Below are 72,089 nucleotides of genomic sequence, written 5' to 3'. Positions count from 1 at the left end.
TATTCCTTTCAACTTATATCCATACATTCCTCCAGAAATCAGGGGCATGGGACTGTTCTGCGCTCCCAGGATGTTCACTGGGACAGACTCTTCCTGCTCCTGCCTCAGCATCCTACACAGCTTGTCTGTACGAAGCTTTGTTTTAGTGCCCCTGCGATGGCACCGGGCCTACAGTGAAGCTGCTGCCTCCCCAGGGCTCAGCTGGGAAGCAGGCATTGGCTCCCTTTCCTCTCATGTTCCCGGAGCCTTGGGGTGACCTCTGATGCTTGGCTTGGCCTCCAGCTGTTTTTCCTGTCCAGTCTCAACGTGAGCCTTCACTTCTTTCAGGTGAGAAACACTGGTACAGTAAGCATTCTTCCACACCTTTCTGTCCTCCATCTGGGCTGAAGTGTACAATAATCACTAAAGTACAATAATTTGATGACTGTGCTTTGGTCTACCAAGCCAAGTCCTCTTTAGAACACAGATATCATGGCCTAAATGGGGGAGATGGCAGTGGACAGGGGATTGTTAGGGATAAAGCAATAAATAATTCACAAGAAGGTCTGGTCTGGAGTGCTTCCTGTGCGCTAGGCACTGTGCCAGGCATTTTGTACACACTGCCTTACTTGTTCTTCACAACCACAGTCTCTGCATGTTGGAGGAGGTCATCAAGAGGATGTGACCCTGGTTGACCCCTGAGCTGGACCTGGGCAATCTGAGGCTCTTTACCCCTCACCTGTCCTTGGAATGTACATTCTGCCCACTGTTCCTGCACTAAGAGCCACTTCAAGGACACAGCCTTGAGAGAGTAAGGTGTTGTTGAGACCATCTGGGCTGTACAGGTGACTGAACCTCTTCAAGGCCTTCGTATAAACTCTTAAGGTTCTGGTGGGTGGGCACAGAGGTCTGCTTGTCTTGTGACCTCCCAAGACAAGTCTCATTTGTAAGTTTCCTTGCTTACTAAACCTGCCACCTACCAATCTGGAGTGCTCTGCCTCTTTCTTTAATTTCTCCTTGCCCTCTGCTTATGCGAGCTGGATTTGAATTCACCTTGGAACTCCCAACAACTGGTAAGCCAGCCAGGAGACTGAAGAAATGAGTCCTGGGAAAGAGGCGTCCATGGGGGAAATCCTGGATTGGTCATAAGCCCCTATGTGGAGAGGGGCGGCCCGTACGTTAGAGGCCTGTGGACTATGGTGTGAGTATGGGGACGCCCCGAAAACACCAGCTGGTCTAATGTGCTTGTTTGAGGAACTGCAGCAAAAAAGGGAAATGGATGGCTGCCGCAGTGGACTCGCCTCTACTGTGGCCACCAACGCCCAACTAGAGGCTGAGGCTCGAATTAGGAAGTTGGAAGAAGCTGAGGTTAGAGAAGGACGTGTGGTTGTCCACTACTCTGCTAGCTTCGGGGCTGGCAGACAAGATGGGAGAGCAGGAAAATAAGTTAGGGACCTCAGTGTGCCATTTTGCAAAGCTAGAAGGACACAAACTGACATGGATTAAGGTTTGGGCACTGTGACAAAACCTGATTGGGATGCTAAGAGGTGGAATCCCTGGGAAAGTTAAGATAGCAAAGAGGAGGATGTTGTGATTGACAGTAAAACAGAGAGCCCTTGACCTCTGACCCCTAATACAAAGGAAAACAAAAGCACAGTAATGGCAACCCCAGCCAGAGGGGTTCATGATGATAGAAATACTCCTGCTGACTTATTGATATAGCTGTCCCTTCTAGAGACACAGCAGATTGGGTTCAGAGGAAGAGCGGCCACCTGGGTGGGATGGCACATTGCCAGGGATGCCAGATTGCCCTTGAAATATAGTGACTTAATGCAGTCACAGCATGTCCTGTGTGTTCTAAACAATGCCCAAGGCAGCTGCCAAAGGAGTCTGGGGCCATCTGCCGGAGTTTGCAACTGGTGAGGGCTTGGCAAATTGATTATATCAGCACCCCCTGCAGCAAGTGAGGATTTTAAATATGCCCTGGTTTGTGTGGACACTGCGTCTGGCCTAACCCAAGCTTTCCCCTGTCACCGTGCAAACCAGGCTGCCACCATTAAGGGAATAGAGAAGCTGAGTACCATGTATGGATATCCTTATTGACTAGATAGTGATTGAGGGTCATAGTTCAAAGGCAAGACTGGGAAAGGAACATGATATTGAATGGAGGTTCCATCTCCTCTATAACCCACAAGCTACAGGGTTGGTAGAAGGGAAGAATGGAATATTAAAGCAGCAGATTAAATTATTAACAGGTAAGACCACCTTGGCTTGGTGGACTAACGTACTATCCTAGGCTTTAAGACATTGAATGATCAACGAGTAGGGCCTGTTGCCCTCTATGCCAGACTGGAGACCCCAGCCAAGACACCCAATACTGTAAGGTATGGGAGTCATAGGAGACAGCCATTGCCCCGACTCTCACCATGGGTCAACGTCCTGTGCTGCTGAGAACACCAAGCCCTGTTAAGCCTGTTGAGAGGCGCCACCTGCTGGAATTTGCAATGGGACTTCCCACTGGGATAGGTGAGTTACTTCACACCCCTGAGAGCGGGGAACTACTCAGTCTCCACTGGGATCCCATTGTCCTGCTGCAAGCCGGACCTCTGGAAACGCACCATACCTGGAATGGAACATGCACCATTGAAAGAGGGGAGAAGCTGGGGGTCCTGGTCTGGCATATCCCACCCCAGTCCATCTCCTCACGCCTGAAAGTGCTGCCTCCCCCTGTTAACAGCTAGGGTATGCACAACCAGGTCAGATTCCTAAATTTGCAGCCACATTAACGTCTAAGGCTCAGGCCACGGGTGTAATTCTTCTAGAAGGGGAAGACCTTCCCATAAAAGTTCCTACTAAATATCTTATTGACTTTAGACTTCTGCTGCTCCTGTCGTGTCTGGTCACAGGACGGACACCTGATGGAAATACCTTTCTACAGTGGGCTCACTCTTATGCCCAGCAAGGGAATCAGTCCAGCTGTTGGGTATGTGGGCAGCTGCCCCTCTCTAGCTGGCCAAGATTGCTGTGGTGGGTGTCACCACTCCAGGGAAGGGATTGGAAGGCCCTAAAGAAGTACCCTCAGGAAGAACAAGCTAAGACTAGTACTCTCTCTCTCTCTCTCTTTTTTTTTTTGTGAGGAAGATTAGTCCTGGAGTTTTTTTGTTGATTTTTGGGGATACTTTTCATAGAAGAAAGTGTCATCTGTGAACAAAGACAATTTTATTTCTTCCTTCCCAATCTGTATACCTTATATTTTATTTTCTTGGCTTATTGCCCTAGCCAGGACTTACAGTACAATGTTTAAAAGTAATAATGAGAGGAGTTATCCTTGTCTTGTCCTTCCTAATCTTTGAGGAAAGCATCCAGTTTTTCACCACTAAGTATGCTGTTAGCTGTAGGATTGTTGTATGGGTTCCTTATTAAGCTGAAGAAGTCCCCCTCTAGTCCTACTTTGCTGAGAGTTTTTATCATGTGTAGGTGTTGGATTGTGTCAAATGCTTTTTCTGCATGTGATCATATGATTTTTTTTCTTAAACTGTTGATATAGTGAATTACATTAATCAATTCTCAAACATTGAACTAGCTTTGCATAACCGAAATAATTCCCACTTGGTCATGGTGTATAATTCTTCTTATATATTGTTAGATTCAGTTTGCTAATATTTTGTCTAGCATCTATGTTCATGAGAGATATTGGTCTGTAGTTTTTCTCTCTTGTAATTTCTTTATCTGTTTTTGATATTTGGGTAGTAGTGGCCTCAGGTTGAGTTAAGAAGTGTTCCCTTTGCTTCTGTTTGCCGCAAGAGATTGTAGAGAGTTGTACCTAAATATTTGGTGGTATTCACCAGTGAATACAGATGGGCCTTCTTTTTTTTTAAAAAAACGGTTATTAATTATTGATTGATTTCTTTAATAGACATAGGGCTATTCAGATTATCTATTTGTCCTTGTGTAAGTTTTGGTAGTTTGTTTCTTTCAGGAACTATCAAATTACCAAATTTGCAGGCATATTTTGCCTATTCATAATATTCCTTCATTATCATTTTGATGTCCATGAATCAGTAATGATGTGAATCTTTCTTTTCTAATATTAATAATTTATGTCTTCTCTCTTTTTTTCTTGGTTAGCCTGGCTAGGGGTTTGTCAATTTTATTTTTCTTTTCAAAGAACCAGCTTTTGGTTTTGTTGATTTTTCCCTACTGCTTTCTTACTTTCAATTTGATTGATTTCTGCTCTTAATTTTATTATTTTTTGTGATTTATTTAGGCCTAAATTGCTTTTCTTTCACTAGTTTCCTAAGGCATAAGCTAAGATTATTGATTTTATATCTTTCTTCATTTTTAATATACATATTTAGCGCTATAAATTTCCCTGTAAGCACTGCTTTCAATGCATCCTACAAATTATGACAAACTATTATTTTCAATTAATGAAAATATTTAAAAAATTTCTCATGAGTCTTCTTTGATCAATATGTTATTCAGTAGTGTTTGGTTTAATCTCCAAATGTTTGGGGGAATTCCAGCTGTCTTTCTGTTCTTGATTTCTAGTTTAATTCCATTGTGGTCTGAGAACACACTTTCTATTATTTCCATTCTTTTAAATTTTTCAGATGCATTTTATGGCCCCAACTGTGGTCTATAGTAGAGAAGGTTCTATGTGAGCTTGAGAATGATGTTTATCCCGCTGTTTTGGGATGAAGTATTCTATAAAGGTAGATTAGGTCTAGTTGATAGATGGTACTGTTCTATCAGTCATATCCTTAGCGATTTTCTGCCTAATTAATCTATCAATTACTGGAAGAAGAGTTAAAGGTAATCTATCAATTACGTTTAACAATGGATTTGTCTATTTCTCCTTACAGTTTTAGCCTCACTTATTTTGACACTCTGTTGTTAGGTGCATACCCGTTAAGAACTGTTATGTTTTCTTGGAGAATTGACCTCCTTATCATTATGTAATACCTCCCTTTATCCCTGATGATTTTTCCCTATTCAGAAGTCTGCTTTTTAAGAAATTAGTGTAGCTATTCCAGCTTCTTTTCGATTAGTATTAACATATTATATTGTTCTCTGTCCCATTACTTTTAGCCTGAGTCTTTAAATTTAAAGTGAGTTTCCTATAGACATCATTTAGTTGAGTCTGTTTTTATTAAACCTACTTTATCAATTTGTCTTTTAATTGGTATCTTTAGACCATTCACATTTAAAGTGATTATTGAAATAGTTGATTTATATCCCCCATGTCACTGCTTTCTATTTGTTCTTGATTTTTATCTTTTCCTGTTTTTGTGCATTTTTGCTTTGAATGGAGCATTTTATGCAATTCTGTTTTCTCTCCTCTCTTAACATATCAATTACACTTCATTTTAAAATTCTATTGGTGGTCACCCTAGAATTTGCAATATACGTTTATTACTAATCTAAGTTCACTCTCAAATATAGTATACCGCTTTGGGGTAGTGCAGTACCTTGTAATAGAGTATTAATAATTCCTCCTTCCTGTCCCTTATAGCATTGCTTTCATTCATTCCACCTCTTGGTATGCTATAATCACTCAATATGTTGTTACTATTATTACTGTAAACAAATATTTATCTATTAGATCAACTTAAGATAATAAAAATAAAATACTTTGTTTTGCCTTCATTTATTCCTTCTTTGATTCTCTTTCTTTTTTACGTCAATCTGACTTTCTGACCAATATCACTTTCCTTCACCCTAAAGAACATTTTTTAGCATTTCTTACAGAGTAGGTCTGGTGATGAATTCTCTGTTTTTGTTTGTCTGAGAAAGTATTTTTTTCCTCTTCTCTTTTGAATGATAACATTACTGCATATGGAATTCCAGGTGGGTGTTTTTTTCCTTTCCACACTTTATTTCACTTCAGTGTCTTCTTGCTTCCGTGGTTTCTAACAAGAGGTCAACGTAATTTTTATCTTGGTCCTCCATAGGAAAGATGTTTTATTTCTCTGATTGCTTCCGAGGTTTTTCTTTATTTTTGGTTTTCTATAGTTTGAATATGAAACACCTATGTTTAGATTTTTTGGTGTTTATCTTGTTTGGTGTTCTCTGAGCTAACTTTCTGTTTTGTGGTTTGGTGTTTGCAATTAGTTTTAGAAAATTTTCTTTCATTATTTCTTCAAATATTCTTCAGCTCCATTGTCTTTTCTCCTTCTGGTATTCCAATAACATGTACTTACACATTTTGAAATTGTTCCAAAATTCTTGGATTTTTTTTTATTGTTTTTTCTCTTTATATTTCAGTTTGGGATGTTTCTGTTCACCTGCCTTCAAGCTCACTGATACCTCACTGGTGAGCTCATCAAAAGAATTCTCCATTTCTGTCATACTGTTTTTGATTTCTGATATTTTCTTTTGATTCCTTAATTGAGTTTCCATTTCTCAACTTACATTACCTATCTGTTCTTGTAAGTTATCCACTTTTTCCACTAGAGCCCCTAGCCTATTAATCATATTTGTTTAAATTCCAGGTTTCATAGATCCAATCTCTCCATTATACCTATCAGGTTTTGATTCTTGCTTTGTCTCTCTAGACTGCTTGTGTGTTTTTTTCTTGCCTCAGTAGTTTTTTGTTGAAAGCCAAGTGTGATACATCAGGTAACAGGGACAGGTAAATAGGCTTTTGATGTTTATGTTAATCTTGCTAGAAGTTGGGCTATGTTTAATATTTGCTGTAGCTTTAGGTGCCAGAGGCTTCAATTTTCTCTAGGGTCTTTGTTTTGATTTTATATCTCCCCTGTGGTTTTTGGGTTCCCTAAACACTCCTTCTTAAATAGAGTCTGAGATTTGTGGCTGTTTTAGCTATAATCTGGTGTTATTATAGTGAATCCCTGTTGACGTGGTGGTAAGACCTGGGGGGAGGAGAAGCACTCTGTAGTCCTCTGACTGACTCATTCTTTTAGTGGGTCTGCATCCCTGGTCTTTGATCTCACAAATGTTTCTCAGCTTTTTCTTTTTCTCCTGTAGGTGGGGCAGACAGGTAGAGGGGCTGTGGTTGGGTAATGTCCCTGTCCCTCATGCCGTGTAAGCCTCTGGTAAAGTTTTTGTCTTGCTGGGAGCTCCTTTGTTGTGAAGAATACTCTGGGGATGTATCAAAATGACTTTCTTTCCCCATCCTTGCCAGAAACACAGGAGTATTTCTCACTTCTTCATCGTGAGAAGCTGGTCATTTTCCTGCACGTTAAACCTATAAAAATGTGGGGGCTTCTTAAGACGGTGAAACCTAGGAGCTTCTCCCTCTCACACTAGTCCACACACTGCCTCTTGGAATTTGCCAAAGTTATCATTTAAGCATTTCTACCAGTTTATAGCTCTAGTGGCTTCTGATCCTGGTAAGCTGATGTAGGCTGTGCTGCTCTGTATCTTCCTGTCTCTACAGATTGTGGGTTGGGCTTTATCTTGTGACCTCAATTCTCAGATGCATCTAATTAAAGTCATTGATTTTCAGTTTGTTCAGCTTTCACTTGCTGTAAGAGGGAAGTGATGACTTTCAAGGTCTTTACATGTCAGAACTAAAACCAGAAGTCAATACTATTTGTTTTGGCAAAAAAAAAAAAAAAAATCTATATTCTGCTGAGGCATGTAGCCTGGTATTATAATTTAATATTACTCTAAAATAGAATTCCTCCTTCACAGAGACCAAAGAACAAAAGCGCAGCTGGGTCTGTGTAAATCTAATGCCTAGTCTGCAAAAACCTTTGGTCACAGATTGCTCAAAGGAATTATGACAAAATGCCTGTATACCAAGTCATCCAAAGTTTACATATATTTCTAGATTGAATTTAAATTTGGGGTCTAGTATATTTAAAAAATTGTAACAATGCCTACATTTAACGGAATCATTCATTAATCATATTACATTATTTTTAATAAACATAACAAAATGCCAAACTCATTCTTTTTTTATTTTAAATGAAAATAAGGGATTAAGAACATATATTAAGCTGAATTTCGAAGTCAATATATCAAATTATTTGTTAGTACTATAAAGTAACTCTATTTGTTATTAATATTATTGATACAAGCACCAATGTATAATTATATTGTTATGGTTATGCATCCAATTAGTTAGAATCCTTTAACAAAGCATCTCTTCAAGAGTTCATTTTTCTTACTTTTTACTTATGAAATCATTCATTTAATTTTATTGATTTTCACATAGTTATCTCTGAAAATCATCATGCCTGTAAATATCCTAGCATTATAGGGTGTTTTTAACATAAGGCATTTGAAAAAGTAGCTTTGGTAAGCATGGTAGAAAAATAACTGGAATAAATTGAATTTAAAGTGCTTAGTAAGTCATTTGAAATTATACTTCTTTAAGCTTTGATATAATTAGATAACATTTCCAAATAATAAAATATATCATTATTTTATCAGAGAAAGAATTCAGCTTGATATATTTTCATTGCATAACTGATATATCCAAGTTGCTTAGTTGCCCAAAGTTAATTACTGGTGTGAGGTAAATGTGTCCATCTTGTGTTTTTCTGGCTTAGATTTCTTCATAGATCAGACCGGGTGCAGCACAGTGTAAGTTTATTTTTTATGCTTATGATTTATAATACATTGAAATTCTCCTGCTTCTTTTATGTAACCTCTCTAGAAACAGAGTTTCTATTATTATCGCTGCACAAATATAAACAATGACATTCATTGCAGTATTGTCTATATTAAGGTCTTGAAAGTTCCTTTTCAAAAAGTTAAGACAGATCATAACAGTGAACATAGCATAAGAAAGGGATTTTGCTTATGATATTCATTTGAATGAAATCTGAAGTAAGAGAATGACTACTGTAACAAAATTTAAAAAAATAAGGCATAAAAGTCTACTTTATTATAATATGAAAGGCGCTGTAGCAAAGGATTCTAGATTGATTGAAGAGAAAAAGCCTTCACAGGATATTTGCGTTACCTCGCTGTTTTGATTAAGTTGAAAGCAGGAGGAGATGGAGAGAAAGAACAAGAGAGATTTACATTCCAACGCAAGTAAGATATACATTCATCTTCATCTTGTAATAATATGACCATGAATATCACATGAAGGAAGTAAGCCAGCACATAGCTGCGACCTCATGAGCTTAGCAGTATGGTCTATGGATTATAGAATTCCGGTAGGGTTCCTGCTTCAGAGCACAGAATGCTCATGTCGTCCATCATCACAGACTGTGCTAGAGGCTGAATTATGAGGGTCTTCTTTTATATGCACACACACACACATTTATTTATGTATGTATATATAAGGAACTCTATAATCTTACTGAACATTAAATTCATGTTATTCTTGTTAATTGAATTAAGTTTATTCAACAAATAATTACTGAGTGTTAGTTAACTATATTCTAGGTCATATTCTGCCCTCATGGTGCTTATATTTTAGTGGAAGAACTGTTAATATACGAGTAAACATAAAAATACACAAGTTTATTTCAATGTTTTAAGGGTAATACAAAAGACAATGGATTAGAGAGTTGGGTTTCTTCTGATTTCCTATTTTCTCCTTCTTAAAGAAAGGAGAGACATGATATGCCTGCTTTAAAGGCAGGATGTTTTTGCTTCAGTGCCACAATCTCCCTCTCTTCTTTGGATTTAAACCACTTTGAGATGCTTTCATCTTTGTGTATTAGAAGGGCTTAAATAATCCCAATTTGTTCAGTTCACAGGATTCTCCCCCTGTAGAAAGAAGTGGTTGTGCAAATTTGGCTACTTATACTCCAGGTTTTAGATAGAGATTCTTTCTTTTCTTCTCATTTGCCTTCCCTTTCCTCACACTGCTTTTCCTTTCGCTCACCTAACTTGGTCATTTTTGCAGTAAGGAAACTGGGCCTGGAAGGAAAGGACAGGTGATGCTCAGTCCTGTCTAATCTTGGCAACAGGTGCTCCACAGCTCCTCTAGAAAAGAATACCAGTGACATTGGGGAAAATATCCTCAGCTAGGCAATAATACATTGTCATACTGGCAAGAAATTTTCTACCTGGAGTCTCTGGTGGTGGTAGATGTCCGGACTAATTGAGTGTCCTGGGTATCTTAGATACCAAATATTATCTCAATTCCAGATATTTCACCAACAAAAAATGTAACAACACATTTTATGGTATTCACTGTTTTCTTTTTAAAATTTTAGATTGTATTAGAGAATTAAATAATGGTTCCCCTCTTTTAACCTATTAGAACATGTATTATTTCTTATTGAATAAGGTAATATTTGCCCCTTGTAGAAACTACAAAAAGTACCACTAAACCAAAAAACTAATAAATAAGTAAATCTAACTCATAATTCTACCACCCAATATTAAACCTTGGTTGCTTTAGTGAACATCTATATCCGTTTATCTCTCTCCCCATCAGGTTGAGTTGGAATGTTATCAGATTACCTTACGATGCTCTTTTGCGAGAAAAAACCAGGGAGGCCCAAGTGTCTCTTGGTCACCCAGGAATGTCCTGAGTTTCTTTTTGGCCTGATCACCCATGCTACATGTAAGTTTCCTAAGGAAAACAATTATTTGTTATTTAATGAAATATTTATCAAGAATCTAGTATGTGCAGAAACTCTGTCCAAAGTATTTGGGATACAACAGTGATCAACTAGTCTGCTCTTGTGGAATGTGCATTATATTGGAAGAAGACATACACTGAACCAATAAATATATGCATATGGAAATGATTAAGAAATCAAATGGAAGTCAAATTAATATTTTATTACCATCTGGGGTTTTTCGCATTGAGCGACAATGTGGAACGCCATTAAATTGAGCTGAATTGTTGGAAGACTGCATTGTCTCTAACACAGTTGGTCCTAAATAGTCCTCTTGGTAAGTAATAAAGTGACAACAACAATATTTATTGAGCACTTACAATGTGTCAGTATTTTAGGCACTTTACATGGGTTTAATTCTCACAATAATTCAGTTAGGAGGGTACTATAGAGAAGAAGTTAGATTGTTTGATTGCAAAGTTCCTGCTTTTGACCACCGTGTATTAGATCTCTCTGGACAGTGTATTGTGTTGAGTAAAAATGTTCAGAAGGTGAGATAGCTGTATTGGAAGAAAAAATTGTATCAATCTTAATTAATAAGAATGTAAAGTATACTATTGAAGCTTACATATAACAAAACATAAATGGGATCAGAATGACGTGGTCAACCAGATTGTCCTAGTAAATGAGATTCCAAAGAAGAAGTCTATATTATTTCTATGTCTATGACCATTAGAGTGGGGTCAGTGAGCTGAGCAGATTTGGGAATCAAAAAATTAGGGCAAACCTTTTACAAACATTGAGCTGTAGTGCACCATTCTGTTACCCCAGCAGTGACCTGCCCTAAGTTAATGGTGGAGGAGAGTGCAGTAAAATGGGATTATCCTAAAGGGTCACTCACTTATAGGTTTACTCCTTAAATCACTAGAAGTTCCGGACATAGGATAGATTAAAAGTCTCTCTAAGGGACAGAATTGAAAGCCCAGAAATAAAACCACACATATACGAACAGCTAATTTTCGACAAAGGAGCTAAGAACATACAATGGAGAAAGGAAAGTCTCTTCAATAAATAGTGTTGGGAAAACTGGACAGCCACATGCAAAAGAATGAAAGTGGACCATCTGCTATCGCCATTCACAAAAATTAACTCAAAATGGATCGCAGACCTGAAGGTGACACCTGAAACTATGAAACTCATAGAAGAAAATATAGGCAACACACTATTTGACATTGGTCATAAAGTAATCTTTTCAGATGACATGCCTACCCAGACTAGGGAAACTAAAGAAAAAATAAGCAAGTGGGACTTTATCAGATTAAAGAGCTTTTACAAGACAAACAAAACCAGAGTCAAGATGAACAGACAATCCACCAGCTGGGAGAAAATATTTGCAAAACATATATCTGACAAGGGCTTAATCTCCATAATATATAAAGAACTCACTCAACTGAACAACAAAAAAGCAAACAACCTGGTCAAAAAATGGGCAGAGGAAATGAACAGACACTTCTCCAAAGAAGATATACAGATGGCCAATAGGCACATGAAAAGATGTTCAACATCACTAATCATCAGGGAAATGCAAATCAAAACAATAGTAACATATCACCTCACGCCAGTTAGAATGGCTATAATCACCATGAGAAAAAACAACAAATGTTGGAGAGGATGTGGAGAAACAGGAACCCTCATACACAGCTGGTGGGAATGCATACTGGTGCAGCCTCTATGGAAAATGGTATAGAGATTCCTCAAAGAATTAAAAATAGGTATCCACTATGATCCAGCTATCCCATTACTGGGAATCTAGCCAACGAACCTGAAATCAACAATTCAAAGAGGCTTATGCACCCCTATGTTCATTGCAGCATTATTCACTATAGCCAAGAAGTGGAAGCAACCTAAGTGTCCCTCGACTGATGATTGGATCAAGAAGATGTGGTATATATATACAATGGAATACTACTCAGCCATAAAAAAAAGACAAAATCATCCCATTTGCAACAACATGGATGGGCCTGGAGGGTATTATGTTAAGTGAAGTAAGCCAGAAGGAGAAAGACAAACACTGTATGATCTCACTCATATGTGGAATATAAACCAACACATGGACAGAGAAAACTGTATTGTGGTTACCAGGGGCAATGGGGGTGGGGGTGGGCACAAGGGGTGAAGGGAGACATATACATAGTGATGGACAAACAAAAATGTACAACCCAAAACTTCACAATGTTATAAACTATTAAAACATCAATTAAAAAAAATGTCTCTAAGGGTTGTATAGCATGTTTCTGAAATTTCAGATTTAGTAGACTCAGATTGTGAATATTTAACTTTTGTGAGAATGAAGGAAATTGAATTAGATTGCAGTGTACATAGAATTTTATCCTCAGAGAGTTTTTATTTCCTTTTGCAAATAGAAGTATTGCTACGTTAACTTTGGGCTTCAGCTGGTCAGCATATTTTAACTAACATGTGTAACTCGGAATTAACAATGGACTGGTCATCACAGTCCAATAAGTAAGTGTCTAGATATGTCATGTGTGCATACATATTCCTGCTAAGATAGCTAATATAAACCCTCTGATTGGACTATGGAGCATAATGAACCAATGAGTGGAGTTCTCCACGTTTCTGATGCAAAAACATTTGTGGAGGACGGAGTACCAGTGTGAAATAGCCATACTGTAATGGGCAGGGGAGGGGAAGGGTGTATGTTGCAAGTAGAGGCACCATAAAAAGTCAGTTCACTGATGTTATACCTGGACTGCTATTGTTGGTAATTCATTTATCTCGTGAGAATGCAGAACTGAGACTTAACCCTGTTTCTCTGGCTTCCTACCAGGGTGAAAGATTAGGTTCTTGATGTTGAAACTAAAGAGATATTATCTCCATGGAAATTTACCTAGAACCTTTCCCTTGGGAGAAGAATGTTTAACTAGATAAATCTGGAGCCAACCAGAGGTGAGAGACTGCATTCTTAGGATCATATCTAGAACTTTATTTTTTATGGTGCATAGAAAAATAGGACTCTCTTCTATTTTAAGTGTTTAAGGGCTTAACAATGTTGAAAAATATGTGCAAATTTTAACAGGTGCAGATAAATCACTCATTGCCAAAGAAGTCGTCTAACACAGATGAAATCAATGATGTAGCATGGGTTTTTAAAAGCCTGAAATGAATTTAATTTACTTATATTTAACCTAATTCCAAAGTGGATTTAGTATACCTGTGATGTGATTTATCATAAGAAATGTATATTTGGTCTTCATCTCCATTTCTGGCACAGAGCTCCTAAAAGCCTTGGAATTTCCTAAGAGATGACATGACTAAGGTGTCTTTTGTTATGTTAATGAGGTGACTTTTGGACTGCATCTGAGGATGGGGGCTGGTTGCCAGGACAACCAACCATGTGATCAGAGTTGGAACTTTCAGTACCCCCACACTCTGGCCTCCATCTCCAGGGAGGAGAGAGGGGCTGGAGGTTGAATCAATTACCAACGACCACTGATTTAATCAGTTACGTCTGTTTAATGAAGACTCCAAAAACCCAAAAGGACGGGATTGAGAGCTTCCAGGTTGGTGAACACTTGGGGATGCTGGGAGAGTGGCTTGCTAGGAGAGAGCCTGGAAGCTCCTCAGCCTTTCAACACACCTTGCCGTGTGCATCTCTTCCATCTGGCTGTTCCTGAGTCATATCCTTTGATAATAAACCAGTAATCTAGTGAGTAAACTGTTTCTCTAAGTTCTGGGAGCCACTTTAACAAGTTAATCAAACCCAAAGAGGGGGTTGTTGGAACCTCCAGTCTATAGCCCATCTGTCAGAATTATAGGCAACAACCTGGACTTGCAATTGGCCTCTGAAGGGTGTGTGTTGGGGGGAGGGGAAGTCTTGCAGGACTGAGCCCTTAACGTGTGTGATGTGACACTGTCTTCAGGCAGGTAGTGTCAGAATTGAGTTGAATTGTAGAACACCCGTCTGGTGTTGGAGAACTGCTCAGGGGGGGAGAAATCCCCCTCCATACGTTGGAATCGGGTGCAGAATGCTGAATACCCTGTGTCTTTAGTTCTCGGAATATTTCAGCAAGAGAGAAAATACAGACACACAAAGACCACTATAATTTGAACACAGATTAGAATTTTAAAAAAGGAAAATACTTTAAAATTTATTTGTGCAATCCCTCTCACTCTAATTTTAACATTGTGAAAAGAGATTAACGTGTAAGGATTACCCAGGGCTGGTTTCTGACCCTCAGTCATTGCTTTTCCTCTGCAACAGTGCTTACTGCGTGTGATTTTTCCTCCTCGGTCCCTATGTGAACTGCCTGTGCTGCTGATATCTTGTTTTCTCCACTTCCCCTGTATCCACGTTACTTTGTTTCTTTTATCCACAATTTATGATTACATTCTTCAGAGAGAAAAGCCAGGATATTCTAGCAGTTCTCCAATCACTGCACTTAGACTAAATAGATGTAAGGAAAAAGAAAACCATTTCTGCAATCCTCTCTACAAGTAGAGACGATGATGGTTAAATCTCTGAATGACAGCTACAATCCTGCTTGGTCTTTTCTATTTCTTGCTGCTGTAAACCAAAGTATAGCTATGTTAGCAGGTCTTCCTCTTCAGGAAAGGAAATGCAAGGATAAGTTAAAGCAAGAGCCCAGCTCTAGGTGATTGATCTCATTTATAAAAAATCTGTGTTGCAAATGAAAGAATACCGAAGAATTCTGTTGTTCATTCATTTACACGTAATGCTAAAATGTATTATCTTATACCGACTTACCATAAATCATTATTTTTATTCCTTTTGCTACTATTTTCTCAACTGTGCTTTTTCATTTTTCCCTCATTTATCTACACGACTATACCAATACTCAACGTTAGTTCTCAAAACTAACAGCGTTGTGTTCCATTGCAAGAGCTTTTTCACTCTAGGGTAATTTTAGACAATACTTATATCTATAGCTTTGTTCATCTAAATGCAATATGCTGCTGTGATGGAGGTAGGCAATTATCCTTCCAGAAATTTAAACACATTTCTCAAAGATTATATAAAAAGCCTCCTGAATCTGTTATGAAGACCTAAGCATTTCTTATACTTAGGCAACTTCAGAATGAGTGATTTAGTCATGTTGAGATCCATCTATGTGACAGTAAAACAGCTATGTCTGGGATTTGAATAACTTTAAAGCAACCTAAAGCCTATGGCTGTGTTTGTTTTATGTCATTACTATAGAGCGCGAATAGTGAGGTAAATTTTTGCAGAAACATTCAAGCTGAGAAAAGACTTAATAATCATCTGATTGAATGGCTTCCAATAATTACTTAACTTAGACACCTATTAAGGAAGTGAATATTCAATTTCTTTATGACCTCTTGTCACCTGTGAACACCAAGACATTGAATGTACTTTAGGGGTTACCTAATGCAAGAGTACTCTTTACACATCCTAAAAGGAACCATTCAGCTGCTGTTTGAAAAAAGGTTCAGGAATGGAGAACTCTCTTTCTCAGTGTGTTTTTTTTCCCATTGTTCTAGTTGGTAGAAAGTTCTTCATATCTTTCTAATTACTCTATAAGTTCAAATTAAGCTTATGCCAGAGAAATAATGATAATATTTGGTTGGTTGAAAGAAATAAAATGCTCCATTGCGTTAAAAATGTTAGATTGAGAGAAGGCTGTTATTTTTAGATTGAGTGAAAGCTGAAATACAACATTTTACATAACTATCTTAATGGCTATAAATGTCAATTATTTCATAATTTATTAATTTTTAATTCAAATTTAAATTTAATTTCTTAAATTTTAAAAATATTTAGCATGTTTATGCACGTCCATACCCAGCCAGAAGTAAGCTTTGTTAAGACAAAATTCAGATATTAATAGGAGTTAATAAAAATAAAAAGTTTCCATTATCAAATAAGTTTGAGAAGCACATAAACTCTTGCTAATGTACCCCACACCCAATAATTCATCAGATACATTAGCATAGAAAAGGCTTTGAGAATTCATTTGGACATGAAGCCTATCTAACTTTGTTTAACCCAAATGCATGTGGCTGAAACATTTTTAAATATGTGAATAATTATTAGCAGCAGGAGGGGCACTCATTACAACTTGGGAAATGCTGCTTTAAGTGTCAATGCTTACTTGGTCTGCTCACTCCAGGCACCACTATCTTCAGTTGTCAGTCCTAATTGACTAGCTCAGATCTCTTCTAAACATAATTTGGGAAGAGATGGTTTAAATTTGAAATTTGTAAGGATTAAAAACAATTTGTTGAGAATGATTGGTTCTGCACAGTAGATGGAGAACAATGTATAATTTTCTATTTTCTTAAAGTAACATTGAGACAGGGTACCAAGGATATAATCAAATTAAAAATGAGCCTCACTAAGGAATTGATGAAATCCACAGCTAGCTATAACTGAAGGAACTATCTCTGTTCCATCCACTCTATTTTCATTTTTATCTTTCATAGTCTCTAGACTGTTTGGTCAGTAATGTACAAGTGAGTGTCCAACACACGCCTTTGCTGTCACTTTCCATTTCCTTAATCCATCCAGTTAGATGAAAATATCCCTCACTTTGTAACTGTAATAATCCATACTCTATTTATCATGTATTCTTTACCTATTTATCTTTTTGAATTCCCCCATTCCTCTGTCCTCAGTGGATTATAAACTTCTTTATTATTTTGAACTAGACAATTATAGGATTTTTGTTTTCCATGCAATTTTTAATAATTCAATGAGAAACATCAGTGTTTGCTTTTCAACAATTATTCCTCCTTACAGATAAGTTTTTGTTCTTTTAGTTTATAGTGTATACTAATTACATTTTAAATTTAAGCATGAATTATTTATAATCCAGAAAAATGTGCCCATTGTTTTTCTTAATGATACAATTTTCAAATATGTTTTGGCCCTTCTGTTACCCCTTCTTGAACACATTTCCTTCTATCCTACTCAGAGATAGTTAAGATCATAGATTTGGTGTTTATAATTCACATGCATTTCTTTGTAATTTTCTATATATGAGTGGATCCCTAAGCATTCTGCAAAATTGTGTATTTTTAATATAAATAGGATACGCAGGATAAATTTTTGTTCAACTTGCTGCTAGCATAATATTGTGTTTGTGAGATTTATTCATGTTCATACATATAGCTCTAGTTCATTTGCTTTTACTACTACATAGTATTAAGTTGTATGCACATACCAAAATGTATTTAACTATATTCCTCTTGATAAACAGTAAGTTTTATTAAGCTTTTTTCCTTTCTCCTTTTATTTTTTCATTTTTTTTATATATACTTTTGCTACTTACAAACAATGCTGCTCTAAAACTCTTGTGCATATCTCCTTGTGTAAGTGTGTGAGAGTTCTCTTGTTCGTAGAGTGAAATTATGGGATTGTAGGGAATGTATTCAAATTTACCATATAGGTTCAAATTGGCAACATTATTGTTAAATTGTTGTCTATGTGATTTTATTTTCTATTCCAAATCCACAACCCTCCTAGGGTAAGGAAGAAGAGACTGAGAGTGGGATATGATAAAAAAATGTAATAAATAAATTAATTCATTAAAAAGGACAGTAAGGGAAGGTAGAAAAAAAATGAGGAGAAGCAATATGTGTAAGTGTGTGCAAGTGTTTGTGGAGTTGTAGAATTCTCTGTTGTTAATGCCAAATACAAGACTCTTCAGAACTTCAGATCACTTTTGTGCTGTGAGATGTTGAACATAGCGGAGTTCAGGAGCATGGGGGGTGTAAACACACATACAATGGGAGAGGAAACCACGCCCTCTGTCCCAGCAGCCCCCTCACTTTAGGAGTAGAATAGCTATCTTTTGTATTGAGTCAAGATCTTTTCCAGAATGTTTTTCAAACCTACACTTGGCCCTTAAGATGAAACCTATTTGCTCTAGGATGTGTTAACTGTTTCACTTCCATATCATTTAATACCTATAACAGGATTTTGCCATCATTTTAACTTAGCAATCCACTTTTTCTATTTGAAGAACTGTTTTAACACACTTTAAGGTTGCCATGGAAAAAGTATAGGCTTTTTAGTTATATTTGAATCCAAATTCCAGCACCCACATTTACTCACTTCATGGGAAAAATAACACTATTTAAACTTTTTCAGCCTGTTTTATTTTATGTCAAATGAGGATATCAATGCTATGAAAATAAAATGAGAAGGCGAGTGTTAAGAGTGCAAACTCAATAAATGTTAATTCTCTCCCTTTATTTCTCCTCAAATTGAGAGCATTCTCAGAGTGGTGACTACTATTTTTAAAAAACTCTAAAATATCATTGTGAAACTTAATATACAAAAATCAGTTGCGTGTCTATACACTAACAACAAATTACATGAAAAAGAAATAAAGAAAACAATACTATTTACACTTGCATCATAAACAATAAAATACTTAGGAATAATTTAACCAAGGAGGTGAAAGATCTGTACATTGAAAACTATAAGACATTGATGAAAGAAATTGAAGAAAACACAAATACGTGGAAAGAAATCCCATGTTCATGGATTGGAAGAATTAAGATTGTTAAAATGTCTATACTACCCAGATTCCATGCATTCCCTATCAAGATCCCAACAGCATGTCTACAGAAATAGAAAAAACAATTCTAAAATTTGTATGGAACCACAGAAGACCCCAAATAGCCAAAGTAATCCTGAGAAAGAACAAAGCTGGAGGCCTCACACTCCTTGATTTCGAACTATATTATAAAACTACAGTCATCAAAACAGTGTGGCACTAGCATCAAAACAGACACATATACCAATGGAACAGAATTGAGAGCCCAGAAACAAACCCATGCATATATGGTCAACCAACATTTGACAAGAGAGCCAAGAATACTCAATGGAGAAAAGACAGTCTCTTCCATAAATGGTGCTGAGAAAACTGGATATTCACATGAAAAAGAATGAAACTGAACCCCCTATCTTACACCACTCACAAAAATTAACTTGAAATGTAATAAAGGCTTAAACATAAGACCTGAAACCATAAAACTCCTAGAAGAAAACGTAGGCAGTAAGCTCTTTTGACAATGGTGTTGGCAATGATTTTTTGGATATGATTCCCAAAGCACAAGCAACAAAGCAAAAATAGGCAAGTGGGGCTACATCAAACTTCTGTTGTGCAGAAAAGCTTCTGCACAACAGAGGAAACCATTGACAAAATCAAAAGGCAACCTACAGAATGGAAGAAAATATTTTCAAACCACAGATCTGATAAGAAGTTAACATCCAAAATATATAAAGAACTCTTACAACTCAATAGGAAAAAAAAACAAAACCCACCAAAAACAAAAAACCCAAACAAAGCAAAAAAGAAAACAACAAATAATCCAGTTAAAAAATGGGCAAAGCACCTGAATAAACATTTCTCCAAAGAAGATATTCAAATGACAGGTACATGAGAAGGTGCTCAACATCACTAATCATCAAGGAAATGCAAATCAAAACCACAATGAGATATCACCTCAAACCTGTTAGAATGGCTATTATCAAAAAAAACAAGAAATAAGTGCTGGGGAGGATGTGAAGAAAAGGGAACCCTTGTGCCCTCTTGGTGGGATTGTAAATTGGTGCAGCCACTATGGAAAACAGTATGGAGGTTCCACAAAAAGTTAAAAATAGAACTACCATGTGATCCAGCAATTTCCACTTCTGGGTATATATCTGAAGGAAATGAGGTCACTATCTAGAAGAGATATCTGCACCCCCATGTTCACTGCAGCATTATTTACAATAGCCAAAACATGGAAACAACTTAATTATCCATTGATGGATGAATGGATAAAAAAAATGTGGTGTGTATATATATATATATGGAATATTTTCAGCCTTAAAAAAGAAGGAAATCCAGACACTTGCAACAACATGGATGGACCTTGAGGGCATTATGCTAAGTGAAATAAGTCAGACAGAGAAAGACAAATAGTGTATGATCTTACTTTAAGTAGAAACTAAACAAACTGAACTCATAGAGACAGAGAACAGTTTGCTGGTTGCCGGGGCTGGAGGGGGCAGTGGTTGAGGGAAACGGGTGAAGGTAGTCAAAGGGTACAAACTTCCGGTTATAAGACGAATAGGTTCTGGGGATATAATGTACAGCGTGGTGACTACAGTTAACAATACTCTATTGTATGTTTGACAGTTGCTAAGAGAGTAGATCTTAAAAGTTTTGACCACACACAAGAAAATTGTAACTATGTGAGGTGATGGATGTGTTACAAACCTTACTGTGGTAATCATTTTGAAATATATTCTTATACCTAATCATTATATTGGACCCTTTAAAGTTACACAATATTCTATGTCAATTATATATAAATAAAGTTGGGAAAAAGAGATTATAAACTACTTATATAACCAACTATGAATAATTTAAAATGTGTGGGTAAACATATACAAATGCATTTCAAGATAAAATTATATTGTGTTACTTTGTGTACATGATTTCTATGGTAATATAATCATAGATTTGCTTCCACAGATTTAATTTGCTTTGTGTACTAAGAAAAGTTCAAGATTCAAAGAAGAACATGTATGGCTTGTTTATCAAATATGATTAAAATCTTAACTGGCTTGGGAAAAAATAAAAAATGAAATAAAGCTGTGGCTAAAATTTTGCCTATTCCAAGGTATAATGTGGGAAAATTAAAATTCACATGAATGTCCTAGTGGAGAATAGTCATTAGAAAAATCTTATGGTCAAAGAAATTCATCTTTTGAATATAATATTTTCATTTTCTTGTGCTCGGAATGAAGCTGTCACCTAATATATCTATAGTCTTCCTATTGGCTAGAATCTAGTAGACTAATGTTTCACACTTCAACATTTCAAAAAAATCTTCCGTTGCCATTATATATGCATACATTCAATACATTTTTGCTATTGTTATGCATTAGCAGTTTTTATCTAACGAACATATGGAAAAGCATAAAAATAATCTCATTTTTAAATGTTACTTTGTAAGTAAACTCCTAAATAACTTTCAAAGAACTTTTTTCAGGTTTTAGTTTATCAAATTCATCATTATCATATTTCTGGTTAAAAACTCATTTGTTTAAATATTTTTATGAGTAGACTCCATTTTTATAACAGCTTTAGTTTTATAAAAAATTGAGAAGACAGTACAGAGTTCCCCGTATGCCTCCTCCCTCTACACACAGATTCCCCTATTATTAACACGTTACATTAGTATGTACATTTGTTACAATTAATGAACCAATACTGATATATTAATATTGTTAGCTAAAATCCATGGTTTACTCAGATTTCCTTAATTTTTATCCAATGTTGTTTTTTCTTCCAAGATTCCATCCAGGTTACCAGATTGCATTTGGTGGTCATGTCTCCTTAGGCTCCTCTTGGCTGGGATAGTTTCTGAGACGTTCCTGGTTTTCGATGACCTTGACAGTTTTGAGGAGTACTAGTCAGGTACGTTGTAAGATGCCCTCTATTGGAATGTGTCTGATGTTTCTCTCATGATTAGGCTGGGGTTGTGGGGTTTCGGGAGGAAGAGCACAGAGATGAAGTGTCATTTTTACTGCACTGTATCAACAGCGTGCACCACGAAGAGGGTCTATCACCCCGATCTTGACCACGACCACCTGGTTGCAGTGGTGTCTGTCAGGCGTTTCGCCTGTAATTTACTCTATTTTCCCCCTTCCACACTGTCTTCTTTGGAAGGAAGTCACTATGCACAGCCCACACTCAAGGTGTGGGGAGTTCTCTCATGCTCCTTTAGGGTGGAAACATTATTGTTTTTAAAGCACTTATTAAAAACTTACAACACACGAGCTTTTCCCATGTGCTTCAGAAAACCATATAAATTAGGATTTAAGATAAGGTGAACAAGGGCCAAAAAGAACAATTCTTTTGAGGCATTTAATTCCCTTCTCTCTATGCTTCACCTCAGTCTCTCAGGTCACTTCTTCCGGTCTCAATTTTCATCCGCAGCCCCCAGACTAATCCCCAGAGCAGATTTTCTCATTTTCAGCAATATTGATATTTTGGGCCAGGTAATTCTTTGCTGTGGGGGGAATGCCCTGTACATCGTAGGATGTTTATCAGTCTCCTGGCCTCTAGACGCCAGTAGTACCTCCTGTACACTTTGCCTCTGGCTGTGACCACCAAAAATGCCTCCAGACGTAGCCAAATTCCCACGGATGGCCAAATGGACCCAGCAGACAACCGCTGCCATAGATTATCATCCATCTTCTGAATTCGTGTCTAATTCTTTCACTTATACATTTAACAAATATATTCAATTGTCAATAAATATCCCAACCTACCGAAAATTTCCCTAGATTATTTATGCTCTGCAGCTATTTATCTGATTTAAAGCTCTCACTACCCTCTAGAAATGGAAGATCTGCCCTATGTCCCCATCTCCTGAAGAAAATATATTAAAAAGATTCTTCTGGTCCTTTACAACATCTTTCAATCAGTTTTATCTCTCCTTTATTTAAAAAAAAAAATCTCTCCAATTGAGGATCAAGTTATCTCACTATACTACTGTCATTCTACCTTCTAAGAGCTACTAATTTCCAAATCACTTCTTCAATTCGTTGAGGGGTTTGGCACCTGGCTCTCCACCTCAATTCCTGCTCGCTCTGACGGAACATCAACAACACAGATTACGTCTGACCAAGAACCCAAAATGCGGCAACCAAACTGCTGACTGGGCAGCTGCCTTCTCGTGTCACCACATCCATTCATTCACTTTCTCCTGCGAAGTCTCCTCTCTGTGTTTCTTTAAACTCATCTCCCCACATCCTCGTGTTTCAGGGCATCATCTCAAACTCTCTTACTGAAGGCTTTCAGCAGCGTCATTCCCAATCTTTGCCCCTAGCATCTATCCTCTCATTTACCCACTGCTACTTCTTCATTGTAATCCTTTAAGATTAGCTTGGTTTTTAACTACAGTGTTTTAAAAGTCTTCTATTGCTTCCCATTGCTGAAAAATGAGGCCTAACACATTGGTATAGTCACTCGATCTGGTCCTCATATAACTGTGAGCTCATCTTCTATGTGTGCTCTCCTTACGTATAGGAACTCCGCACTGCAGTTTTGTTTTTCCTGAGCTGCTTTTCAGTGTTTTGTGCTGTAATAACATGGTTTTGTTGCATAAGATAAAATCTCAGACTTCAGTATCCTATGACTTAAGTATTTATTTCTCACAGAAGAATTTGTGGGTTGACTCGGCAGCTCTACTCTAGGCTGCTGCTTTCTCAGGTCTGGTCTGCTCTGCAAATCCCAACCTTTCAACCCATGGCAGCCAAGGTATGTTCTTTCTATGGAGACGTTGAAACCATATGGGAGTCATTAAAAATACATGATGCCTTTAAAGACATAAGCACTATTGTTTCATCCCATATTTCGTTAGTCAAAGTAGGTCACAGGGTTGGGTCCATAGCCAAAGATTGGAGAAGTATCTAGTACCTAGGATGAGGCCATAGTCAGTGTATTCATCTGAAGGGGTGAGGAATCAGACCAAGAAAGTGCCATACACTTTCCTACCTCTGTTCCTCTCATATGCTGCTGTCTCTGCCTCAATTGTCTCTCATAACTACCTTTGTAATCTGGTAAACTCCTAATCATCATGCAACTTGCAGTTAAATATCGTTATCTGTGGGGCTCTTCCCTTTTCAAACAGGCAGACTAAATTTCCCCTTTTTCTTTGCTACCATAGTACCTTACACATTCTTCTTCTACAGCTGTTTTATTAAATCATTTAAGTGTAGAAAGACTTATTATCTATGTTCCTGACTCCTCCGCTGAGCTTGTAGAGGATCCTTTAGGTTAGGAGACAGATATTCCCTTTGCTGGGCCCGTGGTATGTACCCCACAAACTGTTGAAAGATTAGATGAATTTAACTCCATCTGAATGGCTGCACAAGATCCCTGCCCACCCCTAAGAGGTATAAAAATTATTACAGATAAGGAGGTAACAGGAAAAATAGAGAGGAACTACTTTTTTTCCCTACTACAAGACTGAAATTGATTGTAACTTTTAAGAATATAGAATGGCTATAGACTTGTTTTTAAACTGATCACCAGTCTCTGAGAAGAGCACACGTTGTACAAATGCAAAGAGAGAGGTTTTATAGTTGTGGAAGCTGCTCATATATAGAAAGGATATTGGACAGAAAGATGTGTTAAAACATAGGACAGGTGATTGTTGGAGCTCCTGACGAAAGCACACCCTGTCTTCATTACTCTGTAAGACAATTTCAACTCTTCTTGCTTACCTTTAGTCTTTATTTCACCTCCAAATAAAGTCAGAAAACAATCAAACAAAATCAAGGAGAAGCTCTGAAAAAGTAGCATTCAGCAGTTTTATTCCACATTTGTTAAAACAGAGAGCTGCTTCTAGATTGGTTTCCTTGGAAGGATGATGGTATCTGTGGTACCAGGGATAAGGGGTGGAAGTGAGACACGTGGTGCAACTGCACTTGTCACTGAGATAATCAACTGGCCTCTGACTGCGGAGAATGCTAGTTAGATTCATGGGGAAAGAACCAAACCAAAACACAAACTACTGATTTAGTATACTAGATAGATACATACCTTGGTTTCTACTTTTATTTTTAGACATAATTTAGTCTCATGCCTTAAAAATTTTACACTCAAATTAAGGTTATTTAAAAAGAGTAACCAAGCCTCCAGAGGTCCTCACTGGCAGTGATGGTATTAAGGAGTATATGAGGTACTTTAAGTAGATTCATTATTTTTACATCATTTTGTGCTATTGCTTTTCATAATAAGGCAACAAAAATTTCTTTCTGTTTTCAAGTTTTAAGTAATAAACCAAACAACATTTGCATCACATTAGCTGTTTTTCTTGAATATTGATTCAGTGACTATGACTAAATAGATTATAGTCAAGCTACAAATCTATCAGTAAGTGAAATCAATAAGAACCACAAAGTTACTGGATTTTTGGTTCTAAGTAATTCATAATGGAGCACAGATGACTAGTTGCTATTGTAAAGTATTATATTTACTCATTATAAGATACATATATCAGTTATCAATTTAGTCAAACTTTCATACATTATTTTCTTTTGTTACAAATGAGACCTGTTATGATCTTTCTCTCTTCCTCAAACCCATATATTTTATTCTTAATCTTCAACCTATTGTTTTCTAGACAAATTTTAGAATAAATGGGGAGCAAAGAATTTTTCCGAATAAAATGTTGAATAAAATTTGCAACTCATCCTAACTACCAAAAAATCCTATTTCCTAAGGCAAAGGAAGGATTGATACAAACCAGCAGCATTTGCTATCAGAGAAATTTGCTATCATAGTTACCTTGTGATCATCACTATGCTTCCACAGGCAAAATTGTCTAATTCAGCGACAACTGGCAGAAGAGCCTAAGATGTTGCACATTCAAATGTTAATGAAAAACAAGAGAGACACGTGGTGAATAAGACCATTACATTGGTCAACATCCTTGAAGTTTTACTGAACCTCATAGACAATTACTTTTCTATGAAATAAAAGATGTTGCTTTAAAGCAACTCAGTAGCTTTATATATATTACTTCAAATTTGTTATGGTTGAACAGCTTGAGAGGAAAAATGTCCTGTAATAGAAAAACCAATGCTGGCTATTTCTTCCTGATACATGTGATTTCTATAATGATAGTTGCTACTCTGGGTAGATCATTTTTATTCAAAGTTTATATAACTATACTTCTACACAAACTTAGCCAAGATTTTACACAGCGTATCTGTGTCAAATACCTGTAGTTCATTTGAGCATGTTACATGCATCTGATCAATTCATCAAAAAAGAAAAAAATAAAGGTTTTGTCATTACTGTTGCTTTAGATCTTCTGTTTGTTCTTTTCCTTTTTCCTTTCAGTGTTCCTATAAATATTTAGATTTAATTTTTAAAATGTTTACAACCGTTTTTTTTGAAATATCCCAGCATATATAGTTTAATCTTAGTATTTATCAACATTGGTAATGAATTAATACAACTGCCTAAGGGATAATTGAACACAATTTATCAAGAGTATATAAATATATTCCCAAGAAATAAAGTAATACCTTCTAATAATTTAGAGGACCATCATTCCAGATGTCCTTAAATTATATAGAAGTAAGCATTGAGAATGTGAGGTAGTTTGAAAGTACAGACTTTAGTAAATCAGAATAGTTCAAAGTATTTAGTCATGTAGGAGGTGATCTGATGCAGACCCTGCTGATAAATAAGCCTGCATTGTAAAAACACAAGGTAATCTTGTAAAGCACCTTTTTTTTTTTTGTGAGGAAGATCAACCCTGAGCTAACATCCATGCCAATCCTCATCTTTTTGCTGTGGGAGACGGGCCCTGAGCTAACATCTATTGCCAATCCTCCTCTTTTTTTTTTCCCTTTTTCTCCCCAAAGCCCCAGTAGATAGTTGTATGTCATAGTTGCACATCCTTCTGGTTGCTGTATGTGGGATGCCGCCTCAGCATGGCCGGAGAAGCAGTGTGTCTGTGCCCACCTGGGATCTGAACCCGGGCCGCCAGTAGAGGAGTGCGCACACTTAACCGCTAAGCCACGGGGCCGGCCCCTAAAGCATCTTTAATCCTAGGATTTCTGTCAATTGCCTCAATTAGGATCATGATGCTTCTGAGTGTAATAATGTATACTATAACTAGAATTACTCGGCTCTCTCTTGGCCTCAATCATGGCCATGTTTAGGACAAGTCACCAATTGGAGCAAGACTTAATTCTCACCATGAGGATAGCCAGGAGAAATGCTTCGTAAGACTGACCGTGCCAGAATTACCATCTTAAACAGTTCAGTCACTGGACTCAATGATTCCCTTCACTACTCTCTCCCCCCTAACTTAGAAAGTCTCTTCCCATCCTGACCAAATGCCCCTGATATAATATATAAGTGCTTTGAATTTACCCAATAGTTTTTTCTTTCATAGTACTTTTGCTAGACATTGTTGGTTAGATAATCTGAGAGCTAGCTATTTCCGTCATCTTCTCAAATGCAGTTCTTTAAATATTAAGGCAAAAACATAAGACTAAATATATTCTCATCTGAGTTGCAGCGAAGGTGGGCCATGATTCCAGTCCTGGCAGGTTAGATGGGCATGTAAGGGGAAGTCAACTTGAGAGGCTGATAGATATTTTTCTTACTCTCATTGATACATGAGATAAAAATCATATTTGCTTCTGGCACAACCCTATTCCTGCTTCTGAATATCTCCATCAGTCATCATACTAGGATCTGGAGAAGTCTACCTGCAACCACGGAATGAAAGATAATGGAGGAAAAGACAGAAATATGTAGAATCTTCGTGGTATTGTTAAGAGGCGGCATGAGTGCTTGGAACAGCCTACCTCCAAATTTCTTTTTATATCAGGAAAAGTCCTACCCTCCACCTTGTTGACACCCCTGTTACTTTGATTCACAAGCATTGCTACCTGTACACTGTTCTCAGGACCTATCAAAATTAAAACTATCTTTGTGTTTATCAAAATTAAGACCATCTCTGTAAGCATTTGGCTATTTTACTGAAACAGAATCGTGATTTCCACAAATTTCTAAGAAACTATAACCTAGTTCATTTCCATGAATCAATGTCTTCCTTGCGTATTTCACTTCTGTCACAAATTTTTATATATATACATAAAATATAGGTCATAGCAAGTCATTAGTATATAGAGAATAGCAAGTTAATATCAAAGTAGTATCAATATAAATTATATTTATTCAAAACACTTTCTTTTTATTAATAGTTTTATATATATAAAAAATAGATATATGTTTCTCCTCTAAAGAAATTGATCAACATAAATATAAGCACAACTGTTTAGAAGCCCCTGGCATGTTTTATAATTGTATTGTTAATATTAAAATACTCAATAAATCCTCAAATGCTTGATGTAGAGCTTATTGATCTAGTCCTTATTCAACTATCACTAATATATTTTCTTGGCCCATAGTGATGTACAAATTATGTCTTTTTAAAAAGAATAATAGTTTTTACCATGCAGGAATGACCTTCTTCATTTCTGTCAGTTGTTGTCTGGATTAGGCAGACAATATAGTGAAGCAGTTCCAAAGCGTGAATTGGAATAATCTAGATGCTTAGTTTAAGTTCCAAAAAAATAAAATTTTCACTTAAAATTTAAAAAAACAGGAACGTATATTCGTTTAGGACATTTATTCTTTTCAAAAGGCTTTCACATGTATTACTTCCTTGAGTCTAAGAACAATTTTATGTTTGTTTAAAATATCAACTCTGTTTCGTAGGCGAGGAAATTGGGACTCAGGGATGCTGAGTAATTGCTAGAGCTCATCTGGTTAGCAAGGGGCAGATCACACCTGAATTCAGAACTTCGGACGCCTAGCCCTGTGATCTTCTGAAGGCAAACGTTTTGTCAAGAAATTATCTGTGAAGTTTTCAAGCTTTTCTCCTTGTCTTTGACTTTGAGCACTTTTGCTCTGACGTGTCTGTTTGTGACTCTCCTTGTGTTTATCTTACCGGAGTTTGTTGAGCTTCCTCGATGTGAATGTTGTCATTTTTCACTAAATTGGTGGATTTTTCAGCCATTATTTTTTCAAGTTTTTTCCCCCTGCTGCCTCCTTTCCTTCCAGTGGTCACATTATGCGTATGTTGGTGTTCTCAATGGTGTCTCCTGTTTCTCTGAGACTCTCTCTCTTCCTTGGCTTGCATAATTTCCGTGAATCTATCTTGCCGTACATTTGTTCTCTCTTCCGCCAATTGAGACTTACTCTGTAGCCTCTCTAGTGAATCTTATATTTCAGTTATTGTAACTTTTCAACTCCACAATTTTCATTTGGTTCTTTTTTATAATTCTTGCCTCTTTATTGATATTTTCTATTTAATGCAGCATTGTCAGCGTACCTCCCTTTGTTTCATTGATCATGCTTTCCTTCAGTTCTGTGAACATATTTATGATTACTTTAAAATATTTTTCTGATAAACTGACATCTGGTCTCTCTCACAGGCAGTTTCTGTTGGCTGCTGTTTTTTCAGTTTATGGGTCGTACTTTGCATGTCTTACAATTTTCTTTTATTGGGAACTGAACATTTTAGATATATTATCACATCTCCAGGTACTGGTGTCTCTCCCCTCTGGGGTTATTATTTTTATTCACTTGCTTATTTGTTTAGTGACTGACTGGATTACTTTAGTGAAATCAATTCCAGCCCTTGTGCCCCCTACCACATGGTGTTCGGGCTCTGATACTGTTCCTCAGGGAGCTGTGCACTGGGTGTGTCAGCAGTCACCCTGCGATGCTGCAGGTGGCTTTGTTCCGACTCTTGCTCTCTCTTCCTGGCCACACACAGGTGTTAAACCCCACTAATTGCTGATTGTTTTCAACAATGCATTAGGGCATGTGTTGTTCTACACACAATCCAATGAAATTCTGGCTTCTTTGAAGGAAGTTTCTGAGGTTAATGTTTGATTTTTCTTCTGACCCCAAGAGAGCTCCTCCCATTTGTCTTACTCCCTGAAATATATTCTTAAAACTGTCCCACCTACAGTTCTGCCTGTATCTTGAATCTCCTGTCAATTACCTTTCACCATAACCTCCACTGTTTTTAAGGGGACCTTTAGGATTGAACTTCTTCACTTTCTGTTACCTATGAAGTCAGTTCTTTTGGGAAGAGATCAGGAGCCTTTGTGTTTTAGGGCCTGTTTCTCCTCCAGGGAAAATCTCTGAGCCAGAGCTCCATAGCTGCGGATGGGGACAATGGTAACTTCTCTCTGAGGGACACCCTGCTCTAGGAGCTGAGCCACGGAGTTGGGGGAGCAGGACGCCGAGTCCTCTAGGTTTGTCTCTCCTGGATGAAACAACCACCTCAGGAGCCAGGGCACTGATTGGGGCCCCAGTGTTCTCAGCACCCCACCCACAAAGAGGAGCCTCGGATCCACGAGTGTCCCCCAAAACTGCACTCCCCCAGGACTTAGCTTCAGTAAGACAGCTGAGGGTAGGGTGGGAATGCTGACACCCTGCTCTCCCTGGGAGAAAGTCCTGCGTGTGGGTGCTGGGGATAGAGGGAGCCTGTGCTCTGGCTGCAACAGCCTGGAGCAGTGTTTCCAAGTAGGTGAGTTGGGAGGAGGGTGAGGGGAGCACTCTTGGTTCAAATACCAGAGTCATGCCTTTCTTACCAAATTTTAATGGATATCCTTGAATAGATATTTCTTCATTTGTGGATTACCCTTAGGACCATTACCAGAGGCTTTAACTGGTTGTATTTTTTTTAGTTTTCACCAGTTTCACTGAGAAGTGGGTCAACGGCACTCCTCACACTGTAATGCCTGAAGTTGGTCCTCTCTACCATAAATGTGATGTTTATTTGTAGATAGGGCTAAAGTGAGATGAGAATTACTAATTTGATTAGAGGTTAAAAAAAAAAGCAGTGTAATGAGTCAGAGTTTTGCTTATAGTTCTGGTGTGAATAATGATGTAATTTGTTAACTTAGATATGCTTTTTTGCTTTTGGTGCAAGTGAAAAATATGTGAAAATAGAAATAGAGTTTAGATCTCTGATTATAAATATAAATATGCAAATGTCAAGCTATTTGTGGAAATTTAAATATCCTGTAATTTTTTTGACAGAGAATGGTGACTAAGGTAGGACAAATCAGTTTAAATAAAAGAAATGATCCTAAATGACAATAAATGTGAAAATCAGGTTTTTTATGTATAAATTTGATATTTTTCTTTCTTTCTCTACACTTCTACCAATTTTTTTTATCTTTAACTATACTAACTACAATACTTAAGTGCAAGCACCAGAATAAATTATTTTAAGGTCACATTCAGATTTTGGGAAAAATATGTTTTTGTATAGATATTAAATCTATTCTGTTAAATGTCTAAAAGAGGCTTCTCTTTTGAATAAATAAAAGCAACAAAAACTCAGAGTAATTTCTTAAAAATTATTCAAGAGAACAATAGGATCTGATTTTCTTACAATTTTCAGCCGTATTTTAGATTGCTAACGTAAACATGTTCTAAACAATTCTATTATAAGAATTGCTAAAAGAGAAACAACAGGCCCAAAATGGAGTCCCTTGTGCTAAGCCCACATCACCCAACCAAGACTTAATACCTCACCTAACTGCAGTGTCAGCTTCTCCAGGGCTGTGATCTTTAACCAGTCAACGTGGAATTACCTGGTCAGCACCCTTGAGGTCATTTGCCCGACAGACCCTTACCTTCCCCCAAGGAAGGTGACATTGTTTGAGATAATCCACTCTTTGCTAGAATAATTTCCTTGCCTCACCTCTGTCGGTCCATAAACAATCTTCCATTCTGTACAGCTCCTTGAAGCATTTTTCTGTTTGTGAGATGGAATGCTGTCTGGTTCATGAATCATTGAAGAAAGCCAATTAGATCTTCAAATTTGCTCAGTTAAATTTTGTTTTTTAACAGAGTGAATTATAAAAATATTATTCTATAAGTTATTTTTTCTATCCTAGTTAACTTTTTATTTGAAAACCAACTGGAAATATTGTGTGGGGGATCAGAATTGGCCACCCCAAAATGTATCTCTTTGGCATGAGGATTATTTTTGGCTACTGAGGATTATTACTTTTAAAAACTGCAGACATGATAGGCCAGCCTGGCGGCATAGTGTTTAGGTTCACACACTCTGCTTTGGCTGCCTGGGCTTTGCGTGTTCATATCCTGGGCAGGGACTGACGCACCACTCATCAAGCCACGCTGTGGCAGGCGTCCCACATACAAAAGAGAGGAAGATTGGCACAGATGTTAGCTCAACGACAATCTTCTTCAGCAAAAAGAGGAAGATTGGCAATAGGTGTTAGCTCAGGGCCAATCTTCCTCACCAAAAAACAAACAAACAAACAAAATACAGACATGGGAGAAGCTCTGAAAAGTAGAATTTACCCTCTGTAAGAGACATTTACATTTGTAAGGAAAATCTCCATCTGTAAAGGTGTCTCCCTCTCTGCACCAGGAAGAAGGGGGTGTGACTTTATCTCTAGAAACTTATCAATGCTGAAGGCAAGGACTTAAAGCTGTGCAATAACCTTACTCTTATTTACTGTGCTTTTGTGGTAATCTCTTATAACTGACTCCCCCCACCTCGACATCCTCCTTTGTCTTTAGCTGAAGATGGTACTTAAGATGAGAGACCCCGCCATCTTGGCGAGTTGCTTTGTTTTCCCGGGTCTCTTCCATGTATACATGTTATAAAGCTTTGTTTGACTTTCTCCTGTTATTCTATCTCATGTCGATTTAATTCACACACCGGCCAGACGGACCCAGAGGGGAGAGGATTTGTCTTCCCCACCTACAACTGCATAAGAAATTAATTGTAAAAATAAATAATAAGTGTATAGATATTACTGTTTATAAAGCATTTTATTTGTATAATCTTATTTAAGTTTACCAAATCACATAAGAGTGATATTATTAAGACATTATTTTTTTATTTAGTTCCCACAAGATGCTTACTATCATTCATGCAAGTAACAGGTAACTGAGCAAATTTTTCTGAAAGAAATAATATGCTAGGCTCCTGGGAAAAAACATTTTAGAATAATATATTTCCCTCCCTAAAAGGAGCCATTAGTAACTAGATGGGATATATGTACACGCAAGTACCAAATAGTCTTCTAACTATCTAACATTCTAACTGCTTCCAAAAGGTAACCCAACATGTTGTTTTACCACTCAGAGAATGGGAAAATAAGTAACAATTTAGATAAAAATACAAGTACTATGCTTGTGGGAACATAGCACTTTGAAACTGAACAGTTCTACATGGAATTTAAACGGATATTTTCCCACTTTGATTCTACCTAATTATTATAGAGCCAAAAATACGTCAGTGTGAACCAAATATGTCTGACATCAAGTAAAGAATTTTATTTCCAATTCTCTGATATTAAATTCCCGCTTTCTGTCCAGAATCAGTAGACGTTTAAAAAAAAATTATTTCCTTTTGAAATCCAGTACAAGTACCATGTCAGTCACACTTTTTTAGACTATATTAAATTAGCAGTTTTGTTTATTTGATAGAATTGCCTCCCACAGTTATAAATTTTAAGAAAAAACACTCTAGTAGATTATTTGTTTGAGAATCTAAAAGAGAGCAGAATGAGTCTTTATATGAAATCAGCGGCAAATGGAGGTGTGTATAAAATAAAACACATAAATAGAAAAACATATAATTCATTGAACAAGTACATTGAATGTGTGTAAGGTACCAGTCTAATATGCCTCTGTTCATTAATTGTTACTCTCATTTCGATACATTTTGGAAATTTTTATGCAACTTGGTGCTTTAGTTTGCTCCAATGAGATCTCTGAGTTCAAGCAGTATTTGACCTCTAACCCTAATTTCCTCCTTTGCTGCATCAACCTCTGCTTCAGGGATAGTGTACTCCAGGGTCTAACGTAGGCTGAATTCAGGAAGAAAATAATGACTCAAACCATGAGGCTTTTCTCTTTAGCCTTAAAAATAAAATACTGGCTAACATTTAAATGGCTGTTTCCATGTTCCAACCCCTGTTCTAATAGTCTCACAGACTAACTTGTTTAATGAGCGCAGCCAGCCCTATGCTGTGGGTCCCCATTACCCCCACTACAAAGGAGATGTCATGTAACTTTCCCAAAGTCACAGGGATGGAGTCACAGAGCCCAGTCAGTCTGGCTGCAGAGTCCTGCTTTTCCTTTTTCGGTGCACAGCCTGTGACCCGTGACACATGATTCTACGATTCTGGATGCCTTCACTGCTTATCATTTTGGAAGCCAGGCTGATCTTTTCATGAATCGACTTCCCATTTTGTATTTGGCAGGTATTCAACAAGAAGGGGAGAGGAGCTTCTCTAGTCTCACCAACTGCAGCCTCACTCTTCCTGTGTAATTTCTAAATAGGAGGTAGAGCAAATATTCTGGACTGTTCTCATGGAAGCTCACGGGAATCATGATTATTTCTGTGAACTCACCAGCATGGCCACTTCGTTGGACTTGGGACTTCCTTTATTCCTCAAGTTGGCCACCATCGTCATGAGAAGAGCCCTTCTGACCACCTGCTCTGCTTTCACCTCAGTCCAAGCCACCACCGTCTTGGGCCTGTATTCATGTTGTGAGAGCCTCCCACTCCTCTCAGCTTCCCCCTTAGTCTCTCCTCGTCTCTAGCCACACCTTTGCCAAAGTAACCCTGTCAAGGCCAATGGTGTCATCCCTGCTCAAAACTCCACAGTGAGTCTGCACATAATTTAAGGTAAAAATCTGTCCCTCTCCTCCTCCCTTTTCCTCTCCTGTATCCTCCCCGCCGTTGGCCTCTTTACTGTTCCCTCCTGCGTGTCAGGCCAGCTCAGAATCAGGGCATTTGTTCCTGGCTCTTCCGTCTTGAATGTCCTTCTCTCCAATGTCCACTTATTTCACTCCCTCTTTTACTTCAGGTCTTAAAGTGTGTCCCCAGCAATGCCTTCCCTCTCCATCTCTGTCTAAAACATTACATCCTCATGACTGTAATTTCTGTCTCCCTTCCTGCTTTATTTTTTCTTTAGGAAACATCAATATCTGATACACCATATTTTTTTATCTATCTTTCTTCCTTACGTGTGATGTCCATTTTTTCCATAGCTGGAGACTCAGCACGAAAAACAAAGACTGTCATAGAGTAAGAGCTTAAAAAAAGACTTGCTGACTGAATGAAGGATGACCTGTCAGAGAGGCATGAGACTGAATTGAGTGGACATACTCTAAGGCAGTGTATTTCAAATCAATTTGAAAAAATCAGTTTTACCCATTCAGGCACAAAAAGTCAGACTAACTGTTTAATTCTTTATTAACTTTTTCTTGTAATTATTTGGCTGTTATACTGCTGCTGGAGTTGGTTGGTCCAGGGGAGCACACAGGAACTGTGAGATGTGCTCATACACCTTCGCTGTCCCATCTTGGCCCCGATCCCTCCTTTCTAACTCTGCTTATCGAGTTTGCACAAGTAGTCCAAATTCCAGACTGCACGTAAGAAAAAAATGGTTACTTCCTTCACCCTATAGAAACCCCTTTAAGAAAGGTCTACTCAATGATTCTCTAATTATTTCTTTTTACCCTGCATCTAGTGTTCCTGTCATACTCCAAGCCCCCCACCACCCAAAAAGAAACAAAAGACAAAACAGAACGGAACGCAGTGGATCTTTCTGTTTTCCATGTACACCATACTTTCTCCTGGCTTCACAACTCTGGATGTGTCCTTCCTCTCTCGTCTCCCAACCTTCCTGCTAACTCTTCCCTCTCACCTTGGAGACCCTGTTGGATTTGTTGACCACTAGACAACTTAACAGCTAGTCCAGGGTCTGGAAAGTGGTAGATGATTAATATTTGGTACTGATAGCCTTCAACGCATACCTCTGGCCTCTGGAGGACTTAGGTTATGAGGTCATTATGTTTTTTTGTGCGCTCATCATGGTTGTAGAAAACATTTGCAGACATGGATTGTGACTTCCTAAACTTGCAACTTTTGAAAACAGTAATTTTTTTTTTTAACAACACTCCTGGCTTACACTTTGTGATCAGTAAATATCAGCTAAGTGAAAGAACAAATGTTAGAATCACATGCAAAAACCAGAAATGACGAATGTGAAAGAGTATCTATTTTCCTACAGGATAGAGCTTTAAAACAACTTCAGATTGTGACAGGAAATTGATTATCAGGATGCCTAAAAAAAGCCATTCCAATAACAGAGGTATTTTTACGTAAAAATATCACCTAGTATGAGCATGTGTGACTTTCCAAAAAGTGACTGATTATCTGCATATTGAGCACAAAAGAGGAAGGGAAAAGTGGAATAAATACAGCAAAACAGAGGGATGAGGAAAGAAAAACTTAAAAAGTTAAAAAATTGGAATACATTAAAATCTTAAAATGAAAGAAAAAGATTATGGGGTTTGAGACCAAGAACCTAATGTATAGGGTTTGACATAAGGGGGTTATGACAATGGTTCATTTGAGGAGGAACTGAAAAAAAATCCCTGTCCATTTTTCTTTGTTTAAAAACAAAAAGTAAAGTCGAGTTGACTATTTTCTTTTAGCATAATTCTTGGCTTCAATAAAACCAAAAGTTTGTCAAAATTACTTTATATTTTTGAGACTGAAAGTTACAATTTTAATTATTTTACCTACAAAAATAAGAAAAGCACTATTCTTTTAGACAAAGACTAAGCTTTATGAATATTATGCTTAATTCATCAATATTCATAGCATTAATGCGTAAAACTCAACCCTCAGCTCATTTTCCATGAGGTGTTATGTGCATTGCAGAAATTCTTTAGTGTGTAGAGGAAGCATTTTTCATTGTGTAGCTTCTCAATTATATCAAGTCATAGGAATGTCAGAACTATAATTTTATATAACAATCTTTGAGTAAAACTGAATTCAAGCTCAGATATGCTTCCCACAAATATTTTAAGCCATCAAAATCAAGTGTTCCTCCCTAATCCTATCATCTTTCTGTTCAACATATTACCAAACACAACATTTAATTCACTTTTATGATGAAATCTAAGAATCTTCATTAGGAATCCAGGGCTTTTATTAAATATATTTTACATGCTAAGGCTGGCGGAGGAACTATGGATATAGACAAAAATTGATTAAATCCTTGACTTCCAAGATCTCAATCATGATTAAAAGAAGAAATATGTAGACATATAAATTGTAATATAGCTGGTATGTATAAAACTGTGGTAAAGCTCTTACGAGATGGAGGAGCCTAAAGGTGACCCTGTGTAAGTAAGACGGGAAGATCTTTGGAGAGGAAGTCATGATTACATTGTTCTTCAGCAATATTAGTTATTTTTCTATTATTCAGTGGCAGGGAGAAAGGGAGGTTCTAGACAAAGAATTGTTCAAAACCACTGAATAAGGAAGGATAAATGTGGAGACTGGTTCAGGTGCAGTGTGGCTGAATCTAAGGTGTGGGGGTGGTTGCGGAGGGAAAAGATGCCTTGAAGATACATCAGAGGAAACTCTGAGGGGGTCTGAGTGTGTGGAGCTCAGCTGAGATGGGAGTCAGGGAGCTGAGCTGTCAGGTGTCTGAGAGGCTGGGTAAAGGATTAAAGCAACAAGCCCAAAATGGAAGAGTTAAGCCTTTCATCACTTACTAGCAATCGTGTGAGCAAGAGCTAACCCAGAGAAAGCATGGACTCCCTCTTTTCTGCTTTCCCCCTGGAGCGGTGCACAGGTCAAAGGTCGGGTGGATAAGAGCAGACATGGGTGGGGGTCCTCTCACTGTTAAGGGGGCCCCAACAAAAGGCTTTAGCAGTTTTATGGACCCTAAAGTCAGGGGAGAGGTGAGGGGAAGGGCTTGGAGTAGAAAAGTACTGGGTGTTGAGTCAGAGTGGAGAAAGGTGCTTCAGGGTTTCCCTCTCCTCCCCCCATAAGGAGCCTCCTCAGAGGTTCCTGGAAACAAAGGGATCAGCGATGAAGGCACCTGGGCTCAGAGTGCAACCCTGCAAAGAGCAGGACCAGCCAGGGGCCCAAGTCCTTGACTACAACTCCCTCTAGGCTCTAGGGACTGCAATGCTTTGCTCTGTCCCAGGCCTGCGGTGTGTGAGTGTGAGTGTATATGGGTGCACATGTGTATGAATGTGTGTGTGTGGTGGAGGTGGGCAGCTTTCTCTTGTGAGGCCTGCCAGGTAAGGCCTTTGTAATTACCTATGTTTGGGCCTGAAATATCCCACAGAGGCTTGTAACCAGGAGCTGGACTCCTCACCACAGTGAGGGCAGTGTCCACATTATGATGCAGACAGCGGGGAAGCTGGAACAATTCTGAAGCATAGGAGCTGCATGACTAGATAAAAGTTTCAGGAAAACCACCCTTATGACCATGTGAGAATGGACTAGGTGGGGAGTGTTGTAGACAAGAAGAATCCTTAGGCAGACTATCTCAATAGTTCAAGACGCACTTTTAAATCTAGGGAAGACCCTTTGTCTAACTAAGAAAGGCCCCTCCCCCAGAGCAGTTTTGAAGGCACCTATCAGTCATTAAGTCTAGACCTGAGGATTCTAAGCCACTCTTCTTTCAACTCCTTCTCATGAAACAGCAGGGTGCTTAGAATTACGTACTGGGTTTGCTTCTTTGCCCACATCCATACTTGTTGCTGCCTCTCTTTTCCAATAATTGATGGTTGAGAAGTGAGAATTGGGGTCCAGAGTCCTCGTGTATTTATTAAAGATTCCTATTTGATATTCTTTCTTTGACCGCCCAGAGCCGCTTTCAATATCGGACATGGAGATAGTAGAATCAGCGGAGTTTTGTATAATAGTAGAGCTCTGAGATCCACTGCACAGCCGGCTTTCTAGATATTTGTTTCTGCAGTTGAAACAATTAAAAGTATTTGGATCAGGATTTTGTATTTATTTTAAAAAGTAGCAATGTTAAAAATGCTACAACCTAATTGAGGATGAATCAGTGTTTAATCATGAGTTGATATATTTATACAGGTATTCATATTTGAAGAAATATTAGTGACTAGTAGTAGTCTAAAAGCATATCATATGATTTTGGAGTTGCTATGGTAACATGTTTTCTTGGAAAATCCAATAGATGTGTGGAAACCTGCAGTTGCTTATCAGCTATTGGAGAAATAGCATTGCATCCTATTTTTTTACAGGTCTGTTTATTCACTGACTTTATTATAAACTGTCGTACATTTTCGGTATGAAGTATGTTCAGTTAGCATCAATTGAAAGGAAAGTGCAAAGCATTAATAATTAATGTCAGTAAAAAGTAATATTAGAAAATCTTATTTCTCCTGGTTATCTACAAAATATCCGTTAAAATATTTTTACATGAATAAGTCTGAAAAAATAGAAACTATGCTATATACAATTTTTTTTTTTCACAAAGACAGAAAGCTATTCTCTGACTGCAGTTATTATCGGGTTACACTGTGGAGTAGCAAGGACAAGTATGAAGTTTGGGCTACAACAGCTAGCTTTTGCAGCATAACAAAGTATCCCAAAATTTAGTGGCTTAAAACAGCAGTCATTTATTAGCTCATGGTCCTCTGGTTTGTGAATTTGGTCTGAGCTTCGCTGGGTCATTCCTCTGCTGGCCTTGCCCAGCTCACTCATGCAGCTGTAGTTAGCTGCGGGTCTGCTAGGGGCTCAGTGGTGCTGGATGGCCTCACTCACGTGTCTTATCGATGCCTTGAGCCACTTCACATGGTGCTTGCATTTCCAAAACCACAAGAGAGGGCAAGCCCTGTGCCCAAACACTCTTCAGGTTTATCCCTGCATCACGTTTGATGTGGTCTCATTGGCCAAAGTAGGTCACATAGTCAATCGCAGAGTCTGTGGGAAGAAATGCCCAGAGCGAAGATGCAAGAAGGAGGAATGTGATGGCCATCTTGCAAACTATTTGTCTTATTTCACTCCCCAGCTGCACTAATTCACATCTCTTTCGTGGGGAAAATGAACTCACCCTCCTCCAAAAGTTGAGTCTCCTGATTTCATCATCTAAATCAAGTCCAGATGCAGATAAGATTTCTCGGACGATACTCTTCAGTGAGCTTTTCTGGTGTGGCTGCACTTCACATGGTGGCCAGTTTCAAACAATTTCAACACAGGGCAAGCCGCAATGTACAAGAACTTTCAGATTTCTGCTTATGTTGTGTTTGCTAAAGGCCTATTGCCCAAAGAAATCACATGACCAAACCCAGAGTCGGTGTAGGAGATGACTCTCCAAAAATGAGGATGAAAGGGTGAGATATTGTGACAATTTTACAGACTATTTGCCACAGTGAAGGAGGAGGAAGTAGTGGAAATTGATTGAGTAAAGCCATGATCTTGGGAGACTGTATTGTAAGGATCTTATATGTGTCATCATTTTAAGGCATTAAGACATTTTTGTACACTTCATTTTCTATAAGTGGCATTAAAGAATAAAGAAGTAAAATTTATGTTTTCCAAGAGGAATTTGTAGATGAGAAAATAATGCTCCTTTTTCGGTATTATGTGATGATTTATGTTCTTTGAGTATTCCTTCTTCTCTTGCTTGCTGGCTCCTCATGTCATCGCAGAGCACCAGTGACACCATGTATTCCATATTTTAGGGCCCATGAAAATTCCCCAAATAGCTTCATCTGGCATACCCATCTTGTTATAGTCCCAGCACAGACCTTGAGTTTCTTTACTGACATTCTAGCAGCGGGAGCAAAATCAGTGCAGCATTTGCCTAAGTAAAATGAAAAGACAACCTAAGAAGCGGGAGAAAACATTTGCAAACCATATATCAGACAAGGAGTTAATATCCAAAATATATAAGGAACTCTTACAAATCAATTGCAAAATACACAAATAATCCAGTTAAAAAATGGGCAGAGGACCTGAATAGACATTTTTCCAAAGAAGGAAGACATGTGGCCAGTAGGTACATGAAATGATGCTCAACATCACTAGTCATCAGGGAAATAAAAATCAAAACTACAATGAGATATCACTTCAAACTTGACAAAATGGCTATTATAAAAAAGACAAGATATAACAAGCGTTGGTGAGAATGTGGAGAAAAGGGAACCCTAGTGCACCTTTGGTGGGAATGTAGATTGGTGCAGCCACTGTGGAAAACAGTGTGGTGGTTCCTCAAAAACTTAAAAATGGAGCTACCATATGATCCAGCAATTCTACGTCTGAGTATATATCTGAAGGAAATGAAATCACTATCTCAAAGAGACATCTGCACCCTCATGTTCATTGAGGCATTATTTACATTAACCAAGACATTGAAACAACCTATGTGTCTATCAGTGGAGAAATGGATAAAGAGGTGGTATGCATATACACAACAGAATATCATTCAGCCATAAAAAGAAGGGAATCCTTCCATTTGCAACAGCATGGATGGACCTTGAGGGCATTATGCTAAGTGAAATAAGTCAGACAGACAAAGATAAATATGCTATGATCTCATTTATATGTGGAATCTAAAAATACCAAACTCACAGATACTGAGAACAGATTGGTGGTTGCTAGAGGCAGAGGTTGGGGGGTGGGCAAAATGGGTGAAGGGGGTCAAAAAGTACATACTTCCAGTTATAAGATAAATAAGGCCTGGGGATCTAATATACAGCATGGTGACTATAATTAATAATACTGTATTGTATATTTGAAAGTTGCTGAGAGAGTAGATCCTAAAAGGTCTTATCACAAGAAAAAAAACGTTAACTGTGTGGTAATGGATGTTAACTAGACTTATTGTGGTGAGCATTTTGCAATATACCCATATATTGAATCATGTTGTACACCTGAAACTAATATAATGTTATATGTCAAAAAATCTCAAAAAAAAGATATAAGAATGGTCAAGAAGCATATGAAAAGGTGTTCAACATTATTAGTCACCAGGAAACCGCAATGACATACTATTCTATACCCACTAGAACAGCAAAAAAAAGAAAGAAACAAGGATTATAAATAAACTTTCACAATTTTGAGAAAATATATGTAGCAGAAATTTACATCAAACATTATATTTTTCAAATAGTAGAATCATTCTGATTAAAGTCAAGAATAATAAAAAGATGACACTCTTTTTACTAAGATTCATGATGATGGCAGAGGTCCTAATAGATATATTAAGGAAAGGAAAAGAAAAGTGAAGTATAAACATTGGAAAGAGAGAGTTAAAATTCTCATTATTTTCAAACGATGTACTTTCTATAGAAAACTCAATACAATCAACGAACAATGTGATTTAAGACAGTCTAGCAGAGTGGCCAGAAACAAGATCAAAATAAGAAAATCAATAGTGTTTCTATACAGGAGTAACCAATTAGAAGATGTAATATAGTAGAGATCCCAAACCAATTGAGACAAAAATTACATAAAATCTAGTAATATGCCTAACAAGAAATGAATAAGGCCTTTATGGGAAAAATTATTAAATGCTATTGCAGGGAATAAAGGTAGTCCTGAACATAAAGCAAACATAAACCAATTTAGTAGATACAAAACTCTCTATATATACATATTTTTGCTGAGGAAGTTTCGCCCTATGCTAACACCTGCTGCTGATCTTCCTCCCCTTTTTGTTTGAGGAAGATTAGCCCCGAGCTAACATCGGAGCCAATCTTCCTTTATTTTGCATGTGGACGCTGCCACAGCGTGGCTGGTAAGTGGTGTAGGTCTGCCCCCAGGATCCCAACCCATGCACCTGGGCTGCTGAAGCAGAGCGCATGGAACTTTAACCACATGGCCCCGAGGCTGGCCCCCCAAACTCTATATTTTAAAGATATCAATCATATTCCATGTTAGTCTACGAAGTAATTACTATCCCAATCCAAATCCCAACAGTTTCTTTTTTGGAAATTCAATGGTGTCTTGAATACTTCTTACATTCGTAGATAGAAGTGAGATTGTGCAAATACAAGCCACACAAATTTTAGAGGAAAAAATGCAGATCTAGGAAGAGGGAGAAGGGGGACTTGAACTTGTCTTCCCAGCTATCAAAACTTTTTTTTTAAAGTATTGTAATGAAAATAATATAAATTGGAACTGAAGAACAAATCAAGGAGTGCAACATTATGGAAAATCAATAAATAAACACAGTCACTAAACAAATAAGCGTTCAAATTGAGGGAAATGATGGAATATTTAATTAGTAAAATTAGAAAAATTCATAACTCATTTAGAGAAAATTAAAATGAAATTTCAACTTCAACGAGTATTAAAACCTAGATCAAAAAAACTCTAAAGTATTGAGGAAAAATTTAGAATATATTTAGGACCCTTATATTTTCTTTTATAGTTTTAAAGATTGAGTAATAGATTCTTACTTGAGATAGGAAAGGCCTTCTTATACAAGATAAAAAATGCATAGAAAAAAATTGAAAAGGCAACACAACCTGGAGAACAACTCATTCTGGGAATTGGACCAGTCAAGATCTCAGATAAGAAGCAACGTTTGAATTAAGCTTAATTTGGACTTTGAACAGAAGACATTCTGGAACCACTTAAATAAAAGAATAGAGGTATAAAATTGTATGTCAGGTTTGAAAAATTGTCCAGAGTGGCTGGAGGTCAAAATGCACAGTAAGAGTCTACGTGCTAGAAATTTAGTAACGGAAGAAATCCCAGTCAATTCCCCATTTGATTTCTATACTAAAATTTTAAGACTATATATATTCAATTTATCTTAATACTACTACTTAGTAATACACTTGTTATTCATTCTAAAATGAATCCATTCATTTAGACTGTAGGTTTAGATAATTAACATGCATAAAAGTGAAAACAAAACCAAATGAGAGCAATCAGATGGTACATGATTTTACATGGCTTTGGTGTCAGCTTTGGAATATTTCATTGATCGGTTTCTAGAGCTGAGTAGCTTCTCCTCAGCTGTTGCTGGATGAGCTGCAGCCACCGCGTTGGACGCAAAGGGCTCTTATCACCTTGCCTTCAGAAATGGTGAACAAGAACCAGCTTCACCTGGGTTCCATCTGCCCTTGCTCCCCTTCTGGTGATCTCCAACCACTCAGTTTCAGGTTTTAGTATGAAGGTGACATAATATTGTTCATTTTAGCCCTGTTAATTTGGCAGTGGATAAAAGCGAGGTACTCAAAGCCCTGAAATGAATATTTTAAAGTGATATTTTCTTCTGTTGAAATGAGTATATGAGTATTATATCAACTGGATCAATGCTTGATTATGACAAATCTCAAATTATTTAGAAATTAGCACACTTAGGGGAAAAATTTAGTGACAAGTCAAGATTGGACTGGTTTATATTTTAATATTATCGTGTGCAACACATGTCAGCCTTTTGGCTCTTATGGCTCAGCTAACTTTCCTCTAGGTCTCTTGGGCATTCTGATTCCCTATATCACATATACTTAGGTAATTGATTTAAACTCGAATTTAATTTTTTGTGGTGGAGAAAAGCATATTTAATTCACACATGTTGCAACCTAAATTGTGCATTTAGACAGAAGCTAAAATTCTACAGAACACTTTGCAATGCAGTAAGTTTACAAATATAAAATCTTGTCATCACCAGAAACAGTATCTGAATGCCATTTTCTTGTAGGCTCATCAGTTTTTGGAGTCATTTCTATCCACCTATTTATGATTGTATGTTTAGGCATAAGAAGTAGTATCAATACCATAAAGTATATTAATCTTGAATTTTATGTACCCAAACACCTTATTAATGCCTGTAATTGTTCTACACACTTCACAAATGTGAACTTAGATGATTACTGTAACATACCTATGAGGTTAGCTCTAGTATCCTCATTTCCTGCTGAGGAAGCTGAGATGCAAGTAATTAAATATTTTGCGTTATTCGAACTGCCCTGCAAGTTACAACCTAGCCGGGCTGGCTGTCAGAATCTGCTCATACACTCTGCCACACTATGCTGTCTTTTATGTTGTGATAGAAAATTTCACTGTTAAAATTATTTGCCAAAAAATTCATACATTCCAAGGAAATATCATTTATACTATTTTGTTTTACTCAATACTAAATTTTTCTACATTTTAAATTTAAAAACATTACAGAAGGGCCGGCCCCGTGGCTTAGCGGTTAAGTGCGCGCGCTCCGCTGCTGGCGGCCTGGGTTCGGATCCCGGGCGCGCACCGACGCACCACTTCTCCGGCGATGCTGGGGCCGCGTCCCACATACAGCGGCTGGAAGGATGTGCAACTATGACGTACAACAATCTACTGGGGCTTTGGGGGGAAAAAATAAACAAATAAAATCTTTAAAAAAAAAAAAACAAAAAACATTACAGAAGTTCATTTCTCTGCTTCTTTAGGGTAACTGCATTACCTACTGGTCTAGAGGTCATTAAATTTTTAAATTAAATAAAAATTAAATATAAAATTTAATATAAATTTATATTAATATAAAATTTATTATAAATTTATTAAATTAAAAATTTAAATTTAATATAATTGAGAAATACACAAATTTCATATACTAATTTCATCTCTTGGGTAATAAGCCATGTTGTAGAATACTTTAAGAAAATTTTATTATCCATTTAATATTCTTTCCTTTCTTCTGAATTTATTTTATGTATCCATAATGAACAGCATGTTAAGCTAAGTTTTAAACAGATGTTCCAAATGTCTTCTAATACAAATGCAAAATACATAACCTGCAGTTAGCAGATAATGTACCTTCAAAAAACTTTCCAAAGCTCTAGCAATTGTTATGTCAAATGCTGAAACTAAAATAGAGAACAGTGGGACAAATTAATTTTATTTTAAAAGTAGGGTTCCAAGCACAAGATTATACTGTGTGGACCTTCCCAGGATAAAAAAGGCAAAGTAGAGGCTGCCAGATAAGAAGTCCATTCTGGAACCTAATTTTTACTCTAAATCTGGTGGTATCTCTGAGGTTATTCCTATAGCTAGAGGAAATGACAGCAATAAATACTTGGGGAGAAACAGCAGAAAATACGTATTAGAATATTTTTAACTTTCTCCCATTGAGTATAGGAAGGGTACAGAGAGTCAGCATGTTGTGTGGGTAATAAGAGTGATAGCAGACCTGGACAAACAGTCGATTTATCCTCTCGTGCTCTCTAAGGATGAGATCCTAAATGAAGAAAAATAGCAGAATAGAAGCATCAATGTGTTTAAGTCCCTGGGGGGACAGAGTCTGCTATAGAAAATGTTGGAAAAGGGAGACACGTCACTGATCATGGAGAAACACTGCTAAGTTTATATAGTGCTTTACTGGCGGTGGTGGGGAGAAGAGATAAAAACAAAACAGAGGATAGAAATCAACATGTATGTTTTTGTCAACTATGGACATTCCCAGAGAAGAAACAAAGTAAATTTACTCTTATAATCAATACACTGTGACCACTAAAAATGCAAGAAGATTAATCAGCTAATAATATTCAAATATGTTGTTAAGGGTCAGAGCTGGCCACATAATTCAAGAGATCCAGTACAAAATGAAAACACAGGGCATTTGTTGAAAAACCATAAAAAAAGTGCCATTAAAGATACTAAAATATGCAACTTTAAAATTTCTTCCACAGTCTCCCTCTTGACCTATACTTGTGTTTTTATTTAATTGCTAAGTAAAAAAAATATATAAATTATTAGCATAAATTTAACCATTGATCTTTATAGTGTGTAATTCCAGCTTTAAATGCAAATAGTAGAACATTGAACTCATATGCAGAATTACTGAAAATACACAATTTGTATTTCATACCTTGCACATGCCTATGTATTTCATTCTTATCAGAACAGTGGAAATACTGCACAAAACCAATTGAACCATTTTCATTTCACTTCTTGATACATGTACACAGATTTTATTAAAACTCCTCTACCTTCAGCTCACTGATGAGGAAGGCAGGACTGAAGGAAAGGAGCTGTGGGAGCTCTATCTTTCCCTTTCCTTCTGTGTGACCATTTTCAGTGCAAGTGGTTGGCTAATCCAGAGAAATGACACAAGTAAGGAAGTATATGAAAGGATTCCTTTGTCAGTCATCATCCTTAACATGTTGTTGCTTTTCTGTATTTGAAGCAAATTCTGGTTCTAACGAAAAGCGTGGCCTCTTTGGGTTGTCAGGGCCTCTGCTTACCCAGTTATAGACAAAACAAGCCTATCTCGTACTGACTTGGAGTCTCACTGAACTCCCATACATCATGGGTCCAGTGGAATTCCGTGCTCTGGGGACCTCAAATACTATATGGGAATAGGGGGACAAAGGATAGTGGACATGCACATTGCAGGTACCTTCTCCACTCATGTGCATGCTCCATTATTCCATTGGAATTCACTTCAAAACACAAGTTCAAAGATGAAATTATTAAGAACTTCAAGATTGTGATAGCAGAGCGTTAAACCAAGATGGAATCCTTCTCATCATGGGGCTCTGTGGGACTGCCTGGGTTGCATGTCGGTGAATCTAGCTGTGTAAAGACAGTATTACCTTTTATATAAGTGTATTAGATTGGGTTACATTACTTTTTTAGGGTAGATATTTTATTCTAATATACAGTCTTCTGGAAAATAATTTAAAATATTAAGTAAAGACTCGACTGCAATATCTGTGCAAAGCAATATAAATGCAAATATAAATCACAGATCAGATAGAATTTCTCTTGAAGCTAAAGCAAAAGGTAACACAGGCATGGAGTGTCATCAGCAGCACCAGATAAAAGGGAGGGAAATGCCAGCAGCAGTAGGAAGGCCTGAAGAGATGGAGCAGACAATCCAAGGCACAGCAAAGAAAGGGCCATCCCTGGAAGTGGGATGGACACCTGAGATGAGGCAGGCCACAGCAGAGGCAGATCTAGTTGATCATCGTTGGGAGCACCATGGAGGGAGAGTGATTTCTGATGGATCCATTTGTTAACAGATCCAGAGGCAAAAGTGGGGATATCAAGACAAAACTGGGGCATTGAGGGAGAAAGGCTAGTGGGAAGTAATTGGGGCACATTAACCCCATATCTGGAGAGTGATTGGAGTATTGGCAGAATAACCAGATTGTCATCAGGGTTGGGAAGTGGTATAAAATTATAACTCACAAGAATGAGTGATGTGATAAAGCGAGTGTGGAGAACAGCAGCTGGGACACTGAACTGGGAGGTGGGCTTGCTGAATGAGTGCATATTGGATATGGCTGGAGCCAAATCCCCAGGGTGGTGTGGGGTCAATTGTGAAGCCACTCAAGAACCCTGGAGTCACAGCTAACTTCCCGGCTCTTAGTTATGGGAAGTGTACTTAAATTATAAAGCACAGGTTGGTGTGTGGGATGCTGCCTTTTGCATCCTGCTTAAACAGAGTTGTCTTAAGACTGGATATTGCTGTATCCACAGGACACTGCTGTATCCATGTGGACACTGCTCAGAGGACTGGGGAGGACAGAGGTGATGGATAAATGATAGGACATGTTGTTGAATGTTGCAGTCAAATTCTTCTGGGACTAAATTATCCAGATAAATGCATTTATGTTTCTCTTCCCTTTCAGGAGTATACCTTGATTCAAGTTCAGGAGTAGATATTCAACTGAATAAATGAAAAGAAGGAACAACCAGTTCATTACTGACTCTACCAAACATTAATGTTTTAGAAAATGCACGTGAAACGTGTTAGAAGTTTTACAATGAATTTAAAAATTTCTGGCTGACAATCATTAAGTAAAAATAAGTAGAGGAATTTGGTAAACGAAAATGTTTAATATACACAGACACATACATTTTCTAGCCTTCTCCTTAGCTCCTGTAAGAGACCAAATTACAGACACAGCAAATTAAGTTATAGGACAGGAGGAAGTCATTACTTTTTTAAAAGTTCTGCCATTCAAATAAAGACATTTGCACGTTGTTATAAATGTTTCCTAAATTTTCATCAAAGGAAGCAGTTGGAATACAGATGGTCGGTCCCTGACTTACGATGGTTGACTTACGCTTTTGAAGCTTCACAATGGTGCAAAAGCATACTCAGGCATTCAGTAGAAACCGCACTTCAATGTTTGAATCTTGGGCTAGCGATATGCTGGACGATCCTCCCTCAATGCTGGGCAGCGGTAGTGAGCTGCAGCTCCCCGTCAGCCACGTGATCACGAGGGTAAACAAGTGATACACTTAGAACCATTCTGTACCCATACAACCATTTTGTTTCTCATCTTCAGTACAGTATTCAATCAATTACATGAGATATTCAATACTTTATTATGAAATAGACTTTGTGTTAGATGATTTTGCCCAACTGTAGGCTAATGCCAGTGTTTCTGAGCACATTTAAGGCAGGCTACGCTAAGCTATGATGTTCAGTAGGTTAGGTACATTAAATGCATTTTTGACTTACAATATTTTCAATTTATGATGGATTTATCGAAATGTAACTCCATCCTAAGTCAGGGAAGATCTGTGTATAAATTGACTAATATGTAAACTCTCTTGTAATATCTGCAACTAACATATTGTATCAAGTTAAATGTTCATTTATATCTTATTATATATGAATATTACAGTTTACTAATAGAAAACTGAAGATGTATATGCTTATTAAAAAACAGAAACATGATTTATGTCTACTGATTCTAGAAGCTAATAACTGTTCATAATATGCTACTTTGCCTATTTTACGATAATACATAAGGTTTTTGTGGTTAAATTTACCTGATTTTTTAATGGATATAAAATGTGCACCCAGGAATGTGAGATTCTGTAGGGAAATTTTCCATCTGCCTTGTCCATGCTGGACAGTGCTGTAGCATTATTGAGGCAGAGCACTGTGCTATACAAGTAAAAATCCCTGGTTTCCTGCCCTCTGCCCTGTTAGCCCACGAGGTGTCTCTGCTCAAATGTTTAGGCTGTATCCCACTAGTCTCCTCACTGTCTAAGACAGAGAGGACAAGTGTTTTTACTGTCGTTAATAGAATGCTATGGGACTTTGCTTGGAATGTTTGCCTAGGACAACGGCCGAGGCGTTTCTTGAGTCACTTTCTGATTCCAATTCACCACATGTTGTTTTCAAGCCTCCTGCCATTCATTTGAGGGAAAAAGCAGACCATTCAGATTGTTTAGATTTGAGAAAACCAGTATTTTGGTGGGGAAAACTCTACTCACATAATCAAAGAAAACAGTTTGGAAGAAGCACGTTCCTGACATATTTCTCTAGGGAAGACGCATTCCATTTCTGAGACACCGCTGCTCAGGTTCGCATACATTCTCAAAACGTGTTCTCTTTTAAAATATTTTCCAACTTGTAGCCACAGCCAGAGAAATATTCTGATACCAAAAATCTTACCCATATTTAAGGAATCGGGATTTTAATTCACTATCTTTACAACTTCATTTTTAGAATAATAGGTTATATGCCTCAGAGATAAACAAGGGAGAATTTGGAACTTCCTTGGAAGTTAGACAAATTAACTGGAAAGAAATCACAATTTCTTAGTTCTAGAATATGAATATGTGTGATAAAAAGTAATCTATCTCACAAATTCTATATGCTGTTCCATATACATATTTTACACTGTAATGAGATAATTGATTTTCCAGATTATTTTGAGAGGTTTTGAAAGTCAGTAAAACATTCTAGAAAAGATTCATTGGATAATTCAAAAATATTTTCCTAAGGGCATATAAATGATTAATGTCATGATTATAGAGGTTATATATAAGAAAAATCCTATTTCCAAAAGAGTGATATGGGAAAGGAAATGACGGACAGGAAATAACAAAATTATGTTGTGATTTTATGAGCATTATGATGAAAATATTTGCGTTTAGGGTATATTGTAAGCATTAAGGTATCTGATCTAACTCTCAAAAACTATCCATGCATTTTTACTCTCTGGGTGAATCAGTCTGAATCTTAACAACATGAACAATTTCACACTATGAATTTACAAGTACATTTCCCAGAATATGTCTACTATCATGAAATCCTTGAAGCAATTCTAAATTCCTCAAGCTTGTTCTGAAAATAATTGACATTTTCACAGACCATTGAGTCATATTAGTTATACATTTTAATACACAGTAAACTCTTGTTCACATGGAATGGTAAATTGGAATTAGTTTGGCTAACTGGGAGTTATAGTATAATCCACATATACATTATGAGTTTTCAAAGATTTAGAGTACAGTGAAATGTACTTGACACAAAATCTATATGAAGGTAATCTGCCAGTTTTGACTGTCATTTTCCTTCTCTGATGATACAACGTATGTGGTATTTGGCAGAGGACTAATAGTATACACTAGAATATGAATTTCTTTAAAAACAAAATCATGATAGCTTATTAGCTACAATATTTTTTGCTCAAAAATGTCCGTTGCAGTTATGTTTTACAATTTTGTTTAGGCCATCAAAATGTTGAGCTTTTCCTATTCTGCTGTTTTTAACTCTTTATTGTCTATTCCTCAAGCCTCACATATTGCCAAGAATCTCTCAGCCACATCTTCACTTCCCGCATTATATGTCTGTGTGTATATATGTGTATATATTTGTGTTACATGTTTGTATATTTCTACTCATCTTTACTTCTTTTCCTTGTCTTTTCCACATCTGACACTTCTACCCATTATCTCAAATCTACCAGTTTTGCATTATCCAATTCAGTGCCTCATCAATTTTATCTTTCTTTCTCATATACAATTACTCTTCCCTATTTGTCCATTTCCATGATCTATATATGCCTTCAAACCATCTTCATTCTAAAAACAAAGATAAGTCAAGTTTTTCATTATTCTTGCCTTCCCGTCTGGTTAAATTCTTTTTTTTTTTTTTTTATTGGTTTATAACATTGTAAAAATTTCTGGTGTACATCATTGTACTTCTATTTCTGCATAGATTACATCATGTTCACCACCAAAATACTAATTACAACCCATCACCATACACATGTGCCGAATTATCCCTTTCACCCTCCTCCCTCCCCCCTTCCCCTCTGGTAACCACCAATCCAATCTCTGTCCCTATGTGTTTGTTTATTGTTGTTATTATCTGCTACTTAATGAAGGAAATCATACGGTATTTGACCTTCTCCCTCTGACTTATTTCACTTTGCATTATAGCCTCAATGTCCATCCATGTTGTCACAAATGGCTGGATTTCATCGTTTCTTATGGCTGAGTAGTATTCCATTGTGTATATATACCACAGCTTCTTTATCCATTCGTCCCTTGATGAGCACTCAGGTTGCTTCCAAGTCTTGGCTATTGTGAATAACGCTGCAATGAACACAGGGGTGCATGTACCTTTGCAAATTGGTGTTTTCAAGTTCTTTGGATAAATACCCAACAGTGGAATAGCTGGATCATATGGTAGTTCTATCCTTGCTTTTTTGAGGAATCTCCATACTGTTTTCCATAGTGGCTGCACCAGTTTGCACTCCCACCAGCAGTGTATGAGAGTTCCCTTCTCTCCACATCCTCTCCAACACATGTTGTTTCCTGTCTTGTTAATTATAGCCATTCTGACGGGCGTGAGGTGATATCTCATTGTAGTTTTGATTTGCATTTCCCTGATAGTTAGTGATTTTGAACATCTTTTCATGTGTCTGTTGGCCATCTGTATATCTTCTTTGGAGAAATGTCTGTTCAGGTCTTTTGCTCATTTTTTAATTGGGTTGTTAGTTTTTTGTTGGTGAGATGCATGAGTTCTTTATATATTTTGGAGATTAAGCCCTTATCAGAAGTATGGTTTGCAAATATCTTCTCCCAATTGTTAGGTTGTCTTTTCGTTTTGTTGATGGTTACTTTTGCTGTGCAGAAGTTTTTTAGTTTGCTGTAGTCCCATTTGTTTATTTTTTCTATTGTTTCTCTTGCCCGGTCAGATGTGGTTGAAAAGATGTTGCTAAGACCGATGTCGAAGAGCGTACTGCCTATGTTTTCTTCTAGAAGTTTCATAGTTTCAGGTCTTACATTCAAGTCTTTAATCCATTTGGAGTTAATTTTTGTGCATGGTGTAAGGCAAGGGTCTACTTTCATTTTTTTGCATGTGGCTATCCAGTTTTCCCAACACCATTTGTTGAAGAGACTTTCTTTTCCCCATTGTATGTTCTTGGCTCTTTTGTCAAAGATTAGCTGTCCATAGATGTGTGGGTTTATTTCTGGGCTTTAGATTCTATTCCATTGATCTCTGTGTCTGTTTTTGTGCCAGTACCATGCTGTTTTGGTTACTATAGCTTTGTAGTATATTTTGAAATCAGGAAGTGTGATACCTCCAGCTTTGTTCTTTTTTCTCAGGATTCCTTCAGCTATTCGGGGTCTTTTGTTGTTCCATATAAATTTTAGGATTCTTTGTTCTATTTCTGTGAAAAATGTTGTTGGAACTTTGATAGGGATTGCATTGAATCTATAGATGGCTTTAGGAAGTATGGACATCTTAACTATGTTAATTCTTCCAATCCAAGAGCACGGAATATCTTTCCATTTCTTTGCGTCTTCTTCAATTTCTTTCAGAAATGTTTTATAGTTTTCGGTGTACAGATTTTTCACCTCTTTGGTTAAGTTTATTCCTAGGTATTTTATTCTTTTTGTTGCAATTGTAAATGGGATGGTATTCTTAATTTCTCTTTCTGCTACTTCGTTGTTAGTATACAGAAATGCAACTGATTTTTGTACGTTGATTTTGTATCCTGCAACTTTACCATATTCGTTTATTACTTCTAAAAGTTTTCTGGTGGATTCTTTAGGGTTTTCTATATATAAAATCATGTCATCTGCAAATAGTGACAGTTTCACTTCTTCCTTTCCAATTTGGATCCCTTTTATTTCTTTCTCTTGCCTGATTGCTCTGGCTAGGACTTCCAGTACTATGTTAAATAGGAGTGGTGACAGTGGGCATCCTTGTCAGGTTCCTGTTCTTAGAGGGATAGCTTTCAGTTTTTCACCTTTGAGGATGATATTAGCTGTGGGTTTCTCATATATGGTCTTTATTATGTTGAGGTACTTTCCTTCTATACCCATTTTATTCAGAATTTTTATCATAAATGGATGCTGTATCTTGTCAAATGCTTTCTCTGCATCTATTGAGACGATCATGTGATTTTTCTTCTTCATTTTATTAATGTGGTGTATTACGTTGATTGATTTGCGAATGTTAAACCATCCCTGCATACCTGGAATAAATCCCACTTGATCATGGTGTATAATCTTTTTAACGTATTGTTGTATGCGATTTGCTAGTATTTTGTTGAGGATTTTCGCATCGATGTTCATCAGTGATATTGGCCTGTAATTTTCTTTTTTTGTGTTGTCCTTGTCTGGTTTTGTTATCAGGGTAATGTCAGCTTCGTAGAATGAGTTAGGGAGCTTCCGCCCCTCCTCAATTTTTTGGAAGAGTTTGAGAAGGATAGGTATTAAGTCTTCTTTGAATGTTTGGTAGAATTCACCAGGGAAGCCGTCTGGTCCTGGACTTTTATTTTTGGGGAGGTTTTTGATTACTGTTTAGATCTCCTCACTGGTGATTGGTCTATTCAAATTCTCTCCTTCTTCTTGATGCAGTTTTGGAAGGTTGTATGATGCTAAGAATTTATCCATTTCTTCCAGATTGTCGAATTGGTTGGCATATAGCCTTTCATAGTATTCTCTTATAGTCTTTTGTATTTCTGAGGTGTCTGTTGTAACCTCTCCTCTTTCATTTCTGATTTTACTTATTTGTGCCTTGTCTCTTTTTTTCTTGGTGAGTCTAGCTAAAGGTTTGTCAATTTTGTTGATCTTTTCAAAGAACCAGCTCTTGGTTTTATTAATTTTTTCTATTGTATTTTGGTCTCTATTTCATTAATTTCTGCTCTGATTTTTATTATTTCCCTTCTTCTACTGATTTTGGGCTTTGTTTGTTCTTCTTTTTCCAGTTCCTTTAGGTGCATTGTTAGATTGTTTATTTGAGATTTTTCTTGTTTGTTGAGATAGGCCTGTATCGCTATAAACGTTCCTCTTAGAACCGCTTTTGCTGTATCCCATAAATTCTGGCATGTCGTATTTTCATTTTCATTTGTCTCCAGGTATTTTTTGATTTCTTCTTTGATTTCTTCGTTAGCCCAGTCGTTGTTCCGTAGCATTTTCTTTAATCTCCATGTATTTGTGGCTTTTCTGATTTTCTTCCTATAGTTGATTTCTGGTTTCATACTGTTGTTGTCAGAAAAGATGCTTGGTATTATTTCAATCTTCTTAAATTTATGGAGACTTGTTTTGTGGCCTAATATGTGATCAATCCTGGAGAATGTTCCATGTGCATTTGAAAAGAACGTGTATTCTTCAGTTTTTGGATGGAATGCTCTGTATATATCTACTAGGTCCATCTGTTCTAGTGTGTCGTTTAAGGCCAATGTTTCCTTATTGATCTTCTGTTTGGATGATCTATCCGTTGGTGTAAGTGGAGTGTTAAAGTCCCCTACTATTATTGTGTTACTGTCTATTTCTGTTTTTATGTCTATTAATAATTGCTTTATATATTTAGGTGCACCTACATTGGGTGCGTAGATATTTACAAGTGTTATATCCTCTTGTTGGATTGTTCCCTGGATCATTATGTAATGTCCTTCTTTGTCTCTTTCTACAGTTTTTGTTTTAAAGTCTATTTTGTCTGATATGAGTACTGCTACCCCAGCTTTCTTTTCATTGCCATTTGCATGGAGTATCTTTTTCCATCCCTTCACTTTCAGTTTGTGAGTGTCTTTAGGTCTGAAGTGTGTCTCTTGTATGCAGCATATATATGGGTCTTGTTTTTTTATCCAGTCAGCCACCCTATGCCTTTTAATTGGAGCATTTAGTCCATTGACATTTAAAGTAGCTATTGATAAGTATGTACTTACTGCCATTTTTTAATTTTTTTTTTTATTTTCCCTCAGTGTTGTAGTAGTCCTTCTCTGTTCCTTACTTCTTCTATACAGAATTGATGGTCACTTTAGTTTGACCTCTGTCTGAAAGCTCTACTCTTTAACTCCCCTCCTCCCTCATTTTATGTTTTTAATATCATATCTAACCTCTTTTTTGTGTATTTGTATCCATTACGTTCTAATCATGGAAATAGATAATTTTTCCTATTTGTGGTCTTCTCTTTTCCCCTTAAATCAGTCCCTTTAACATTTCTTGTAGCACTGGTTTCTTGGTGACAAACTCCTTTAATTTTTGCTTATCTGGGAAAATTTTGATCTCTCCTTCCATTTTGAATGATAACCTTGCTTGGTAGAGTATTCTTGGCTGTAAGTTTTTTTCTTTTAGTACTTTAAATATATCGTGCCATTCTCTTCTAGCCTGTAAGGTTTCTGCTGAGAAGTCAGCTGATAGCCTTATGGGGTTTCCTTTGTATATAACTTGACATTCTCTTGCGGCTTTTAGGATTCTCTCTTTATCTTTAATTCTGGACATTTTGATTATGATGTGTCTTGGTGTGGGCCTCTTTGGGTTTATCTTGTTTGGGGCTCTCTGTGTTTCCTGTACCTGGATGTCTGTTTCCTTCCTTAGGTTAGGGAAGTTTTCATCTATTATTTCTTGAAATAGATTCTCTGCCCCCTCGTCTCGCTCTTCTCCTTCCGGGACACCTATAACACGGATGTTAGTGTGCTTGATGTTGTCCCAGAGGTCCCTTAGACTGCCCTCACTCTTTTTAATTCTTTTCTCTTTTACCTGTTCACCTTGGGTAATTTCTTCTAGTCTTTCTTCCAGCTCACAGATCCGTTCTTCTGTATCCTCTACTCTGCTTTTGAGTCCCTCTAATGAATTTTTCATTTCCAGTATTGTATTCTTCATTTCTGATTGGTTCTTTTTTATATCTTCCATTTCTTTGTTGACATTCTCACTGAGTTCATCTATTCTTCTCCCCAGATCAGTGAGCATCCTTAACACTCTTAGTTTGAACTCTCTGTCGGGTAGGTTGCTCATTTCTGTTTCACTTTGTTCCTTTTCTGGGGTTTTGTCCTGTTCCCTTACTTGGAATGTATTCTTTTGCCTCCTCATTTTGCCTCTTTCCCTGTGCTTGTGTCTACGTATTAGGTAGGTCAGCTACGTCTCCTGCTCTTGGATAGGTGACCTTATATAAGTGATGCCTTAGGAGGTTTCCAGTGTGCTTCCCTCAGTTCTCAATGTTCTAGGGGTGACCCCTATGTGGGCTACGTGTGTCCTTCTATTGTGGCCTGTTAGCTCTCCCTATAGGCACCCAGGGAGGCTGAATTATGCTCCTGGTCAGCTGTTGTAATGCTCAGCTTTTTGTAGTTTTTGTGGGCCCTTCAGTCTCTTTATCAGGCATGGGGAGCCCCAGCACAGTTGGCTGTAAGTTCTAATACCACATTTGTGTTGCAGTATTTCTTTTAACTGAGTAGGCCCCCAGTGTGGCAGGTTGTTAGGCTCAGGGCCTTACAATTGCTGTAAGCCTCTAGCCTATTAGGTCTCTTGTCAGCTCTCTGAGGATTGCAGCTGGGTGGGGCTGGCCTCACGCACAGGAGCACCCAATTGTTTCAGGCTTTGGAAGGTGGGGCAAACCTCCTATGTGGGTCTTTGAGAAGCACAAGTCTTCTGCAGCTGACAAGCCCTGTTGCCCACAGGTCCACACACACAGTCAACACAGTCCTGCCCCGTGTGAGTGCCCCGACCCCCAAGCGGACCCAGTCTCTCCACGGCGGGAGCCCCACACACTCCGCCACCACCCCACACTCTCCACCCGCTCCTTGTGCACACCCTGCCCTGCTCAAGTCGGCTCAGTTGCCAGGCTGCAGAGAATCCAGTCACCAATCTATGCAGGCCCACACGTTGCCTGAGGGCTTGTTGTTGGGTGGGGCCAGTCTCTAGGGTGGGCTGCCTGCCCTGGCTGAGCTGGATTACATCGGTGCTCTAGTGGGTGGAGCAGACCCTGGGCTAGCAGGCCTCAGGGAGAACTCCAATGGCGTCTGTGTCAGCACGCCCACACCCGGCCACAACAATGGCCGCCACCAATGTCCCAGCCCCTGGAGAGGTCTCACCCCTCACGGAGATGCACTCAGGGCCTATTAGGTGAGTCTCTTGTCACCAAAGCACTGTGCACCTTTCTTTCTGGTGATTTTAAGATGCTTTCTGGAACAAGTGAGTTTGCTTGCGGTCCCTTTAAGAGCCAGTTTTAGTTTCTTTGTGAACCGGGTTTTCTGGGGGTGCTCCCCAATGCTTTAGTAGCAGGCAAAGTCAGATATTATGCCGCTGGTCTCGATTGTGCTGGGTCCACAAAATGCCCACAGCAGGGGCGCTCCCCGGCTCAGGGCCCCGTGCCTCCAGGGAGGGCTGTGTACCTGTGAGCTGCTCCCGGAGGCCGTGAAGCTGGCGGCTTGTGAAGGCGGCGTTTTTCCTCTCTAGAAGGGAGTCTCTGCCTCTTCTACCTCAGTTAGGATTGTCCGTTGTTGCAGGAGTTCCTCTTATCCAGTTTTCAGTTCTGTCTCAGGGGTAATTTTTCCACGAGTAGTTGTAAATTGGCTGTGTCCACCGGAGGAGGTGAGTTCAGAGTCTGCCTACGCCGCCATCTTGACTCCGCCCACCCGTCTGGTTAAATTCTTAGCTATATTTCTAGACTATAGAACTTTTTGAAAAAACCTCCTTGCACCTGACACCAATCTTCACTTCCTGGACTCTCTGTTGTGATTCATCCTTACTTCTTTACTAAAACTGCTGTCTTACAGTTCACCTATGACTACCTGATGGTCAAATCCAATAGCCTATTTTCAAAGAAGAGGACTAAGTAAATCAGTTGAAGCACCTCACTTCCGTAAATAACTTCTGTATTTGGCAGAAGTAAACCAACTTGAAAATACATAATGGCTTAAACATCATAGAAGTTAATTTGTCACTCTTGTAAAGTTTAAAGTAGAGTTCTTTGGTGTGTGGTTCTCCTCCAAATCATGAGGCAGGAAATCAGTTGTTCCCATCTTGTGTCTCTACTGTTTTCAGCAATTGGACCCACTGTCACTCTGTTCATCTGTAAAGCCATTGGGAATGGAAAGAGCACAGGATATTGTGTAGGAGATGTTTGTATGGTCTGACCTGGAAGTCGTATTGACTGCTTCCACTTATACTCCATTGACTAGAACTTAGCTTTTAGACATCTTTTATTGCAAAAGAAGGTGGGAAGTGTAATCTACCTGTGTCCAGAAAGAACAGAAGGTGAATCTGATGAGCATATACCCAGTCCCTACCACATCAATATTTTGCTGTTGAGTTTTTTGTTTCTTTCATCCTTAATTTTTGAATCATCTCATTGTGTGAAGATTTCAAATAGGACCCTACCTGTGGATGACACGAGCAATCCCATACTCTGACTCTCACATTGAATGACAAGACAGAACATCCTGTTACAAAGAGCAACCAAAACTATTAATGTCAACTGACATCACACAGAATGTAATCAAAGTTTTTCAAAATAGAGGTGAATTTTCATCTTAAATTATCGTATACAGCCCAGCATTGATTGAGGAATCCACAAGGGCTCCTGTATCCCCTTCAGTTCTACTCACTAGCCACTAGGCAGGAAGAGACTTTATCCTCAAATCCAGGTACTTCCAGACTGATAGTCTGTCCTCTAAAGAAGCCCACTTTGCCCACCCCTCTTCTTCCACATCCTTCATTCTCAGTTCTCATATGTAAATTTTTATGGTTGATGTGCTTAGAAATTAATATCCATTCAGTATATTTTAGTATTACTGCTTTCTAACAGCCAGAGAAAACACAATTGTCTTCCATACGTATATTAAAAGTTTTACTGTGGTATGAGTTCATTCTGAGCCACTCCTCTAGGATAGGTAATTCCATTTAACGTATATTTGTTATAAACTCTTTGCTTCAATGTGGGAGAGAGGCATGTGTCATATTGCCATTCCTTTTAGTTTTGGAAGACTGTAAATATGTATTTGTTGAATAAATTTCCTGTGCAAATCTTCATTTGCATTGTTTAAGTAGCAAAATATATTGTTTAATTTTATTTCACTTAAATTTTTAAAAAATATATGGTGTATCTCTATTCTGGGGAAGTGGAATCCACACAAAAGTTAGTTTACTGTCTAAAATTTATTTAAAAATCCATCAGCTTGAAATATCAGTTTGATTTAGCATTTCAAGTTTGAAGAGTTAGAGAACATAAAAAAAAGCACATTATCAATGATTTGTCCTATTGAAAAAGACTTTGAATGGTTCCATTTCAATTGGATGATAACTTTTTTTTTCAACAAGTTTTTAATTCACTCTCTGTTGCATCTAATACTGCTTCCAAATTAGCACCAAGTGTGGAATGAGTCTGAGATAATAGAATGGTTCTTAAAGTATCAAGAATACAATATGAATTTGTGAAAAGTGTTCTCATTGAGTTAAAGAATCCTACAATTTTAGCAGGACTGGAATTATGCAGACACAGCATTATATTTTTTGAAATGCAAAAAAGAAATAAATTGTTACCTCTTTATTGAATTCAATTTAGTGGCAGATTTAGGTATGGTGCCAATGGGGTATGCTCATCTATTTCAGATGTGATTTGGGGCACCAATGGGGTATGCTCATCAATTTCTGTGTGAGTACATGATTCAATTTAACAGTGCAAAATTCATGATTGAAAACCAAGTTTATTATGGACAGAGTGATCATACAACTTGCTTTACTTTGGAAAGTGCAGAATTATACCATGGTGGTACTGGTATAATCTCTGATAAATCTCTCCCTTATTCTCAGAAGGTCCCAATTTGAATAAATTATATACTTATTATTGGACGATAACTTATATAGCTACCCTAACTATAAAAAAGCAAAATTTTTAAAAGTTATAAATATTATACTTTATATCTAATTCATGAGTTACTAAATGTAAATGAATATATTTTTTATAGATAAAATTCAATATCTCATTTTAAAATGAGTTTTTAATAATTCTCATGAAACTTTGTTGCTCATGATACTGTGTCACATATGTAACTTAATTTTATCCACATAATAGCTTTGTTATGCAGATACTATGAATATCTCCATTTTAGTTGATACAACTGATGCTGTGAGAGTTTAAATGATATTCTCAGGGCTACCCAGTTGGTAAATGGTATAGCAGGGGTGTGAATCTATTCTGCTGACACCAGAAGCAGAGAGCTTAACTATGTACATAGTGACTTCCCTGAGAGACTAACTGAATCTAATTATTATTTTTTATGTAGTATTTAATAATACTATGAAGATTTGACCACTAATGGCATTGAATCTGAAAGTATTATTGTTTATTTTTTCTTATTAAATAAAAATCTATCTTTTTTTAATCATATCCAACTTTTAGACTAAAGTGGATTTTTTTTTTAAATCCTGTTTTGAACATTAGTGCTTTTTTAATGAGAATCATATATTTTTAAATTCTGGAAAAGTTGTGTTATTATGTCTTCAAACATTTACTTTCATTCATTGTCTCTGTTCTTTCATTCTGAAATTCTATTCGTCAGTCATTTTCTAGAGTTTCTTCTCTATTTTCTAGAGTTTCTTCTCATCTATTTTTCATCTCTTTATATCTCTGTATTTCTTTCTTCTTTCCTTCCTTAACAGTGTCTTTTTTTTTTTATGTGAGGAAGATCAGCCCTGAGCTAACATTCATGCTAATCCTCCTCTTTGTTTTGCTGAGGAAGACCGGCTCTGAGCTAACGTCCGTTGCCAATCCTCTTCCTTTTTTTTTCTTTTTTTTCCCCCAAAGCCCCAGTAGATAGTTGTATGTCATAGTTGCACATTCTTCTAGTTGCTGTATGTGGGACGCCACCTCAGCGTGGCTGGAGAAGCGGTGTGTCGGTGTGCGCCCGGGATCTGAACCTGGGCTGCCAGTAGCGGAGCACGTGCACTTAACCACTAAGACACGGGGCCGGCCCCCTCAACTATGTATCTTTTGAAAAAGTTTTTAACTACTAATTTATATGATTTATATGGTTGAAATGTGTGCATGTAGAGTGTGTAAATACGTGGTGTGTATGTTCGATGCGTGCGTTTGGTACTGTTTCCCATGCCTGTTTCATCTGTCATTTCATCTGGAAGTGTCAAGAATTTTAAGTGCGATATTTTGAGTTTAGATGTAAGGTATCTAGGTTGATAAATCTAGTAAGTCATTGGAATGATCCTCAGTTCAAGGTACAGTTCAATCTGTGAGCTTAGAGTAATGACCATAATAGTCAAAACAAGTAAATGAAGCACAATTATTGAAGAGATTATCAATGAAAGAGAGAAGTTAGCAGAATATTTGCAACTTGATGTCAAGCAAAGGAAAAGAAACTGTTAAAAATTTCCAAAAACAGAGTCAAAAATTGAAAGAGAATTAAAAAAAGGCTAAAGAGGGAGAGAGAGAGAAAGAGAATTTGTGTCACAGAAGCAAATAGATAAGAACAGGGATAGGGATAAGGGATGAGGAGGTGGTTGGTTTGATGCAGACATGAAGTGGGTTGAGGACTGAGAGGAAGTTTTTCTTGTTTTTTTTTTTTGGTGAGGAAGATCAGCCCTGAGCTAACATCTGATGCCAATCCTCCTCTTTTTTCTGAGGAAGACTGGCCCTGAGTTAACATCTGTGCCCGTCTTCCTCTACTTTATATGGGACACCACCACAGCATGGCTTGACAAGCAATTCGTCAGTGCGCACCCAGGATCCGAACCCATGAACCCCGGGCCCCCTCAGCAGAGTGTGCGCACTTAACCACTTGCACCACCAGGCCGGCCCCATTCTTGTGTTTTTTTGATGGATTGGTTATCTGCCTTTTTATAAAGAAGATTATGATTTATCTTTGAGAATATAGTTTGAATGAATTGCTGGCATGGAAGCCATTTTGTAGTAGATTGATTCTTTTGGAGTTTTTCTTCATTTATTCATTCAATGAATATGTGTTGGATGCCTATTTGTCAGATATTGTTCTAAGTGATTGGGAATCAAAGAGAATGTCTGCCCTCAATGAGCTTGCATTCTAGGTGGGGAGGCAAATGATAAGAAGGTATAACAAAAGTAGATAATGTATTGTCCCTTTGCAAAGTGCTATTAATACATAATGTGATCACACTTCAAAAAATACTGTAATGGTATAGAGAAGGAAAGAAAAAGTGAGATACAACTGCAACTTTCAAAATGTTTAGCGTAGAAGATTTATCTTTTGAAGAGGTGACATTTGAGCAATGCTCTAAACGAAGTAGGAAGTTAATGTGATATGATTACTATGAACAATTTTCAAATAATAATGTCTAGTTACTTTTTTCATACTTAATTGATAAATTTCTGATGTTTCGATCTTGCCCTAAACCAAATGTGATATTGACAGAGTTGTTTGTTTGCATGTTTACTTTTTTTGTTAAATTTTCCATTTTTCATCTGTGTCTCCATTTCCCAGGGCCTGCAATTGTAGCCAAGGAGGCCATCCAAATCTGCGTATTCATAAAATACCTCAACTTTTGACTTTATCTCCAAATTTTCTGTTGAGTTTAAAAGAAGAAATTTCTTACCATGCAACTTATGTTTAATATTGTGAGTGATCACTTGTGTCCAGTTTACCTTTTCTTCTTGGTTCAGAGAAACTATACTTCCTGGTCACTGCAATAGGCAGGGACAGGAAACCAGTTCTAAATTATGGAACATCAGCACAAGTGAAACATGTCACATCTGCCCCAAAGCATAGACGATAAATAAGATGTCTCCAGGTGTACCCTTCCTCCATTGCAGCAACCAAGGAAGACACGTGTTTCAGATTCTGGAGGCACAAGCTTGTGGAGTTTCTGTTAGCTTGGACCCCTGAGTGACAGTTTGGGATGGATATTGTGAGTGAGAAATAAACTTTTATTGTGTTAAATCAATGAGATATCTTTTGTCACAAGAGTTATGGTTACATATAGAAGTCTAATGGCTGAAATCTAGCAGGCTGCCTGCAGGAACTGTTGAGGAACAACCAGTAGGAACGAAAGAAGGGAAAGGAACAGGACGTGAGAAAGTTTCCTGGGTGTTGCTTATCTCGTTTGAGAAAGTTTGCTGGAGGAAAAGAACGACAATCTAATTTTCAGGAGATGGAGATGCTACAAGAGCAGTCAGTAGGCATGATCAGGTAGATGGGAAAACTTCTCCCTCAGCTCTACTTAGATGGGTGCAGGTGGAAGCCATTCAGATAGATGTTTTGGGGTAAGGGGGATAAAATATTGGACAGTTCAGAGAATAGAGAAATCTGTCCCCTTCTCCCACTGTGGGTGATATTTATTTATATCTCCAAAGTGCAAAGAATTGGGCCCCTCTTTGGATTTTCAGGGATAGCGACTTACTCTTCCTTAATGTTTGGTTATTTCTGAGAGCTCACCTAGTGGTCTCAGTAGGTCTGAAATCTGTGGGGCAGACAGATTGTTGCCACCACAGATGAGTTGTGGGCTTGCTTCCAGGGTGGGATATAGCAGTTCTGGAAGTCTCTTTCTACATGGCTTATAAAGACAAAAGGGATTGAGGAAGTACCCATCCTAGAGACATATTGTTTAAGACAGTCTAACAAACCACTGCTATATAATCTATGACATTTTGTCATGGCTCAACATGATCTCCCTAGATTTCTCTTGGCTTAAATATGCCAAATATGACCCATTAATGCCTTAAAAAAAATCCAAAAACTTCTCACTGGGGTAGGAGTAGGGGTAAAGGACTTATGAAGGAGCCAGGCATCACAGCCTCAGTTCACCTAACGCTTGGCTAGGTCTGGGTCTCTTGCTTCCCGATGCTCCGAATCTTGTTCTCATTTTGCAAAAGCTAAGTATTACCTGATTAATGACTGTAGTTGGAGTGGGATTCATGGTGGTAGATTAAAGATGGCTATAATTTTTTTTACACTGCTCCAATGAAGAGGTGGGATGAATGGTCCCTCACCTTTAATCAGGCTTTGACACTGCTTAGAATATGGTGGAAGTGATGCTCTGCCTCTTTTTGGTCCCAAGCCTTAAGAGACTTATAGCTTCCCTTCCTGTTTCTTAACACTTACTTTTGGAGTCCTGAGCCACCACCTAAGAAGTCCTGCTACCTGAACGGAGAGATAAAATGGAAAGGGCCTGAGGCTACATGTGGAGGGATGGGGGCCCAGTTGAGCTCACCTTCCAGCCATCCCATCAAAGCATCAGCTCATCTGAACATACCAGGTGACTCTGGTCAACAGCATGTGAAGTTCCTGAGTAATCCAGCCAAGCTCTGCTTGAATTCCTGACCCAAAACGTCATGAAATGTGATAAAATCGTTCTTTTTTTAAGCCATTAATTTGTGAGTACTTTGTTGTGCAGCAATAGGTAACTGGAAGGGCAGGAACTCTCAAAGGGGGTCTAGTGGGCCATTTGCAGCATTAGGAGGGGTACAAAGGTAGGGAAAACCCTGAATTATTGGCAGAGAATACAGCATTACACACAGAAGAAAGAGGCTTCCAATAAAAAGGACCAATGGGTTGGGTTGTTAAGGCATCCAATGGTAAATCACAAGAGCTCTAATTAGGAACTATTAATAAAAACTGAAGAAATAAAAGGTAGGCCCGAGGGCACCACCTTAAAACCTATAGCTATCTTCACAGTTTTGGGGTTGGGTAAGCAGACAATGTTTCAGGGACATTCAGACAATGGGGGTCAAATGATAGTTGTCCTTTTTAGCTTTCAATAAGATCGCTCAAGTACACCAATTCAGGAGTATTTAGATGTGATTTTGCCTAGGGACAGGGAGTAAACTGAAACAAATTTGGACCAAAATTACTGTGGCTTCATAGTTGGAAGAGTGAAGAATATTATGACTCGGGCTCATAAATTTAAAGGTTAGGCAAATATTAGTGGAAAGAGCATAATAGAAGGCACGGAGTTTCCCTAATTCCAAATAATACTGCATTTGAGGGGGTGTGATAAAAAACATCTCTCTGTTATGATGGAGAGGTGAGAATTCAGATCCTGGTGAACAGCATATACTCTTACAAAACCCTGGTTTTCCTCACAAAGCATTCTGATGTATCTTAAAGAAACCTTGAAGATAGGCAGTGGGCTTTAGAAGTCTAAAAAGATGATGTCTCAGATTGCTATGTCTTTGAGATGACCATTGTAGTGGAGTCAGTGTCTCAGTGACTGGGCATTGACAAAGGGTGATTGATTTAACCAACACCTTTATCTCCACTTTCCGATCAGAAGTCATTTTTTACCGACAGTACTGCCATCAGATATGACAACCCACAGGCTTACTCCCATAATATAGTATGGAGCGCTCACTTTAACAGGACTTCTTGACAGAGGGAAAGGAGAATATCACTGAGCTCTTGGAAGGTTGGGAGTGGAAAAGAAGCCCTCAAGTATCCCAAGTCCAGGTGAGTCATTAAAACTCCAGAGAATCACTGGCATAGATGCTTCCCAAACCCTGGTGTGGTCAAATTGCTATAATAGTGGATAAAATCAGCTCAACACTTAACTGAAATATTTGAACTTTGGAGCCTTCACATATAAAGTAATGTAGAAATTACAGCAATTTAAGAAGAATAGAGTACAAGATCCCGTCCTAGAGGAAATTTAAAAAGGGCAAGGCAAAAAGCCTTACCTTGCCTATGGAACCCACGAGACTGAGAGATGTACAGCTGTGAAAGTGTCTGCTGTCACTACTCAGACATCTGAGTACTGGCATCTGCGGCAGACCCTGTGAGGGGACCGTCTGATAGACTCAGGTTTTGGAGTAGGCACGTCCCCAAAGCAGGGTTGTGATAGAGACGGAGTTTACGTCTGGGTGGTCTGCACTTGTGCAGCCGTAACAATTGTTAAAACATTGAGGTATTTCAGCATTAACTCCAAGCCAAGTGGCCCCCCTCACAGAACTGCCTCTTATCCAGCAATGAAGGAATTGATGCCAGGCACCTCTGTTTTGTCTCTATGGCTTGTCTCCCTTTCATTCAATCTGTACCTCAGCTGGTTTTTAATTACTTTTATTATCTCCAGAATTCAACGTCCTTGGAAATCTGTGGAGATAATTCTAGCAAACTCCTATAAGGGATCCTAATTTGGAAGGATGAAAGTTGGAATCTATGAACTATGGGGTACATGTAATTTGACCAGTTTTGAGTCATTTTTTTTGCTGCAGAACAACATCATTTTGAGTTCATAAGTGATGCCAAGGTTGGTATTGACTGCAATAAATTCAGTTTCTATCTTTGAATGAAGAATTCGCATGTTGCTTATTTCTTTTAATTTTAATGTTGTTATTATTGACATGTTTTACTCTTATGACTAGTCACATTAAATGTCAATTCAAATTAGTAGAGAAGAAAACATAATAACTCTATTTAGCTTCATTTTTACTCTGTCATCCTGGAATGTTATAATTTGAATTAGAGCAAAAATGTATTGAATACATAAAGGTTAATCTTTATTGGATTAATAGTTGCACATTGAGATTGACTTATGCTGGATTCTGATTGAAAAATTAATAATAACATGCAAAATGTGTGCTTAGATTATGCTTACACTTTAATTTTCATAAAATATATAGAAAGTTGTAAGAGAATCATTGTAACTTGATAGTAAGAGTGATTCTTGTTTAAATATAAATGTCCATTTGATTGAAACTAATGACAAAAACATTAATTCATTGAAATTAGGTTTATTCCAAGGCAAGAATACCTAACAATTGCTTGTTCTAAATGGTAGGACATCCACAAATAATGAATAAAAATAATAATGAAAAAATACTGATTTCTTGAAAGAAGGAAAAATATGCTAGTATCTCTGCAGATAATCTTTAATAAAAACTGACTTTCCCATGAGAAGAATATCCCTATTCTTGCTTTTGATGTATTTTTGTAGCTGGTTCACGTCATCATTCCCAGGTCTTATATTTTCGATTATGTTCATAATGCTGACCTTAAGTGAATAAAATGTTTTAACCATAGGAGAGGGTTAGAAACTTATGATATTCTGAACTGAGAATATATTAGGTTTTTCTTTGAAATTTCAGGCAGGGAAAGATGTCAGAAGAGCAAACACTAGAGAGATCTTGTAATAAAAAAATCACTAGAAAACTAATCTTTAATAAAATTCACTCAGGAACTATTCTTCAGGGCCCGTTTATTCATATTCCATACAAAAAGAAGTGATGACTTGACTTTTGTTTGACTATAATAGAAACCTTTGCTCAATGTAGATACAACCATAGAATGCACCATTTGTTTTATCTACTTTCCAGTATGGGCTACTAAAAATTTAAGTATGCACTGGAAGGGAGATAAAAAGAATGATCACTCTTCTAAAATTTGTTATATCTAGAAGAATGTTGCCAACTTTTAAGCAAATCACCCTAAATTATACAAATACAAATCATAGCTATTGGAAATGCTGCTTGTTTTGAAGTAGTTTTATTGTGTATTCCTAATATTTTGTTCTTGTAGTTTTATTTATTTTATAACATCTTTCAGGGTTATATATTTTAGAAGAATTTGTTTCTCCATTTTTGCCTCTCTGCCCCCTAATAAAGATACAGGCTTTCTAACTTCAAGTATGTCTTTCTCATAATTTGAAACATTTTCAGCAAGCAACCACTCTATTTACCCTTAATCTTTGTGAGCTGTGTGATGCACCCGTTGAAAGATGGAGATATTAAATGACCTCTACATATATATTAATAAGTTTATCCTTGTTTTTTCCTCTTGATAACTTAAAGCACAATTTGCTATTTATCTGATTTCTATTTTCCCTTGTCCACTTTATATTAATTAGGTATGTAACACTGCAGAATATAGAATTATTTTCACAGTTTTAATCATCACTTTTACACCGATTCAGAAGTAAGTGATATTTTCTATGTTAGGATATTTTTGCATAAGAGCTAAAGATTTAAGGTAAATGTACATTTGTAACTTGTTTATATACTTTTAAGGAAAATAAGCCCTTGTTACAGTAAATTGTAGAACAATCAAAACAACAGCAAAAGTTACACAAGAACTGATAAATCATACTAACTTCAAAACCTCTCTGACCAATGTATAATTGATTACTCTGTATCTGCACCGTTCAAAATGTAAGAGCTATATGTGACAATTTACTCTCATACTAATAAAAATTAAACACAATTAAAAATTAAACTTCTCAGTCATATTAGCCATCTTTCAAATGCTTAATAGTCACATCTGGCTACTGGCTACCATATTGGATAGTGCAGAGTTAGGACATTTTTATTATCTCAGAAAGTTCTGTTGGAAAGCATTACTATAAATCATTGTTATCTGAACTTTGGATGAAGTATCAAGTTTGAAGTAGATAATTTTTAAAAAGAATAGCAATATTAATAAGTAAAATTATAATTTATTATAAATTTTTAATATTCTTTTTATTTTAGAATAGTTTTAGATTTACAGAAAAGTTGCAAAGATAGGATAAGGAGCTCCCATAAACCCCGTACTCAATTTCCCCTATTATTAACGTCTAGTATCAGTCTGGTTCATTTGTCACAATTAATGAATGAGTATTGATACCTTATTATTTAATAATATTTCATAATGGACCAAAGTTCATCTTTTTCTCAGATTTCTGTAGTTTAATCTAGCGTCCTTTTTCTGTTCCAGGATTCCATCCAGGATCCCACATTACATTTAGACCTCATGTCTTCTTAGGTTCCTCTGGACTGTGACAGTTTCTCAAACTTTCCTGGTTTTTGATGGCTTTGACAACTTTGAGGTGTACTGGTCGGGTATTTTGTAGAATGTCTCTAGACTGGCATTTGTCAGATGTTTTTCTCATGATTAGTCTAGGGTAATGGGCTTTTGAAAAGAAGATCATAGATGTAAAGTGCCATATTCATCATGTCATATCCAGGGTACATTCTATTATACTGTCTAATATTGGTGATATTAATCTTGATCACCTAGCTGAGGTAGTGTGTGTCAAGTTTCTCCACTGTAAAATTTCCCCCCCCTTCCATACTGGACTGCTTGGAAGGAAGTTACTATGCACAGCCCACAAAAGGATGGGGAGTTATGCTCTACCTGCTTGAGAACAGAGTATCTACATAAATAATTTATAAATCCCTTTGGACAGAGATTTGTCTAGACTATCATAATGATTTAACCTTTCCTAAATAAAAGCAAAAACATCAACTTTGATTTTTATTGGCTATATGCTTTCTTGAGAAGAATTTGCCTACTAGACTCAGGGCATTTATCTAGGATAGATCTGACTTCATGAATATCAAACACATTGAATATGGAAATATTTGCAGAAATTTCTTCCATTTTTATTGGATCAAATTTCTATTGAGACTCATTTATTTATTTATTTATTATTTATTTATTTATTTTTTGTGAGGGAGATCAGCCCTGAGCTAACATCCATGCCAATCCTCCTCTTTTTGCTGAGGAAGACTGGCCCTGGGCTAACATCTGTGCCCATCTTCCTCTACTTTATATGGGACCCGCCACAGCATGGCCTGACAAGCGGTGCGTCGGTGCACGCCCAGGATCCGAACCTGGGCTGCCAGCAGCAGAGCGCACTCTCTTGACTGCTAAGCCACGTTGCCAGCCCCATCATTTATTTATTACATTATTTAACAAATATTTCTTGAGTTCCTAATATTTACCAGGCACTCTTCCAGGTTTTGGAAATATATTATCTTAAAAAAGACAGTAATTCCCACTCTCATAGAATTTACATAATAGTGGGGAGTACAGACAGTAAATAATTAAGTGTAATATAATATGTCAGATGGTGTTAAGTGTTATGGAGAACATGAATCAGAGAACAGAGATAGGGAGTTTTGGGTTGCTATTTTAAATAGCATATGTCAAGGTAACATTTGTGCAGAGAATGTACGAAAGTGATGGAGGAACCATATCTGGAGAAAGCATTTTAAGAAGAGAGAATGGCAAGTACAATGACCCAGCATGTTCTAGCATTAGTTAGGTGAAAGTGTGGCTACAACAGTATAAAACAAGCAAAGAGGCAGTGGGAGGCAAGTGGTGGCTAGATCATCTAGGCCTTCAAGCAGTTGTGAGAATTCAGTATTTAAATCTGATGGAGATGGGAAACCATTGAATGGTGTTGAGCAGCAGAGAGATGTGACATGGCTTACATGTTATGAGTGCTGGTTGCTAATTAAATGTCGCGGTAGCAGAGATATCAATTAGGAGACTATTGCAACTATATAGGCTAGAATTTGATGGTGACTTTGACCTAGAGTGACAGACTTTGACCAAAGTGACCTTTGGTGGAAAAGTCCCAGTTTGTACCTGTTTTTCTGGTGAATTATTCATAGTATCTCATTCCTGAAAGTGTACCAGTTGGGATAACGACTTTAGGGTGACCTTATATAGACTAGGGTGGTAGTGTTGGTGGTGATAAGACCTGGTCATGATCTGTATGTATTTGGAAGATGATACCAAAAGAATAGGCTAATGGCTTGGGTAAAGGCTGTGAAAGAAAGAAAAGGGTCCAAAATAACTTATGGATATTTTCCCTGAGCAACTGAAAGTATAAATTTGCATTTATTGAGATGTGTAAGTCATGTGAAGAGCAGGAAGGTGTAAGAATTTTGGTCATAGCAATTTTGAGATGACCATAAAGGTGCAAGATAGTCAGTTGTACATATTCATTAAATTCAAGAGTAGAGGGGCGAGTTGGAGATAAACATTTGTCAACGTTGTGTTGTAGAGCAGAAGAGGAAAACCTCTGGGGACTGGTACAATGGAGAAGTGAAGGAGAATTATTGCAAACTTGGAATAAATAGCGCTTTCAGGGAGTTCACTGTAACAGGGTATTCATAAAATTTACCTCCTAGGGATTCTATGAGTATTAAATATTCTTGGAAGAATGCCATAGAATTGGAAGAGTTACTATGTAGATATTTGATATCACTAACTATTATGGCTCAGGTAAGCATTTTGACATGTAATTTGAAACTGGAATTTTAGGGAGGAGTGAGGAAGAATGACTTGGACACAGTGATGAGGTACATTCTTTCAAGATAATTTAACCTAAGAAGATCTCCGGGGTTTAGAAGACAGAGCTAGTTCTTGGTTAAAAACAAAGAGAGTGAAGATGGTGTCAAAGAAGCTGAGAATGAAAATGGTTCTGGTGATGAAGGTCTGTTGAGTTACAGAAGGAAGAGAGTGACAAGGGGAAGAAGTTTGG

The 72,089-nt window shown here is 37.5% G+C and overlaps 1 long non-coding RNA gene across 1 annotated transcript; it reads left to right on the top strand.

The window, feature by feature from the left end:
• Positions 1-21,825: 21,825 nt before the first annotated feature.
• Positions 21,826-41,526, top strand: LOC131414642 (uncharacterized). Its single transcript, XR_009222205.1, has 3 exons — positions 21,826-21,958; positions 34,351-34,778; positions 39,949-41,526. It is a non-coding gene; the product is annotated as an uncharacterized LOC131414642 (long non-coding RNA).
• The last annotated feature ends 30,563 nt before the right edge of the window (positions 41,527-72,089 follow it).

This window comes from Diceros bicornis, chromosome 15, assembly GCF_020826845.1.
Source record: "Diceros bicornis minor isolate mBicDic1 chromosome 15, mDicBic1.mat.cur, whole genome shotgun sequence".
NCBI lineage: Eukaryota > Metazoa > Chordata > Mammalia > Perissodactyla > Rhinocerotidae > Diceros > Diceros bicornis.
The sequence above is the reverse complement of the archived record's forward strand: the minus strand, read 5'-3'. Positions and strand labels throughout refer to the sequence as shown.